This window comes from Tasmannia lanceolata, unplaced genomic scaffold (assembly GCF_043159265.1).
Source record: "Tasmannia lanceolata isolate RefF3 unplaced genomic scaffold, GAP_Taslan_0.1 ptg000012l, whole genome shotgun sequence".
In the NCBI taxonomy this organism is placed as follows: Eukaryota; Viridiplantae; Streptophyta; class Magnoliopsida; order Canellales; family Winteraceae; genus Tasmannia; species Tasmannia lanceolata.
In genome coordinates, this window is record NW_027518689.1 from 45,495,926 (window position 1) to 45,561,229 (window position 65,304).

The 65,304-nt window shown below is 38.4% G+C and overlaps 1 protein-coding gene, 2 long non-coding RNA genes and 1 pseudogene across 7 annotated transcripts; 2 read left to right on the forward strand and 2 right to left on the reverse strand.

The window, feature by feature from the left end:
• Positions 1-6,035: 6,035 nt before the first annotated feature.
• Positions 6,036-7,057, reverse strand: LOC143888854 (transcription termination factor MTERF8, chloroplastic-like; annotated as a pseudogene).
• Positions 7,058-8,351: 1,294 nt separating this feature from the next.
• On the forward strand, positions 8,352-17,597 carry LOC143887405 (transcription termination factor MTERF15, mitochondrial-like). Of its 3 annotated transcripts, none has more exons than XR_013254158.1 (2): positions 8,352-10,587; positions 17,371-17,597. XR_013254158.1 is itself a non-coding variant. In XM_077391495.1 (1 exon), the coding sequence occupies exon 1, from the start codon at positions 8,869-8,871 to the stop codon at positions 10,009-10,011; it is 1,143 nt and encodes a 380-aa protein (XP_077247610.1). In that variant the 5' UTR covers positions 8,352-8,868; the 3' UTR covers positions 10,012-10,765. The 3 variants fall into 3 exon arrangements, 1 of the variants encoding a protein (XP_077247610.1); XR_013254159.1 differs by lacking the exon at positions 17,371-17,597 and adding an exon at positions 16,371-17,259; XM_077391495.1 differs by lacking the exon at positions 17,371-17,597 and having other exon boundaries at positions 8,352-10,765.
• Positions 17,598-21,658: 4,061 nt separating this feature from the next.
• On the forward strand, positions 21,659-27,298 carry LOC143888355 (uncharacterized). 2 transcript variants are annotated; one of them, XR_013254536.1, is made up of 2 exons: positions 21,659-23,612; positions 27,003-27,298. It is a non-coding gene; the product is annotated as an uncharacterized LOC143888355 (long non-coding RNA). The 2 variants fall into 2 exon arrangements; XR_013254535.1 differs by having other exon boundaries at positions 27,007-27,298.
• A 5,249-nt stretch (positions 27,299-32,547) lies between these two features.
• LOC143888356 (uncharacterized) lies at positions 32,548-55,627 on the reverse strand. Of its 2 annotated transcripts, none has more exons than XR_013254538.1 (3): positions 49,613-55,627; positions 34,583-34,730; positions 32,548-32,750 (listed from the first exon to the last, which is right to left on the reverse strand). It is a non-coding gene; the product is annotated as an uncharacterized LOC143888356 (long non-coding RNA). The 2 variants fall into 2 exon arrangements; XR_013254537.1 differs by lacking the exon at positions 32,548-32,750 and adding an exon at positions 33,485-34,114.
• Between the last annotated feature and the right edge of the window lie 9,677 nt (positions 55,628-65,304).

Below are 65,304 nucleotides of genomic sequence, written 5' to 3' on the forward strand. Positions count from 1 at the left end.
ATCGGTTTCGTGAGAGAACTAGAGAGTTTCTTGTGAACTCATTCTCAGATCTTGGGTCTTATCATAATAGTGACCTCTCAAGGAGCCTAAATCTCATGGAATTTAAGTTGATCAGAAAGTTCTTTTAGAGAATCAACAAATTAGAAGGCTACTGTGGCCTACATTTAAAAATGCCATCAGAAATTCAGAACCTCTTTCACACCTCTTCTTTATGCCTAATCCTTGGAAAGCAAAGAAAAATTCCATGATCTATTTGTTTCTTTTAATCCCTGCTTTTTAATTCATGAGACTACTGTACTATTGTTGCAAATGAGGAACAGTTTTGAACGTCTCCATAGTCCATAGCATGCCCTTTCATGAAACTACTGAACTATATTGAATGTCTCAGCTTAAGATGCATTGTTCTAGAAGGATGCATGATATTTAGGTTTTTTTTTAATGTCTTGGTACCTCGACACTCTCTAGCACAACTAAAGAACTGAAGTTCTTTCTTGAATAGGACTGTATCATTCTGTCCTATTAACTTGGAACAGTTGACAGGGTTAACCCATTTACTGAGATAAAGAGCAAGTGTCTCTCTTATGGCTTTATTAAACTGTCGGGATAAAACAGATAGCCATTCTCCCACTTTGGTTGTTTGGAATATTTGGGTTTATTCAACATCAAACAATTTCAGCAAGTGAAAGAGGAGTTTTTTTTATAGTAAGAGTTCAAAAAAAAAAAAAAAAAGAGTTGACACAAGCGGGAGTGCCTTAGTAGGTTGGTGGAACATGTGATGAGAAGGGTCCTAAACTCCTAATTGAGGGGTTCAAGGTTAACAATTCAGACCTTTAAATTACCCATCTACAATGTGCAATTGTGGTAGAGAGGTTTGAGACAAGTTATCATCATGGAGGAGAGGAATGATCTCTATGGCGAAGGATTGCATTAATTTAAGTCCTTTCTTGCCAATTTACTAGTTTATTGTATTTGTCTTTTCCATTTACTGGCTCACTTTCTTCATAAGGACTTCTTATGGACTGATATTGAATGAGTGTAGAAAGTTTCATTTGCTATCGTGGGAAGTTGTCTACTAACTGAAATGGAGGGGGATGGGATGGAGATAAGAAGCCAAGTGTACTCTACCAACTGGTCCTTGGGGAGTCTTTGTGGAGGTTTGAAGGGAGGACGATAGCTTGTGGAGGCAGCACTTGGGCATAGAGCATTATTGTAAGATATAATGAGGAATGTGGTGGTTGGAATCTTGGTAGGGCCTCTAGAGCTTTCAAGTTGGGGATTTGGATGGCCATAAGTGCGGACGGCACTAAAGGTATATATGTTTTAGAGTAGTTGGCTTAGGTGACCAGTTTAGATTTTAGATTTTGGGAAGATTATGGTGTGTTGAAATCTTTTTAGGGTATCACATCGGATGCTATTAAGACTTTCCGCTAATAGGGGTGCTTGGATGGTTGATTTTTATGTAAGAGAAAAGTGGCAATAATGTGGGAACCATCATGGGATGTGAGATTGAGCCAGTAGGAGCCTTGAGGAAGATGTTGGAGAGAAGTTAGATCAGAGGAGAGGGTCAGCATCAAAGGATTTGGAAATGGTGTTTGGATGGGGTTGTCTTGGTCAAGTTGTTCTATTTCAGCCCAGTTGATGACATGGCTTTAAACATCCTTTGGCATGTATTGATTTCCTCCAACATGTGTTGATTTTCGTGGGGACCGAAGTCTGAAGTTTGATTCCTTGTTGTGCACCCACATAACCAGAACATCCCATATATTTAGTAAATATTAATGGCATTCCATTAATAAGATGAATGAATTGAAATGTAAAAGAAATGGCATGATCATCAACTTTCAAAACATGTGAAGTATGGATGTTTAGAATGAACTTTATTGTTCCAAACATGCGTGACAATGCATGCCACTTGGTTTTTAATCTTGTTAAACCGTGATGGATGATTGTCTTATGTGATGGAATCTAGGTGTTTATTTGAGTTTATTTCATCATTTCAGAAAGTTTCATCTTAATTTTTCACTGTTTCCATCTATTCTCTGAACTTCCATGATTTTTAAAGGATTTCAACGGACTTCCATAGGGTTCAACGAAGTACTTCCAATTCTGTGTGGACTGAAGTCCCTACCGAAACCGACATTTGAAACCTTGATTAAGGATAGTGATTTCTCTGCCCCTTACCTATTTGGTGGGCTTATCCGGGCCCCTCGAGGGGCATTTGATTTTATTTTACTGCTAGACAAGATTTTGATTGTGGATCACTTAATCCCCCCACGATAGAGAATCCCATACCAATGTGTTATGTGCTATGCCAGAAAGGAACTATGGACCATCTACTTTTTTATTCCCATTGGCTTTAAGATGTGGAGTTTCACTCATTCGTTATTTGACTTCAATTTTATCATGCCAGACTCGATAGGGAAGTTGGTATAGAGTTGGGCTTTATCTCCATGGACAGTGAGGCATATGACTCTTTGTAAAATGGGCTTATTAGCAATTGCATGTTCAATCTGGAAAGAACACAATAAAAGAATTTTTTAAGGTAAAAGATATCTTCTTAGAGGTATTATTTTTGGAAAGTATGATAGAGCGTGCTTCTTACATTTGTCAACCTAGGAGATCTTAACATCAGACCTGGAAAGGCTGCACATCTTTTTACTGTAACGAAAGTCTCCCGACTTGTAACTAACATTGGTGGTAATGCAAACATCACTAATCCCAACAATTTTTGGTACCTATCATTTTCCACCCTTAATGAGTCTCCCGACTTGCACGTGGTAAAGAAATCTCTATGTGAAGTAGCATGGAAAGAAGTTCACGAGTCAATCACCCAATTGAATAACCTCATGTTGTACTAACACAACCTTCACCACATATTGAGAAGATTATGACCTCACTAGATGCAACTACGATGGTTTCTTGGGGTTCTCTATTTCCTTGATCACTTTTTCCATCTTTTTTCTCTCTTTTAAACTTCCAACACTCCCTCTTCCTGTGTTTGTGATTTGTACAATAGTTACGAAGTCATTCCTTTTCTCAATTTGTATCTTCCTCGTGATTATCTTTGGCTGTAGTTTTCTCTATTCTTTGGTCTCTCCAGTTCTTCAGTGACTAATGTCTATGTGTGGGAGGAATATGAAGATTTCTTCTCACTTCTTCATACAACAATCTACCCGTAACTTGGCTTACTGTAACAATTCCATCGGTTGCGGAGTTGGTAAACGAGAGTGGGATATAATAAGTCTCTCAACTATCAGGTAATGAGCGTAGAAATAACACTGCTTAGAGCTCATCATCTAGCACTATCTTCATAGCCCTTAGCTGATTTATAATGCTTTGCATTTCATTCAAATGCTCTGCAACTTACCCATTCGTTTTAAACTTCAAGTTCACAAGCTTTCTAATTAAAAATGCCTTATTTCCAGCCGTATTTCTCTCATTCAAGTCATGCAATTTCTTCCAGACATCAGTTGTTGAGGAACCAAATAACTTCCCCTTCTGTGTGTGAATCAAGAAACCAACTAAGAAAAAGAAACCGCAAAGCATATAATAGGAGAACAACCAAGCACAACCAAAGAACATTGGATTTAACATTGGAAAACCCTCCAAGATGAAGGGAAAAAACACCAGACTACTCTAAGAGAAATCCACTAAAAAGAAATGAGGGTTACAATGACTTCTCAAGTTTTTTATTAACCATTCTTTTGCAAGCTGATGATCAAGTGGTTACTATGTTCCAATTTGAGTATTTTGGTCCTTGGCACCCCCATGAAAGGTCCAACTTGATCCGAGGTTATTGACACAATCTTGAGAAAGTTTATTCTGGGTTGCAAAAAAATCTACTTGGTATCTTAGATCCAAATGTCACTCAAGTACAAACTTGGTAGATGTTTTATCTGGCTTCTTTGTAGGGCCAATAGATGATTGTAGGGCTGCAACTTGGGTCGGGCTCAACTTGAACCCGACGCGAACCCAACCCGAGCCGATTTGGAGGTGGGTTGGGTTAGGGTTGACCATCCTCAACCCGAGGCACGACCCGAGGCACCGGTTGGGTCGGGTTAGGGTTCAGGGAATTCTATCTCGGGTTGGGTTAGGGTTGGACTCAACCCGACCCAAGTTGCATCCCTAGATGATTGTGATCCCTCTTAGTGTTGAAGCCAAAAGGCTTCCAAACTATGAAAGCAGATATGAATGCACTTGGAGAAAGAAGGAAACATTGGGCTACGGTTTTGAAGTTGGTAAGTTGATCTTATAATTTAATTAGAAATGTGGATAGATTGTTATAAAAGAATGGTAGTGCCCCAATTGGTTTGCTTAAAATATGGTTTGGTAATTTAGCTACATTGCAGTGATGGGTTTGGTTCTTGTGTGTGGGTTTTTTTTTTCTCCGCAGAGCATGAAACCAAATTTATATGTGCTCGATGGTAGGAGATTCGAGTGACCATCTAGGTTAGGGCCTCGGACACATAGATTGACTGTAATGCATAGAAACCCAGAGTAGGGTTCATTCTCTGCTTTAAAGGTGTTAATCACCAGCCCTGCATGACCAAAGTTCAGTCTCTATTTAGATTCCTTATTTTCATCACAAAAAGTACGCTTAATCTTGTTACTCAATGCAATTTGTGTGTTTTACACCACTATCATAACATTCTTTTAAAACTAAAAAGGAAAATATAAGCCTAAAGTTTAATAATCATTTGAATTGTATGTGATTTAACCTCAATTGATCCATTGTTGTAAATTCACCACAGCAGTTCATATTTGGCTTGGATTCTGGATTTTGAGGTTTAAATGAAGATAGCTTGATCCCTACTACTATTCTAAAATGCTGTGATCAATAAAAAGATCAAAACAAAATAGGTAACTACATCGAAAGAAATTTGATAGAGATCAATCAAGATTGATTGGAACATGCTGCTCATAGTTTCAATTGACGGTTCAATCGATACATCTGCATATCGATTGATGGTTCAAATCGATATGAACCATCAATTTGGAAATTAAAACCTAGGGATGCAAATATAATGACTTTGGAAATCAAAACGAAAGAAACTTAGAAATATGCACTTATGATCCAATATAATTTATAGAATTACATGTAAAGATAACCGCATATATTCTAATATAATGCATGAAACTAATATAAAAATCAAGAAAACTAACCTTCAATGGGGGCTTCGGGTTGCAATCCTCAAATTGGGTGCTCTTTGGAGAGCTTTAGGACTCTTTCAACCTTTCTTCTCTGTAAATTCGAACTAAGTATTCAAATTACAAACTCTCAATGCCCTTCTTCAATTGTAGAGTGTTCTTGAGTATCAAGTAGTTGTCTTCCATTGGGAATGCATAGCCTTAATATAAAACAATTGGCCCTCAGGGCCTACCATGCATGTGTTTGACAACCGTAACTACACCAAATTTCGTGGTAAGAGCTCAACGCTCAACCCGAATTCTCAAAATTCGACCCAAGTTGCACCCCTCTATTAACATATGATGTTTGACAACAGTAACTCCACCAAAGTCCAAGGACCCAAGTTGCACCCGAATTCTCAAAATTCGACCCAAGTTCACCCAATCTGCACCCATGTATTAACAATTTGCAAAGTGACTTTCTGTATAAAATAAATAAATTTTGAATTTCTAAATAACTTTTATTTATTTATTTTTAAATAAAAAATACCAACACAAAACTGAACCCAAGTGAAAGTGCCAAAACTCTTCCAAATTGAGTGTAGAGTCTACACAAAATGACTATTAACAACCTGCCCAAATCTCTATAAGATGAAAGTCATTGAACGGGAGTTGAAAAATACAATAAGCATTGCCGCCCAAGTGGAATCGAAAGCGGGAATCAAAACGGGAATCGAAAGCGGGAATCGAAGCGGGAATCGAAGGCTCCCAGGGAAGAATCCTGCTTCCATGTTGCCGCCAATGAACTATAACTAGTGGCACAACAACAAAATAAAGCTAAATTGTTGAGTAGGAATTAGTACCATATAGAAAAATGTGCATCGTCTTAGCACTTTCATATCAACATTTTACAATTTCTGAACCGCATCAGATTCTTTAGATCCAATGTCTAATACTATAGCTGCAGTCTTACCTAAGTACACACTCAGTATTTCTGGAACTCTCTCTTTATTCTTGGTCAGATACTTCTCCATGAATTTCTTCTCGGGCATTACTATTGCGGTGGACAGCTTTAAATCTTTCTTAAGGATATCCTTTGACATCAAAACTTGCAAAACCGAACATCTAGGACGAATCCGCTTTTCCAAACTAAGCAAAAGAAAATTTGGGTGTTCGGAAAGAAATGATGGCTTCCGATCCATTTTGTTCACAAAGAAATACATCACCCTCTTAACCTTCTTCTCCTATGTGATCAGATCATACACCAGGGTTGCTTTTTGAATGCTGAAAGAATCTCATCGTCAGTCCAACCAAAGCTCCTATAGACCTCCAATTTTCCTTCCCAGGTCGATTTGCTCAACACTGACATTGCGACGATAGCTGCTACAAATAATGAACCTGACGGATCGAACCCCATTTCCTTAACCGCCGTAACAACCTCACTAAAACGATCAGATTTTAGCCCAAGTGCTCTAGGATGTGACAAGATAAGTTTGAAAATCCTGGATTCAGGCACACCATGATTTCGCAAGGTTGAGACATTGGGTTCCAGTATTTTTTGGGCATTATAATTAAGAATAAATCTGGACCGTCTGACGGCGTCAATGATGCATTTGTTTGGGTGATGAATGGTCTTAAGGAAATCAAAGGTAGGAATGATATGATTTTCTAAACTCCTTTTCAACACATATGGGTTTGCACCAAGGGTCTTTGCAAGGTCAGGTGCTGAAATCCCCAAACCATGGAAAAACTCAAATTTAGGCTTTAGGGTTTTGTCTGGATTTTTTATGAGTAATTTTGGAAACTTTGTAACGATATTTGAGATATGGGTTTTGGTTAAATCATGGTTTTTGAAGAAATTTAGTACAGAGTCCGGTTTATCTGCACTTTCTTTCAAAGCTGCTTCTTCTGAGAGCCCACATGAGTTCATGAGGTGGGAGACTGTAATTTTGAAGATCTCCACGCATCGAATCCAAAATCTCTAAAGACAGAGCTATGGTGCAGGACTGACTGCCCTGATACCAATTGTTACGAACCTAAATCGGCTAGTAACGGATTTGATCTTCTCCGTCGGAAGATCAGCCTCTTGACGCACTTCGAGGGAAGGGCCGTTCCTCCTTTCTGTGCAAAGACACAAATTTGGGGATAAATTTCTTCATTCCTCAAAAAGGCTACATACAAGTTATTTGTAGAAAATCCTAATCTAGATAATCCTTATCTTTAAGACTCCTACACATCCAAAACAACTACAAAGCAAATCTACCCAATAATAAATCTAAACTAATTTATTCCGGCCCAAGTGGGTCCCATTTAGGCAGGTAACATACAGTCAAATCAACCAAGTCATGAACCGATTACTATAGAGATCACACGATTACTCTAATTAAGTACTTTTTGGGCCTGATTAGCCAACTTGGGTCGATGATTGCCCCTCCGTGGATGGCCATTGCACTGCCAAAAAGTTCGCAATGCCTTATTGTGTCAAATAAATCTTAAGAGCTCTTGTGCTTATGCATCGTTAATTTTACAATGCAAGTAGTATTTGTATGCCAATCAAAACTATATCTTGTGGACTACATAGAAATTGCAGAGGGATCAGACGATCTTGACCATTCAACCATATAAAATCTACGGTTATAACATGTTTTGATATCCAAGATAAAAAAAACATTCTTATTTTCAAAGAAACCTGCAATCATACTAGATCTTGAAATATTTTTCATGAATTGTTTCCACTATACCCACTCAAGTTAGAATATTCTGATGGGTCCATCATAGCAAAGTCTTACATATAAATGGTAAATGTTTTGGATCATTGAAAGAACCCAACTTGTAATTATACAGGCCGTTCCTCGTCACCCTGAAGGTAGGACGATGTGTTGGTCCCGTCATATAGGCAACCTCCCGTGCGCGCAGACTTGTGTTTTGTTAGGCATGCATTACAGGAAAGTGAAGGCGACCGCATATTCTGAACATGACAAAACTGACCAGGTGGAAAATGACCGCATATTCTGAACATGACAAAACTGACCAGGTGGAAAATGCTATAAATAAATGAAGAATGGAAGAGGGATCGATCGGTGATTGGAGCAAAGTGCAGGACTTTGAGTGGCGCAAATGGGCGGTCCCCTCTGCTCCTAAAAGTAGAGAAGCTTCTGCTTGTAACATTGAATTTCGACATGCTTGCCCTATAGAGTAAGGCAAAGATGTAGTCTTAGTATCAACCGGGCAGCTGTGAAACAGTGCCCACTCAAGTTTTGCCTTGGAAAAATTTGGGCATGGATGACATAAGAGCCCAAGCATGGCAAATTAGATAAGCGTAATGTAAGCCCAAGCATGGAGTGCCATTATTGAAACAAGGGAGTGCCGCATGGATGACTAATCAGTTAATCATCCATAACATCACAAATCAAATGGGAGCCCACCAAATCAAGGGCTGTTATGAAATTGGATGTGAAACGTATACATTTCTACCCATCAAATCAAGGGACTCACTTGATGACTATTGAGAGGGTCTCATTGAGCAAAGAATTGGGTATTTCTTTTCAATCTCTCACATCCACGGAGGCATTAGGTTTTACATTCCGTACATTCCCATCTCTCATTCTCTCCGTCTTCCATCGTGGAAAGAGGAACTGAATTGAAGAAAAGACCAATAACCCATATCAGTTCTTGTCTTTCTACATTCTCCCAACTGTAAGTTTTATCTCTACTACTACCCTTTTCTTATTTTGGGTGCCAATGTTTCGTTATCTCTGCAGAAAAATTCTCCATGTCAGCACTAAAGATTCAAGAACACATCCCTATTTTGTTGAAAACCCATGTCTGAAATCCATCTCCCACATCTCAAATACCACTAATCAACAATCTTTTACAGTATCATATCTCATAAACTCATGTGGGCTATCGGAAGCAGCAGCTCTTTCAGCTGCCACAAAAGTCCAATTCAATACCACAGAGAAACCAGACTCGGCACTTGCCTTCTTCCAAAATCATGGATTCACCAAATCCCACATTACACATCTCATCACCAAGTACCCATTATTTCTCTTAGCCAATCCGGACAAAACCCTAAAGCCCAAATTTGAGTTTTTCTATAGTTTCGGCTTTACGGGCATGGACCTTGCAAAGCTCTTCACTTCAGACCCAGCCCTGTTACATAGGAGCTTAAATAACCAAATTATTCCTTCCTTTAATTTCATCAAAAGTATTCTTCATACCAATGACAACATCATCTTTGCTGTTAGACGTGCACCACATATTCTTCAATGCAATCTAGAGAAAGTAATGGCACCCAACGTTGCAGTCTTGCAAAATTACGGTGTTCCCAATTCCATGATTTCGAAACTTATCTCAAGCCATTCCAGAACGTTGAATCTAAATAATAGTCGGTTTAGTGAAATTGTTGCTATGGTTAAGAAGACAGGTTTCAATCCTGTTAAAGCTCACTTTATCGTAGCGGTCCGTGTAATGTCAGGGATGAGCAAATTGAACTGGGAAGGAAAAGTAGGGGTTTTAAGGAGCTTAGGTTGGTCTGAAGATGAGATTTTTTCATCTTTCAAAATGTATCCAGTGTATATGGTGATATCGGAGCAGAAGATTAGGAGAGGGATGGATTTCTTTGTTAACAAAATGAATTGTAAGCCCTCAGTCATATCCAGAAATCCTAATATTCTTTCCTATAGTTTGGAGAAGAGGGTTGTTCCAAGATGTTCAGTTTTGCAAGTTCTGATGTCAAAGGGTCTGATTAAGAAAGATTTGTGTCTTTCTCCCGTGTTGACAGCGAGTGAGAAGAAATTCTTGGAGAAATTTGTAATCAAGAATCAGGAGAGAGTTCCTGAAATTTTGAGCGTATATAAAGGCAAGATGGAGTTGTTGGGATAGAGATTGGGTTGGAAGAATGGATGGGGTTTAGAAATTGTTAAGTGTTTTCAAAATGTTGGCATGGTATACACTTTTCTCGACACTTGCCACTCAACAATTTTTGGTTTTGCCATTTGTTTTAAAGTACCAACTTATTTCTGCTGGAAGCTGTGTTGGAGATTGCAGTGGATTGTTAATCACAATCATTGAGCTTGTGTGTTCTGGACTCCACTTAATTTTGCTTGGCTAAATGATGTGACAGAAACCCCATTTTTGGAGACTTTCAGAACATATTTTGCCAGTGTTGATGTCTCATATCAAATTTAAAAACTGGGTTTCTTGGGTAAGATCTCTGTAGAATCTTGGCCTTTATCTTGGCACATACTCGAGAAGAAGCAGCTGGAGCTTGCAGCAGATGAATCATGTTGCCGCCATATAGCAGAGAGAATGCAATGCTTCTAAAGATTTGATATGAATGGAAAAGTGATCCCATTCAATCAAGCTTCATTTTCATGTAGGGAAAATGAATCTCTGATGGTTTTCTCATGGCCAGTTATTTTATCTTTTCTCTAGGGTATTTGAATGACAGAGTTAGAGGTAACCCCGAATTCTTAACTTGTTTAATTATGCTTCTTTCTTTACCTTTTAAAACTCTTACTGATTGTTCTATACTATCTGTTTGATAGGTCATGGGTTAAAGAGTACTCAACTGCATATATGTGGTTTGATTGATATCATGTCTTCATCAACTTAATTACATTGTTTTTTACTATCACACTAGTTACCAGCTTTTTTTTTCACCGGCATGTATTGCTATTCTGATATGAGTATTGATGAATTTTCTTTTCGTCAATCTTGTAATGTAGTAAATATATATATATATATAGGGCAAAGGTTTCCTGAGGTATCGCTCACCATGAGCAACCCTCTATAAAACACCAACTGCCTGTTGTTTGACTCATCCTACTCATTCATTCTATAGGACCTCACATAGATAGGGTGTCCCTAAGAAACCAACTCCATACCATAATCCTAACCATTCGATTTATAGGAGTTTAATTTGCAGCCATCCATTTGAAAACCTCCACTAATCATAACCATAACCATAACCCATAACCCTAACCCTAACCATAACCCTAATCCTACCTATAACCTACATAACCAATAGGTTGGATGACTCAACCAACTATGGGAAATGGGGTATCTAGAGGGCTGGTCACGGTGAGCAATACCTCAGAAACCTTTTTCCTATATATATATATATATATATATATATATATATATATATATATATATATAGAGAGAGAGAGAGAGAGAAAAGTGTAGCTACACATACGTGTAGCTAACTTAACTACACCAACGGTTTAAAATATAGTGAGCCCCACATTGTTTGGGTGATGCAAACCATTCATTTGATGGGCCCTCATATAGATAGGGTGTGCCCAAAAAATCAGCTCTATAGGATCATCCCAACCCTACGATTTGTGGAGGCAAAAATGGACGCGTAAAAACCTTCACAAATCTGTCCATTTTTGCCTCCACAGTTTGAAGGGTGGGGACGATCCTATGGAGCTGATTTTTTGGGCACACCCTATCAATGTGAGGGTCTATCAAATGAATGGTTTGGATCACCCAAACAATGTGGGCCCACTGTATTTTAAGCCGTTGGTGTAGCTAAGTTAGCTACAAGTATGTGTAGCTTCATTTAACTCATATATATATATATATATATATATATATATATATATATATATATATATATATATATATATATATGCGCTCTATATTTAACATTTCTGCCTACTGTCTGATGCATATTTCAGATATAGTATGATGTTCACCATGCTTGTGCACGTTCTGCAAAAGAACTGTGAAGTAAAATTTGACCCTAAATTAGTGGTTTCTTGATCCCTTTCAAAGAAATTGACAAATGTTCAAGGGAGATGATATTTTCACCCCCTCTGCAGTACGCATTCGCCCCCTTTATAACGTGAACAGTGGGCAACTTTAACGCTTTTTGACGTCAAATCACGTTAGGGGGGGGATCATCGCCCTTGTTCAAAATCAGGAATATATTTCTAGAATTTTTTAGAAAAAAAATACAGAAAATTAATGAAAAAATTGAAAATGGAAGCGAGTGGCATTTTGTGTGGCTATTTTGGTTTCGACGTTTAAGTGTTTTTACTCATTTATTTTGGTTGTTTCATTCCATCTTTTTTTTTCTTTTGAATGATAAAGAGGGCTACCCCAACTAGTTTGGGACAAAGGCTTAGCCGAGTTGACTTGATAAAGATAGCTTTCATTAAAAAGAGGAAGACCGAGATGGTCAACCCAAGAAATACATAAGATGCAAAAGAAAAGAGAAATAACAAAGATAATAACAATCATGGGGGAAGAAAGTCAAACAGCTCCAACCCAGCCCTATCTACACCATTTTTTGCAAGATTATCAGCAACACCATTGGCAGATCTCCTAATATGATTGAAAATGATCGAAGAATCTTCCACTCTATCTTGGATTTCGTCGAAAAAATGAGAAAAACTCCATGGTGGGACGGAAGAACCCCTAAGCCATGTAATGACGTTGAGAGAATCTCCCTCAAGCACCACCCTATCCATGCAATATCTTTCATTTTATGCGTTCATAAACAACTTGGACCTCCATCTCAGTAGAGTTAGCAACTCCTATAGGCTCTGAGTAAGCCCATATGACCTCACCCCTTGATATAGTCGAGAAAAAGAAGTTCAATATTTTTACCATAAAAAATTGGGATTATGATCTTTTGCCATTCAAAAAAAAAAAAAAATTGGGATGATGGGAGTTTCTTTAAAAACGAATAGACTTTGTAGATTTCCCAGAGCTACTTGGCAACTTGGTATTTTTCTTTAGTAGATTACATGCATTGAATATAGTATCTCCTAATAGAGTTGTTATTTGTATGTTTTGTTGAATAACATGTATTTAGGATAGTTTAGTGATTATTGGTAGGATAACATGTATTGTAGTCATGGTACATTGGATGCCCTATCTCCCTCCACGCCATTCTTCACAGCATCTTTTTGTTTTTCTCTCCGCCCTGTATATCTTTATCTCTAAATTTGTGTGTTGTGCAACCAAATCTCTTGTTTTTCTCACCTCATATCCCTAAAATCTCTTTGTTTTTAGAAAAAACCTTTATTTTTGTCCCTGTAACCCTCGTATCCCATTTTCTCTCTGTGCGATAAACTAAAACCCTACTTTATCTCTCAGATCTCCCTATCTCTGTGTATATGTTTGTTTCTGCAACCCTAAACCCTCTCCATGTATTCTTTGTTAATCGCAAATTGCGATTAACCTTGTCTGTTAATCGCAAGATGCGATTACCTCATTCCCCCTTCCTTGTGATTACCTTTGTTAATCGCATGTTGCGATTAACTTTCTTAGTGTAATCGCAATATGCTATTAAACATTCTCACCCTCTCTTGCGATTACTTCCTGTCTGGTTTTTTTTTTTTTTTTTGTGCCTTTGCTTTTTTGTAAACCCTACCTCACTTTTCCAGGTGTGATAATCTTTTGAGTTGTCTATCTTGTGATTAAAATTCCTGTTTTTATCTTTGTGTTGTGTTGTTTCATATCTTTTGTCTTCCTCTCCAAGGTGCCCACCAAGTGTTCGGTGAAATGTTCGAAAGAGATTTGGTGCCTTGGACGTCTTCTTCTTTCCATTGTTTAGTGTTTTCTAGTGAGGGGAAGTGTTGTCTAGTGTTGTCATCTCCTTCTTTCCATTGTTTTCTATGTCTTTTGGCTTGATGTCGTCTCTTTCTTTACATTATCTAGTGTTCTCTTCTATGTCTTTTGTGTTAATAGCGCACACCAAGTGTTTGATAAGATGTCTAAGAGAGGTTTGGTCCCTTGTTTGTCTTCTTTTCGTTGCAAGTTGCAGGTATTTGACCTTCAACTTGAGGCGGAGTGTTATCATGTTGTCTTCTTTGTTGTCTTCGTATTGTCTTCTTGAGGGAATGTTGTCTTTTTCTTAGTATTGTTTTCTTGGGGAGTGTTGTTCTTTCTCTTGTGGTTGTGTCTTTTCTTGAGGGAGAGTGTTATCGTCTTCTTTTTATGTTCTTCGTTCGTCCCCTTGGTGGTTGTTATCGTCTGCCTTGCTGTCTTGTTTCCTTATCTTGTCATCTTCGGGCTCATGTAGTCTCGCCCAAGGTTTTAAATTTCGGTTTTGGTACTCATTTCGGACCCCACCGAAATCCAAAAATTCGGGCCGAAATTTGGTATTTCGATTCGAAATTTCGGACCAAATTTTCGAAAATCCAAAACGATTTTTTTTTAAAAAAAGACATTTTCTCGAAATTTCGGACCGAAATTTTGTATTTCGCGCAATCCGGAATTTCGTCAAATTTCAGTTTCGACCTCCACCGAAATCCGAAATTTCGGATTTCGGTCGAAATTTAAAATCATGGTCTCGCCCTAGGGAGAGTGTTTTTTGTGTTCTCCTTATGTTCTTCGTCATGTTCGTTGTTTTCTTTCCATGCTTTTGGTGTAGTTTTACGCATTAGTTTCTGGCTTTATGCCTTATCTTTTCCGAGCGATGGTTTTCCAATCGTTGGTCGGCTCTCTTACAAGCGACGATTTCGGTTTTCTCGTCGACCTTCTTTTCCTGGCGATGGTTTCCCCATCGTTGGTCGGCTCTCTTACAAGCGACGGCTTCGTTTTTCCCGTCGACCTTCTTTTCCAAGCGATGGTTTTCCATCGTTGGTCGGCTCTTACAAAGGCGACGACTTCATTTTTCCTGTCGACCTTCTTTTCCAGGCGATGGTTTCCTCATCGTTGGTCGGCTCTCTTACAGGCAACATCTTTGTTTCCCGCTGACCTTCTTTTCCAGGCGATGGTGTTCCCATCGTTGGTAAGCTCTTTTCAGGCGACAATGTTCATGTCGTCGACCTTATCTCCAGACGATGGTGTCCCTATCGTTGGTTAGTTTTCTTCTCCCTCCTTTTCTTCATATCTTCAGGGGATGATATTCATGTCGCCGACCTTGTCATCAGACGATGGTTTCCCCATCGTTGGTTGATTATCCTCTTTCTCTTCTTCTTATCTCCAGGCGACGGTTTCCTTATTGACCTTGTCTCCGATGGTTTCCCCATCGGTGGTTATTTTCTATTGGCGTGGTGCTGCTTAACTGGTGTTTCTATTCGTGGTGCTTCGCCGTTTTTCATGTGCACCCCCTTGGTGTGCCTATTTTGCTTGCTAGACCGTTAGCTGGTTTCTGCCATGGCGCCTCTATTCCTTGTTGATATGTGCATCTGTTCGTCGTGCTCTCATTCCGGGGAGGCCCTCTGGCTCTGTTAGATCTCTCTCGTCGTTATGCTATTTCAAGGGGAGCTGCTCTTTTTTTATGGCCGTTGATCTCAATGCTGTTCATGGTAGCCGTTGTCTTTTGTTTATGCTTTTCATTATGTATTTACCGTATTACTGCGATCTAGAGAGTAAATGCCTTATTTTCAAGCCATTCACCAATCATCTTCTTTATCCCTAAATCATAAAGAGCACGGAACAAAAGATATAAAGGTTTTTGAACACTGAGGAAATTTAGTTAATTTACTTCCAAACAACAAACTAATGGAGGACTTAGGCACGTGAAGAATAATGGATGATGAAAGAGAAGACGTAGGACCAATTGTGCCTCTACAAGACACAAAATTTAAGTATGTGTAAGCTAGATTACGAAATGAGTTTTGAATGTATTTATCGAATAAAGAAAATATAGAAGACTCCCATGTTATATGGTCAAATTACCCGAGTCAGTGACACAAGGAAATTAACTTAATTTATGACACAAGGAATGTTAGGTTTACCTAAGTTAGCTGTAGTATCGTGGATGTAGAAGTATGACTTGTGGCTGTTGTGAGATCTTCAAAAGCTTCTCATACTCATCACATTAAAGTACAAATAAATCGCCTCCGAATGTGTTGTGAATTTTTGTGGAAGTATTTAGTTACATATCATCACATTATAAGAGACTTGATAGCCCATGCAGGCTGACCAAACTTGTCACAACACTTGTCTGAATTATGATTAGCATATCCACTATGCCCATACTTCTCATTTCTTTGACTTCTACCTGAAGAAACCCAATATGCAGAAGACCTGAAGTTCTTTATTGGTAAGATCTGTCCATGAACCGAGTCTTATATAAGGTTGAGACATGAATGAAATTTTGCCTCTATTAACTTCCTTCTTTGTCTCTTTAACAACTTTCTGTCAGTGGTTAATGGCTAATACACATCTAGTTTTTCTCATAGACCTCACAAAGTGTTATAGTACTCAATGAGGATATATTCTCAAATCAGTCAAAGATGAGCGATATTTTCATTGCTGGTATGTCTCTCTTACAGTGTCCCTAATTTCTTTGGGAGTATGTAAAAATACCGCATGTGCAATTATGGTTACATAATATTTTATGGCCAAGTCTGTGGACCATATTTTCCTCCATTGTAAAATGGCGAGGTATCTATGGAGCAAAGTTCTATGTAGATTTGGAATTTCTTGGGTCCTCCCAGCCAAGCTCTCGGAGTTAGTAGAAGGGTGGGTGAGACAGCGCATGGCGGGAGTAAAGGGAGGATGTTATGGAAGATTATCTTGCTAGCGGTAATTTGGGCCTTATGGAAGGAGATGAATGCACGGGTGTTTAGAGTGTGGGTGAAATCCCCTCATTTTATCTACATTAAGGTCATTACTCTAACAGTTGCATGGGATAGAGCTTTGCCTAGTTTTCGTTTTGTTTCAGCTCATGAATTATGGCAAGGTTGGGAAGTAGTTTGTAATAAATTCAACGGATCAAGTTTGGACAATCCTGAACCGGCGAGAACTGGTGGTGTCCTTAGAGATGAAGATGGGAATACTCTATGGGCTTTTTCGAGCCCTATTGGGGTAGTCGGTTCAAATGAGGCAGAGATGCGAGCGGCGTGTAATGGAATATTGATGTTGGAGCAACGTCGGTTAAACAATGTTATAGTGAGGGTGATTCTTTAAATTTGATTAAGTGGTTGGAGGGTTCTTCATCTCCTCCTTGGAGGTTTGCTCCGTGGATGGATGAAATATCTGACTGAGGGGTTGGTCTCGCTATATCATGATTTGTTGTCCTTTGATCATCTCAATCGGTGAGGTTTCCCCCTGATTTTTAGTTTCATTAATATAATTCCTTGCATTCAAAAAAAAAAAAAATACTATGGCGAAGTCATGAGCCCGGTTACTACAGAGATAACATGATTACTCTAATTAGGTCTTTTTTGGGCCTGATTAATCATCTGGGTCAATTGGGCCAATAGTGTGACACTGTATCATAAATAATTGTTTGATGAAACTAATCCTTTCTTTTTTGTACAAATGATGTAGGGAGGTGATATTGGCAACCCTTGAATAGTTGAATTCACTTGGACTGCCGTATATAGGTGTAACTAATAATAGTAAAAAATAAACTTGTTTTTTAATTGGGAGAAGAATTTGGGCTGTTATTTTAGTTTAGAAGAACCATGTGGTTCAAGCTGGGAAGTGATATCCACTCTCCCTTGTTTTAATGACGGCACTTCTCTTAAGACTTTTATGAGTGTACATTTCATTTTCAGGCTTGTATCATTATTTTTTTAATCTAGTTTTTTGGGTTGTGCAAAGAAGAAATGCTCACTGGTTAAATGAAGTTAGTAAGGGTGCAACATGGGTAGGGCTCAACCCGAACAGATGGGTTCAACGTGATTTTGGCTAGGGTTGAGGCCTTGGTAACTCGACCCGAACCCTACCTCCATCCTCTAATTTTATCTTGATGTTCTATGGGTTATTGTATTTTTCTGATTGGCCCAAGGTGAACCCAAACCAACCCTACCCAATGCCGGGTTAGATTGGTTGGGTTAGTGTTGAGAGATTTTGAGGTGGGTTGGGTTAGGGTTGACCGTCCTCAAACTGAGGCTTGGGTTTGGTTGGATTAGGGTTGACGGAATGCTATCTCGGGTTGGGTTAGGACTAGCCTCAACCCGATCCAACGCAACCCGAGTTGCACCCTAATCCAAACCATGGTTTTAAATTTCGAACGAAATCTGAAATTTCGGATTTAAGTGGAGACCCACACCGAAATCGCAATTACCTGAAACAGTATTTTATTTCGGCCGAAATTTCAATTCCCTGAAATTTCATCCAAAAAACGTGTTTTTTTTAATTATTTCGAAATTTCAGTAATTTCGGCCAAAATTTGAGTAATTTTGGCCAAAATTTTATATTGAATAAAATACTCTTTTTCTTGTTTCGCCAGGTTTTGGCCGAAATTTTGTTTTTCAAGGGGTCCAAAACTGGTACCGAAACCAAAATTTAAATCCTTGATCCAAACAACCTGACCCGTTTGTTTTTCGGGTTCTTTCGGGTTGAACCCGGTCCGAGTTGCACCCCTAGACTATGGATATAGGCAAAATTTTGGAACTTTTTCGTGGAAAATGAATTTTCTAGATTTTGTAAAACCGGTCTTCCCTTGATTTTTATCCAAGATAAAAAAATAATAATAATAAATAAAAAAATAAAAAAATTCCTTGTTTACAAAGAAACCTGCAATCATACTGGATCTTGAAATTTTTTTCCACACTTCGGTTTTAATCTCTCCACACTTTATTGAGAGGATCTTATTGAAGTGTTGATTAAATGGGTCCCATTAGTTCAATGATCAAAGGCCTTGCTGTCAATAGGCAATAAATTGGAAAGTTAGAATATTCTGATGGGCCCATCATAGGTAGGCCTAACAAATAAAATGGCTTGGATCATTAAAAGAACCCCACTTTTACTTATACCCACTAAAGTTTTGCCTTGAAAAAATCTGCGCACGGATGACATAAGGGTCTGTTCACTTGCGTTCCCGGGAGACCAAATCCGGGGAAAACACCTCTTTTTCCCGAGAAATCTAAAATTAGCGGTGTTCACTTGTCTTCCCAGGAAATTAGCAGTGGGTAGGTGGAAATTGAAAAAAATGAGTTGGAAATTGAAAAAATGATCTTGAGAGAAAAGTTTTCTCACGAGAGTGGGAAACCAAATCCCAATAAATTGGTGCGATCTGGTTTCCCGGGAAAGAGAAAGTGGGTTTTGTGAAGTGGGTTTTGAGTAAACAGAACCATCTCTCTTGGCAGCCCCGGTCCAATAGCTGGAACTCGAAGACCAAGTTGGACTAATGAGGAAACAGAACCATCTCCCCCCAAATCAGAGTGAGGAGATTGGAAACACAAAGGCAGATGATTGGGAAGTGAAATGAGAGTAGACCCTTTGGAAATCTCTTCAGAAGCGACCAAACCAAGCCCATAAGAGTCTCCCTCAGCTATCTTCAAACCCTTGTGAACAAAACCCCCTTCCCTCCTCACCCACCAAATCAAATCAGGAGGCTGTGGCACAAGTCGCGTATGATAAGAAGAAGCGCACGTTAGAGGACGGCAATGTGTTAGAGAGACTGTTGATGAGTAGATGAAATCCCTAGTCGCCATTAACATTTTTGAAGCTACCAAGTTCACCATCTTCACTCACGTATAACAATAAGATCGCTTTGGTTTTCATGGGCTCTGCCTCTATATAAGGAGATAAAACCCCAATATAAAGTGGGAGCAGCATTTGGTTGATCTGGACCGTCTATTTGATAGGACTTACGTTTAATATCCATTGATCCAAAATGCACCTCAATCGGACAATCCTAACATAATTTTGGCCGTTGAATTTGAAAGGTCTAAAACTTCTTTCGCATTCAATGACCAAAGTTTATTTTTTGGCCACTGGAGATCCAATGCAGATCCTACCAAATGGATGGTCTGATAAATCAAAATGGGTCTAGTGTGTGATAGAGTTGGCTTGAGCCATGCATCTCCAGTTACTATATGCATTAATTCTTCTAGTGGTTGGAAATACGTATTCTTCTAGTGGTTTTAAATTTGTTGTAAGCCCTCTTTACATTGAAAAAATGGAGCCTTGGGAAAAACTGAGATGGTTGGAAATACATATTCTTCTAGTGGTTTTAAATATCAGCGGTTGACCTATTTATGTTGTAATCCAAAATGGACGGTTTGGATCATCCGTGGTGCAACGCAATTTTGAAAAATATTGGTTTATATGCATTAATTCTTCAACAATCTATGGAAAAGTAGGAAGGAAAATGAGAACATGTATCTTACAAAAATGATTAAAATGTTTAAAATGATTTTTTATATTTAGGTTTCTCACCAATGTTTAATTGGCAAGTGAACAGGCGTAGGAAACCTTTTCCTGCACAATTTTTCGGGATTTCCTGCGCAAGTGAACAGCTGTGGGAAACCTTTTCCTGCACAGTTTTTCGGGATTTCTTTTCCTTTTGCCACGTCAGATTCTCGGGAAACCTTTTCTTTTCCTTTCCCGGGAAAACAAGTGAACAGAGCCTAAGGGAGTACTAATACCCGTTCATGGCAAATTATATAAAGTGCGATGTAAAGACTGGAGTGCCATTATTGAAACAAGGGAGTGCCACCTGGATGAGCTATATTGCCCATGTAAGAACTAATCAGTTAATCATGTATAGACCTGGCAAAAGCGACCCGTGCCCGCGGGTCGACCCGACCCACCCGCAAATTTGCCGGCACGGGTCTAAGTTTTACTGACCCGTCAAAATCTAACCCGCGGGTGACCCAACCCGCAAAAACACGGGTCGGGTCGGGTCAACCCGCGGGCACCCGCATTTTTACCGTATTTTTTAATTTTTTTGAGAATGTTATCAGCACTCCTGTTTTTTACGAGGGAACTCTTCACTTTATAAAAAGTACGGTATGGCCCGCACCATAGGATTATCCAAACCGTCCATTAGATGGGCCATAGCCTAAATAGGTTATGCCCCAAAATTATTTACATTGGTTGATTCTAACCCTCCGATCTATAGAGGGTTAGGATCAACCCTCTAACATTCAGATTGGAGGGTTAGGATCATCCTATGGAAATGATTTTTGGAGCATAACCTATTTAGGCTATGGCCCATCTAATGGACGGTTTGGATCATCCTATGGTGTGGGCCATACCATACTTTTAATAAAGTGAGAGTGCGCTAATAAGAAACAGTAGTGTTGATAAGAATTTGCTACCAAACTTCTCCTTTGGCAACTTCTCGGCATGTGGCCATCGGTGCAAAGATGTCATTACACAAAAAAAGTAAAATGCCTAAAGTTATAAAGTTTTAAATGGAAAATTACCAAGAAATGGTTATAAAGCTGTAAAATTAGAAAAAAAATACCAATAAAATATAAAAAGTGATGACAATTACTGAAAAAACATATGCATCAAATAAGAGAATTATTACCATCGCCATATTTGGCCCTATTCGCGGGTGACCCGCGGGTTGACCCGTCCCACCCGCGGGCCGTGCGGGTCACCTAAATTCTGACCCGCAAAAATGCCCGCACACGCATCACCCGCGGGTTGACCCGGCCCGACCCACCCGTTTGCCAGGTCTAATCATGCATAACATCACAAATTGGAGGGCAAAATTGGCCGATGACCACTATGCTGGCCCCCACCGAATCAAGGGTCGTAATGAAATTGGATGTGAAACGTGTACATTTCTGGGCTCATCCCTGGGGCCCACCAAATCAAGGGACACATGTAATGACTAATGAGAGGGTGGAGAGTTACAATTCTCATCTAGCAAATAACAGGGTTTTTCTTTTCCATCTCTCACAAGTCACAAGACTCACAACTACACAGGCATTACTGCATTAGGTTTTACATTCGCATCTCTCATTCTCTCCATCTCCATCATTGAACCAATGGAAAGAGGCATTGAATTGAATAAAAGACCAATAACCCATATCAGTTCTTGTCTTTCTACATTCTCCAAACTGTAAGTTTTATCTCTACTACTACCCTTTCTTATTTTATTGCCAATGTTTCTTTATCTCTGCAGAAAAATTCAATGTCAGTACTAAAGATACAAGAACACATCACTATTTTCTTGAAAACCCATGTCTGAAATCCATCTCCCACATCTCAAACACCACTATTCAACAATCTTTTACAGTATCATACCTCATTAACTCATGTGGGCTGTCCGAAGCAGCAGCTCTTTCAGCTGCCACAAAAATCCTTAAAAACCACAAATAAAGCAGACTCAGCACTCACATTCTTCCAAAACCATGGATTCACCAAATCCCACGTTACACATCTCATTACCAGGTGCCCAAACTACTCTTAACCAATCCGGACAAAACCCTAAAGCCCAAATTTGAGTTTTTCTATAGTTTGGGCTGTTCGAGCCTCGACCTTGCAAAGCTCTTCACTTCGGACCCAAAGCTGTTAAAAAGGAACTTAAATAACCAAATTATCCCATCCGTGAGTTTTCTCAAAAGTCTTCTTCATACAGATGAGAACGTCATCGTTTGTATAAGACGCTCAACACATATTCTTCTATATAATCTAGAAAATGTAATGGCACCTAAAGTTGCACTCTTTCAAAATCACAGTGTTCCCAATTCCATGATTTCGAAACTGATCTCAAGCCAACCGAGAATGATGTTATTAAATAATAGTCGGTTTAGCGAAATTGTTGCTCTGGTTAAGGAGATGGGTTTCAATCCGGTTAAAGCAAATTTTATCAATGCGGTTCGTGTAATGTCAGGGATGAGCAAATTGAACTGGGAAAGAAAATTGGAGGTTTATAGGAGCTTAGGTTGGTCTGAAGCTGAGATTTTTTCAGCTTTCAAAATGTATCCAATGTATATGGCATTATCAGAGCAGAAGATTAGGAGAGGGATGGATTTCTTTGTTAACAAAATGAATTGTAAGCCCTCAGGCATATCCAGAAATCCTAATATTCTTTCCTATAGTTTGGAGAAGAGGGTTGTTCCAAGATGTTCGGTTTTGCAAGTTCTGATGTCAAAGGGTCTGATTAAGAAGGATTTGTGTCTTTCTCCCGCGTTGACAGCGAGTGAGAACAAATTCTTGGAGAAATTTGTAATCAAGAATCAGGAGAGAGTTCCTGAAATTTTAAGCGTATACCATGGCAAGATGGAGTTGTTGGGTTAGAGATTGGGTCGGAAGAATGGGTTACATTCAGAACTTGACATGGTATACAATTTTGTGAATCATACTTGCTACTCAACAATTTTATTTTTTGCCATTTGTTTTTAAATTCTATCTTATTTGTGCTGGAAGCTGTGCTGGAGATTGCAGTGGATTGTTAATCGCAATCATTGAGCTTGCGTGTTCTGGACTCCACTTAATTTTGCTTGGCTAACAAAAAACCCCGTTTTTGGAGACTTTCAGAACATAATTTGCCTATGTTGATGTCTCATTTCATATTTAAGAATTGGGTTTCTAGGGTAAGATATCTGTTGAATCTTGGCCTTTGTCTTGGCGCATACTCGAGAAGAAGCAGCTGCAGCTTGCAGCAGATGAATCATGTTGCCGCCATATAGCAAAGAGAAGGCAATGGTTTTGAAGATTTTGCTATGAATTGTGAAGTACAACACAACACAAGGCCTCCAAAATTTTAAGGGATCCCTTGCAATCAAGCGTCATGTTCATGTAGGGAGAAATGCTCTGATGGGTTTCTCATGGCTAGTGATTAATCTTTTCTCTAGGTTATTTGAATGGCAGAGTTGGAGGTAATCCTAATTCGCAACTTGTTTAATTATGCTTCTCTTACCGATTGACATATAGTATCTGTTTGATAGTTCATGGGTTTAAGGGAATTTTGAATATAAAAAAGAGCTCTGAATATCATTCCGAAAAAGAAGAAGAAGCTCTGAATGCAGATTTTAAAAAGGGTTACTTGCATATATGCGCTTTGATTGTTTTCATGTCTTCGTCAACTTAATTGCATTCTTTTTGCTATCACAGTTGTTACTTAGCACTTTTTTTTTTTGTTATTTTTTGACACCACATGTATTTATATTCTGATATAAGGATTGCTGAATTTTCTTTTCGTCAGTCTTGGAATCTAGTCTAAATATGTGCACATTATATTTAAAAATTCCGCCAAATTCCTGATGCATATTATGGATCAAGGTTTTAAATCTCGGTTTCGGTACGAAATTTCGGACGAAATCTTGTAAAAATTTCATCGAAATTTCACCAATTTCCGAAACGTTTCACCGAAATTTCCGAAATTTGGGGTGAAATTTTGTACTTCACCGAAATTTCCGAAACGTTTCACTGAAATTTCCGAAATTTCCGAAACGTTTCGGCGAAGTTTGGTACTTTTCCGACTCACTGTGAATTTCGTTTCGTTTTCCACCGAAACCGAAATATTTCGGCCGAATTTCGTTTCGGCCGAAATTTAAAACCACGTTATGGATATAGTATGTTCACCTATGAAGCACGGGTAGGGGTACGGGGTGCGGGTACGACACGACACGGGTACGTGGGTACGTGATTTGCCAAAAAAACTGGGTGCGGGTACGTTCTGGTACGCCGAATATAATAATATATTTTAATATTTTATTATATATTTTAAAAAATTAAAATTTTTTTTTTGTAGAGCAATCAAATAACAATAACATCACCAAAATGGAAAATTCTAATATTACTCTTCATTTCATAAGTGATTAAGTTCCATATTTCATAACACGAGGCATCAATACATCATTCATTAGAAAAAAAAGTCTGTCACCAGTGTGTTGACCAGTGCCTGACAAGATGAATAATTTTTAGAGACCAAATTATGAGATTTTTTTTACCGGACTTTTGGGATTTAATAATGTTTGGACAAACTAGATTTTATGAATTTTTAAAATTTGAAAAATACCCCACCGTTTGGAAGTTAAGAAAGTTAAAATTTTGACCCGACCCTTTTTCTTTGAATTTTGTACTAGAACTGGAGAGTTGACTTTTTTTCCTTTTAGATTTGGGTGTTGAAACTATTTTTAATAAATCCAAAAGGGAGGTATTCCGTTATTTACATGTAAATCTTAAGTAAATGGAAATGGTTTACATGTAAATACCGAGTACAGGAAAGTAGAGAGAAGTACAGGAGAGGAAAGAGAAGCAGCAGGAAGAAGCAGGATGTGTCGGGTACGCGTGGTGCGCACCCGACACGCACCCAACCACCAAAACTACTTTTAAAAAAAAATAAAAAATGGGGTACGTACCCGGACGTACCCGCACCCCATACGTGTCGGGTGCGGGAGCCCCGGGAGAGTACCCGTGCTTCCTAGATGTTCACCATGCTTGTATTGGTCTGCACGTTCTGCAAAAGTATTGTGAAGGAAAATTTGACCCTAAATTAGTGGGATCTTGATCCCTTTCCAAGAAAAAACTATCCAGAAAATAAATGAAAATACTGAAAAGGAAGTTGGTGGCATTTGTGTTGCTATTTTGGTTTCATTGTTTAAGTGTTATTATTTCTTACCCATTTTTTGGTTGTTTCGATCCATTTCCTTTATTTAAATTTTTCTCTGCTTCTTTATTTATTGTTCTCCTATCTCGGTTGTTCATTCCTACGTCTATCATAAGGGAGGGAGGAAGCATTAGAAAATAGGGACCCCTATTTTCTAATGCTTCCTCCCTCCCTTATGATAGAAGTGTCATATCATGTTTGGGATTTCCTCTGAAACTGACATGAAACGGACGAAAGGTTTCCGTTTCAACCCCCAATTGAACGATACCGAAACCAAACTTGTAAGTGCATGTCATATAATATTTTAATATGTGTTACAAGATTATTATTATTTTTTCAATGGCAAGCATGTGTTACAGGATTATGTTTATATGATTTTCATGTGTAATGTGGTAAATGTATTATGCATAAATATTTATGTTAATTAAATGTTAAATGTTGTATCTAGTGAATTATTAGACATGCACGACAACACATGTCATTAGGTGCTCATTAAACCATTATGGATGGATGTCCTTCTTAGATGATGGTTTCTAAGTATGTATTTGTACTTTGTCGACAAACGATGGGATCTTGATCGGATTCAAAGGCCGCTGCCTACTTACTTTACTTCTCCACCTCACAGTCTATAGCCTGCCTGCCTTGGTATGAGGTGAGAGGATCAGACTGACGAGGTTTGGAACCCTAGTCTAGGGGCTCTAGCATTTCATGAAGTTTTATCCTAAAATTGTATCATCTGCATATGTTTTTTTTTTTGGAATGGTAAAGTAAATTATATATATGAGAAAAAGGAGGGAATATACAAGGACGACCAAGTAAGTCCGGCCCAAGAGAGATACAATAAAAAGAAAAAAACAAGGAAATCCAAAAAACAAAAGCTCTCAAGGAGGAAGGAAATGAAAAAGCTCTAGTGCCTGCCTTGCAACTCCATCCCTGGCAAGTCTATCCGTTTCAATATTAGCGGTTAGTGGATCTTTTAACTTGATGAAAAGTTACCTCTGACCTCCCAATGCGACCCCTAATCTCATCAAGCCAGCGAGCAAATCTCCAAGGGTATGAATTACTACATTTCAGCCACCCAATAACATTAAGCGAATCACCCTCCACTATTATCTTAGATAAATCATTTGCATATGTTTACATACGTTTCCGTGATTTTACAGGATTTCCACTGAAATTTCTATCCAAAACGAAAGCCTTTCCCTTTCCATAGCAACCAAAACAGAAACCAAAATTTAAAACCTTGCACATGACGTGTATGATGATGTAGACCATGATCTTTTTAACCACCATGTGGGTGAAATTGCATTTGGTAGATGATCCTAGCTGTTAGAGTATTGCATCTATAGTTTTTTGATGATGGTAAATGTGCCGAAACTGGCCAAAAGTGGGTGTCCCTAGTAAAGAGAGGGCAAATTTATCACATTCGTATTCAACAATTTTTTTAATTATAAATTGATAGTTGATTGGATAACTAATATGATCTGATCAGCTTAAGTTTGACTCCTCGGATATTGGCCAATCATTTTGATCATCATAAAAGTTCCACATATATTGCACAGATCTTTAGGAGGGCCGATCATGAATTTTAGTTTCTTGAGCAAGATATGGTCCCATAGTGAAAACTGATGTATTTTTCTATTGCATGGGGTTGGAGAAAGTGGGCAAATTCGATCAGAGTCCTCTTTTGAATTGGCACTCTAGAGGCCTTGTGGGAAGTATGGTTTGACTCATTGGCAACTCAACCTCATGAACGCTTTGTGGGAAGTATGGTTGTCATGGAATTTACGAATCATTGACTATGGAGCTTCTCCTCCTTAATTATCCATCTACTATGTGCAAATGATTTTTTTTTTCTTTGTTGTTGTTCAGCAATAGAGCAATCATTGTACCTAAAGATTGTTGTTCAGATGCTATGAAGCTATAATGGGACAATAGATAAATTTTCTTAAACCTATGGTGATTGTGGTGAGGTGGAGAATCCAATGGTGGTTGAGACTGCGGACATGATAGTTTACAACATAAAAAAGATTATTTGCACTTATTTGTGCTTTACAATTTATACTGGCAAACCTTGCAAATTGCTTTGTGGCCTGAAAGAGGTATGGTGTCTGTGCGTGGGTGTTTTTGTTGGGGGGGTGATTGCATTAACTTAACTATTTTTTTTCTTTCCAATGTGTTAGTTTATTCTTTGTGTCTTTTCCATTGTCCAATCAACATTATTAAGTGACTTCATTTCTTTTCGGAAGACTTCATATGTAGTGATAATTAATGAGTATAGAAAGTTTTTTTTCGAATGACTTCTTATGGAGTGATAATGAATGAGTGTAGAAAGGTCCATTTGCTGTGGTGGGATGCTGTTTAGAAACTGAAAAAACAGGAGGGGTGAGATTGAGATAGTAATTAATTGCTTCGTGTGGACTCACAATGGGGCTTTGGAGGGGAGGATGGTAGCTTGTGGATCTAGAGCATCACTGAGGATTGGGGTGGTTGGAATCTTGGTAGGGCCTCTAGAGCTATCAGATAGGGAATTTGATGACCATAAGTGTGGTGAACACATATTCATACGAACAAGGAGTAATAGCGGTGGAAGAGCATATGAGAGTAATGCGAGGCAGGAAGAACCTGAACAAGAAGGTAGAGTATTGGCGAACCTTGTAAAGCGCTTTGGGGCCTTGTGGAGAGGTTTGAGACAAAGAGGTTTGAGACAAAGCTATCGTCATGCGAAAGAGGTATGATGTCTCTTTGTATTGCGGGGAGGGGGATTTGCATTAATTTTAATCTTTTCTTCCCAATTTATTAGTTTATTGTATGTGTCTTTTCCATATTTCAATCAGCATCATTAAGGGACTTAGTTTGCGTTCGGCAACTATTTTCTTAATTTTCATTTTAGTATCAAGAATCGGAATGCATTTTTTAGTGCTTTTGGCACTAGAATCATGTTCGGTAAAGTCACACTAAAGAATCAATATTTCATTTTTTCTAGCAGAATGATGTTCGGTTGTGAATAAAAAAAGAGGGACCTAATGTCTCTTGCTTCTCACACCCTCCCACTCCCTCTTATACCAAGCATCTCTTCTCCTTCACCGCACCTCTCCTTAATCGTCATATCCAAAACCTCCACGAAGTTCCTTCCACACCAGAAAATCCCGTCTGAAAATGGCATCAAAGGGTACAAATGCAATTGCCTAATAAATCACCACCCTCAGAACCGCCAAATCCTTCCCTTTGGCTACCAAGAACATCCACAAGCCGGTTAAATCCATCTTAGGAGAGGATCTGCCCTAGATCTGTAGCAGTTACTTCAGAATTGAGCCCTCGACGAACACCATTGCTGCCTGTGGAGCTCTTGTTGGAGGTTACCTATAAGGAGGGAAGAACCTCGATGGAGTTGAGGGAGGCCGGGAGAGAAACGAGTCTCCACGGGGTCCATGCATAGAGAAAGAAGCTAGGTTCCCGATAAACTTATTTTTGATATTCTCTTAAGCGACAAATAGTGCTCCAAATAAGGGGAGTTTGAGACATAAATAACTCATTTCTAAAATTATTTGAATTGTTACCAAATAATCTTCTTTGAACTCTTTGCGGGATTTTGAGCAGAAAATAGAAAGAAGCCTTAGAAGGGCTGCCAAACGCGCCCTTAATGTCTTTTCGAATGGCTTCTTATGGAGTGGTAATGAATGAGTATAGAAAGTTCTTTTCGAATGACTTCTTATGGAGTGATAATGAATGAATGTAGAAAGTTCCATTTGGTGTAGTGGGTTGCTGTTTAGAAACTGAAAAAACGGAGGGGTGAGATCGAGATAAGAAGCCTGAGAGCAATTAACTGCTCCTTGTGGACTCACAATGGAGGTTTGGAGGGGAGGTCGGTAGGTTGTGGATGTAGAGTATCACTAAAAGATATAATGAGGATTGGGGTGGTTGGAATCTTGGTAGGGCCTCATTATAGAACCTACCATAATTAGCCATTCAATATCGTAATACGAATTGTTTGCTAACAAACTTGATGCATGCTAATGATCTATTTCTCATCCAAACCCATGCGTATTGGATAATAATCTTAAAAATTAAAAAAAGACACAAGATAATATCAATTCTCGAAGTCTCAAACATCAAATGACAAATATCAATCATAAAAGATTGGAGTTGTTGGTGTTGTCCTCATTATAGTCATCTCCCACCTCGATTTAATTAATGTCCTCAAGCACATGCACTGTGCTTGATTAATTCGATTCATTTGAACTTTTACTCCTCTGTCTTCTTAATGAGATGGATTTTGAAAGGCTTCTTGTAATGTAGAAAGAAAATGAGGTTTTTTGAAAGAAAGTCCTATTTTTTTATACAAAACTTTGTTTGGGTAAATACGATCGAATCGTAAGATTCAATCGAAATCGTAAGATCCATACAAATTAAGATTCAATCATGGGATTCAAATCGCTATGCATAAGATTTGATTTGAATTGTAAAATCGAATAGTAATCGTAAGATTTTCAAAACAATGATCCATCATCCGTAGAGAATCCTTAACTACGTGCCTTCGACATTTTCATTCCCATAGTTATGGGGACATCAACAATGCGAAAAAAATTCAAGGTTTACAAGTGCAGGCGTGGACGAGACTGATGGTGGAGACTCTAGGATGAGCCACAGACATGGGCGTCCCTTTTTTTATTATTATCTTCTATTTTCATCATTTTATTTGTTGCCTACTTTTTAGGAATCAAATCTCATCTGTTTTGCATGTTTTGGTATATTTGAAAGGCTTATCAATTACCTATCCAATGAGCCCAAGATAACATGATTTGGATGTGATTTGAGCAAGTTATGGGTGTTTTTAGGAAGTGGTATAGGTCTATTACGGGATTACTATTTTAGGTAAGTTTTTAACTTTATTTAGTTTACTGTGGATTAGATGAATGGTTGAGATTAGTTGCTTAGGTCTTAAGTTATCTTCTAGGGTCTCTTTTCTTATAAATACATCTTATGAAAGCAATGTAAGGGACTTTTGAATATTGAATAGAATTGACGTTTTGCTTGAAGCCAGCAATTTGGGTTTTCTTCTCTCTTCTTCTTGGTGGTTTGGAATCATCCTTCTCATCTTCTCTCTTCTTATCTGCTGTCTTTCTCTATCAAATCTGCACAACAAGGTTAGTATATCAATCTTTTCAGTTTCTTTTGTGTTTTGAACCCTAAAGTTGGAAAAACCAAAATCCATATATCGTGTTTGTTCTTCAAGATCTCAATCTGAGATTTTGAGGGATTGATTTTATGATTAAACCTCAGCTAAACGCTCAAGATCCCTTACCTTAAACCCCATTTGAGCGTAGTTGAGATTTTCACCCTTTTCAAGCCCAAAAACTAGTTTTTGAGATCCCTAGCCTAAACCTACGATCAAAACCCCTCCCTAAATCCTAGATTTACTTCCTTTTACGTTTCTAGATTATAACTATAATATGGACAACAGTATTATCCCAAAAATCCTAGATCTGTAAAATTACTGAAATACTCTTTTAGCATAAATCTAGATTGTTTTGAATCCTTACTGTTGTTGATAGTTTTTCTGTTGTTCTTCATTGATTATTACTATTTTCATGCTTGTTTACATCTAATTCACCGGTATTTGTATTAGTTTTTAGTTCTTTTAATTGGTTGCATGTGTAAAACCTAGTTTAGGACTAATTTTGCCATTAACAATCCACAGGATCTTTCACCTATTGATTAATTTGTATAAGGTTTATTTCTTGTTAATTGTGATTTTTGTAATTATTGAAAGCATTTAACGTCTCGTTATTGCTGCTGCCCCGTAATAAAATTAGAGCCAAATCAGCCCTAGGTTAGTTCTTTACGTATTTGAGTCTTCCGTTTTATCCCTAAATCTTTCCTAAAGCCTTTATCCCATTAGGAGTGTAGGAGTCTCCCTAAATTAGGTAATGTCCTACATCACATAGCCTCAAAGATGCAGAATGTCACTCTATCGTTATTCGACTTCCGTTTTATCACGCCAGACTCTTCTTTGGTAGGTAAGTTGGGATTGAACCTCCGGCGTCTAGGTTGAAGAGCAAAGCCTTGAACATTGAACTAAAGGCTTATTGGCAGCTGCATGGACAATTTGGAAAGAACACAGTAGAAGAATATTTAAAGGTAAAAGGTGAAGGCTTAAGAGGTATTGTTTTAGAAACTATGATACGATGTGAATCTTACGAAAAGTCATTCTAGGGGATCTTGACATCAGAATTGCAGAGGTTGTTGGGCTTCTTATGTAGCCATTTGATGCATGAGCTACCCCACACACACATGCATACACATGAGGCAATCAAGTTGAACTTTAATGGTTATGCTATCTTCTAAGATTGGGAGTCTGGGTCCACAAATATTGGAGTCATTATTATGGACCATAACGAGTTACTTAAGATGGCCTTAATTGTTCTAGTAGTGTAAAAGGCTCTTTGGAAGCTGAGGTTATGGACTTAAATCAAGTAACTAAATTGCTCGCCTTGTTGTTTATGAGCCTTTCAATGTAAAAGATGATTCCTAGAATGCCATAAAGTGGACACAATTTGGACTCGAGTTCACTTGGATGCTAGCAGATGTAATACAAGTGTTGGTGGACCTTATTGATAACGTCTAAATTTTGTTTTGCATCTAGGGAGAAATGCTAATTCGGATCCTGACTCTAGCTTGGATTGGATTGACAGCCATGCCTTGGTTATTATCAATCATTTCACAGTAATTCGATAATGACCTTTAAATCTGGCATTTTTTCTCGTATGTTTTCCTTGTTCCTCTCCTTGACTGTCTGTAGGATCGTTAGCGCAACCTAGTTTCCCAAAACCAATTGGTGATGGGAAAGGCACAACTAATTCTCTTAAAGTAAAGGCTGACCACAGTACAGCACCCCGTACTGCTATCAACGCCAGCGCAGAGCCCCCTACTAAGTGAGGATGTGCATTAGGTGTTGCACACCTCTTGGGTGCACCCCAGGACGGGCTGTGAAGCCCCTTTTCGAGCCCACAGAAGGTTCTGGACCCCATAAGCCAGCTCCCCTAGGAGGACGACTGGTCCCCATAAGCCAACACCATCTCAGTGACCTCTGCCAACTTTTGTACAAAGAGAAAAAGCAAAGTGTTCATAGTAAGGAGATATTATCGAAGGAACCGAACTTTGAAATGGGAGACTTAGTAAAAGCTTACTTACCTGTGCGAGCAGTAATAGGAAGGTCGGGAGACCTAGGAATGGTAGTGGAAGTTGGTACAAGTCAATTGATTGGCTTGTTGAGTCAAGACATGTTGTGTCTCATTTATTTCGCATGTCATATAAATTTATATGGGTTTACTCGAGGGCACTTTTATTGGAGAAGAGAAAACAACTTCACTAGGGAAAGGCAAGAGAGACAATGACCGTAAACCTAGAAGAAGAACATGGACACATTAAGTTAGAGATGTCATTTATTAAGTATTATGGACGAAATCAGTGATAAGTGCAGTTGCTTCCTCATAAAAATATGGAGTATCCTCAAAGAAAGTAATAACAAGATAATTATTCATTTTTTTCAAGAGACCGGGGTGATAACAATGATAACCTTTTTGGATCCAAAAATGTCTTTAAAGAATACAATTTACACCATGAGTCTAATTTATGAATATCTAGTTCTAAAGGATGAACACAACATATGATCAAGTACACAAAGAACAAAGATTAGCACATCACAAGAAAAAAAAAAATAGAATGAGGAGACTTCTCTTCTAGAAGTAAACTAAAATGTACTAAGTTGCCAAGTAAACTTTTGCAAAACTGCAAAGTTTTCTTGCTTTTAATGAAACTCTCAATACCAGTGTTTAAAAACGCGGATTTGACGCGGAACGCGGCCAGGAAAAATCCTTGTCGACTCAACGCGGACGCGGCCAAGAATGCGGTTGACGAGATTGACGCGGTCATAACTTGGGAGAGTCGAAGGAGTTTAATGACTATGTAGGGCAAAACGCGGAATGCGGATGTGGTGCAATGCGGAACGCGGCCAAGGCAAAAAGGAGTCGACTCGGGGGAGTTCCTTGTCGAGTCAAGGAGTTTTTGAACACTGCTCAATACCTCAATTTTTTTCGGGTAGAAAGATTAAAATACCCTTTCTTCTTCTTTTTCCTCTTTCCCAAATTTTAGGGTTTTGTTTTTTAGGAAGAAGAAGGATAAGGAGGAGGAGAAGAAAAGCAGAAAAACGAAAAAAAACCCTAATAAATTGGTAAAGAAGAAGAGAAGAAATAGAAAAGAATAACAAAAAATCCTTAAAATCACAGACGGAAGAAATATAGAAAAAATAGAAAACACAAAACCTTGCAAAACAAGTATATCTTGTTAAGAAACATGCGACCTTGAGAATGAACATGTGCTACCTCGGTTGTAAACATTCACTAAATTGATAGTCTAGTAGTTCATTTTAAGTGCGACATTTAATTACTATTACATGCACTACCACTAATAGGGGGTGCTTAAGTGGTTGATTTCTATGTAAGGGAATAAGTGGGAACCTTCACGAAGCATGAGATTAAGCTAGTAGAAGCCTTGAGGAAGATCTTGAAATGAAGTTATATTATTAGAGGGAGAGAAGATCAAATGATCTTGAAGTGGTGTTCGGACGGGGTTATATTGGTCTAATTGTTAGATTTTAACCTAGTTGAGGGCATGATTTTAAATTTCTATCAACATGTATCGATTTCGGCCAGCATGTGTCGAATCCACCGGAGATGAAAGTCCGAAGCCTGATCCCTTGCTGTGCACCTACACAACCAAAAACCCATACGTATCTAGGAAATGTTAATGTCATTTCGTTAATAAGATGAGTGAATTGAATGGTAAAAGAAATGGCAATTGCATGGACAATATGGAAAGAACACAACAGAAGAATATTTAAAGCTAAAAGGTGGAAAGTTGAGAGGCATTATTTCAAAAACTATGATAGGATGTGCCAATTACGATAAGTCATATTAGGGGATCTTGACATCAGACCTGCAGAGGTTGTGGGGATTCTTATGTAGCCGTTTGATGCACGCCCCCCTCCCCCCAAAACATGTGCCGTAATCAAGTTGATGTGGTTCTAGTTTTAAGATTGTACGAGTTCACGGATATTGGAGTCATTATTAGGGGCCATGATGAGTAAGTTAGGGTGGCCTTATTTGCTCAAGTAGGGTGAAAAGACTCTTTGGAAGTAAAGGTTATGGACTTAAATTAAGGAACTAAATTGCTGACCTTGTTGTTTACGTGTCATAGCAGATAACTCCTTGCTGACCTTGTTGAGGGCATGATTTTAAATTTCTATCAACATGTATCGATTTCGGCCAGCATGTGTCGAATCCACCGGAGATGAAAGTCCGAAGCCTGATCCCTTGCTGTGCACCTACACAACCAAAAACCCATACGTATCTAGGAAATGTTAATGTCATTTCGTTAATAAGATGAGTGAATTGAATGGTAAAAGAAATGGCAATTGCATGGACAATATGGAAAGAACACAACAGAAGAATATTTAAAGCTAAAAGGTGGAAAGTTGAGAGGCATTATTTCAAAAACTATGATAGGATGTGCCAATTACGATAAGTCATATTAGGGGATCTTGACATCAGACCTGCAGAGGTTGTGGGGATTCTTATGTAGCCGTTTGATGCACGCCCCCCTCCCCCCAAAACATGTGCCGTAATCAAGTTGATGTGGTTCTAGTTTTAAGATTGTACGAGTTCACGGATATTGGAGTCATTATTAGGGGCCATGATGAGTAAGTTAGGGTGGCCTTATTTGCTCAAGTAGGGTGAAAAGACTCTTTGGAAGTAAAGGTTATGGACTTAAATTAAGGAACTAAATTGCTGACCTTGTTGTTTACGTGCCATTCATTGTAAAGGATAACTCCTCGAATGCCATAAAGTGGAGCTAGCAGATGTCATAGAAGAGTTGGAGGACTTTATTGATTACCTCTAAATTTCTTTTTGCATTTTGGGAGAAATGCTAATTCAGATCCCCTGACTCTCTTGCTAGGATTGGGATTAACAATCAGGCCTTGGTTATTATCAGTCATTTCCCATTAACTTGATAGTGAACATTAAATCTTGCATCCTTTTCTCTTTCTGTGTTATCCTTGTTCCTCTCCATGACCATCTCAGTCATCTACTGATGTCACCTTCTCTTTATTTTGAATAAGATCTTTTGCTACCTTTTAAAACGAAAATTATTAATTTGATGTCGAAATAAAACATTATATTTGCATAACCTATTAAAATTCCAATTAAGTTGTTTAGGTTGTTGAAGTCATTGGCTATGACATATGTTTGGTGGAGATTGGATTTATAACCAACTTTTTGGGGTGGCGATGGGCCGGATACAAGCATTTGTTTTGTCAAAAAATATTTAGATGAATTTTGGATCCAAATAGCTCAGCAAGCCTACTATTTGCCAACTTTGGTAGTTTGATCATCCTTTTTTGGCTTTGCTCAATTAATTAATTGATTTCAGAAAATTTTGTTATGAAATACACATGATGAATTTGTGAATAGTATCATCATTGATTCTCTTTTTTCTTTTTGGAATGGTAAGAATAAATTTCATTAGAAGAAAAAGACCGAGGGGACTCAAAAATGAAACAAGAGACATTAGAAAAAAGAGAGAACAACCCCAGTAGGAGCAAGATACATATGAACCCAAAGGAGACAAGACTCGAGGGGGTAGAAAATCAAACAACTCCACCTCCGCCTCGACACCCCAGCTCTAGCTAGGGAGTCAACTACCAAATTAGCCGTTCTACGGACATGGTAAAATGATACATTAGTTCCGGTAACTTTATCCTAGATCTCGTCAAAAAAACAAAAAAAAAAAGGGAGCAAAACGCTAAGGAAACGAAGGAGACTCCTTCAACTATCTAATCACATTGAGTGTGTCTCCTTCTATCACCACTTTCTGAAAGTCGATATTTTCAAGCAATTTAATACCATGATGGATGCTCGCAGTTCAACCTCACTTGCATCTTCCAAACCTATAGGGCTTGAGAAAGCCCACACAACCGAACCCTGATCATCTCTAAGCATGCCCCAATACCAGAAGGACCCGGATTTCCCAAACTGGAACTATCAAAGTTTAGCTTCAGAAATCCTGCTGGCGGAGGAACACAATCATCATCTATTCTTGAATGAGCTCTAATGAACCGAAAGTGATAGGTTTCACCTCTGGTGAGTTATGTTTCTTTCACACAAGATGTTTCCTTGATTTGAATCCTTAGCTGTTATATTTGGAGGTTGGCTTTGCTCAATATAAACAGTTTGGTTATTTGCAGATTATTTGTATGGAAAAGGTAGTCAAGAATTAGTGCAACAAAATAATTTGACAGCACATACTACTTCCAATCACATGAACGAATAGAAATGATCAGTTAGAGATTAGAGCATTTGTTGAGATGCGCAGCATGGATATCATCGATGGAGCTTCATTTATCTATTTTCTTCAAAAAAAAAGAATTAGTGCAACAAAATTTGAACCAAACAACATGCTGTTGTGGAAGCTGGAACATGAAATGTAGTAATGGCTTATTTATCAGCTGCTAACTACGGTATGGAACCCACAAATACTCCTGCAAAACACTAAGGCCCCACTTGTTTTGGATTTGAGGAGATTTTGGATGGAATCCTAATTGATAATGAGGTGATAGACACCAAAAAAAGAGTTGGTGGAGGAGGAATAAGATGTTAGATTTGGAGAAAGCTTATACCTGCGTGGATTCTTCTTTCCTTGAGTATATTCAAGAACGAATAGGATTTGAACCAAAATGGAGGTACTGGATAAAATCTTGCATTTCTTCTTCATAATTTTCAATCCTTGCAAATGTAGGTTTTTTTGGTACTTCTAGAGAGCTAAGGCAAGGTGACCCACACTCTCCTTCTTCATCTGGTTGCAAAAGCTCTAAACAGAGGCAAAAGAAAAGGGATATATAAAGGGATTCCAGCCAAGCAGAAACACTCATCCAATCTCCCACTTGCAATTTGCTGATGACACTCTTGTTCATGGAAAATGAAGAGAGCATTGCCAAAAACTTAAAATGGGTGTTATGATGGTTTGAGGTGACTTTGGGCTTGAAAATCAATTTTTTTCAAGAGCGTGATAATGGGAATTGATGCATAGCTTGAGTAGGTGAATGAATATGCGAAGATGCTTAATTGTAAATGTGAGCAAATTTCCATCCAGTCATCTTGGGCTCCCCTTGGGATATGGTGTCCCAAAAGCTCACCTTTGGGGTCCAGTGGCAGAGAGATTAGAATAGAAGCTAGTCATGTGGAAGAAGTATTTAACTTTGGAGGAAGGACAACCGTAATCAAGGCGGCTTAGGCGAACCTACCAGTGTACTTCATGTCGTTATAATGAAAGTGGCTAAGAAAATAGAAAAAAAAATTTCAGTGGGACTTTCTACGGGAAGGAGGAGAATCCAAGAAAAGATTCAAGCGTATTATGAAATGGAAGAAGGTTTGTAGATTGATGATCCATGGAGGCATTGGAGTTGGAAAAATAAGTATTCGCGATATGGCTATCTGGGGGATTGACCATGGAGATATGGTGAAAAAAAAGGATCTCTAATACATAAAGTCATGGGGGACAACTATGGGACAGGGGGGATTGGGTGAGTAGAACCCCAATGTTAAGCAAACGTTCAGGTGCATGGAATTCGATTTGTGCGTGATGGGAGTGAAATCAAACTATCAAGAGGATGATGACACGTGGTGTTGGGCCGCAAAATCCAAAGATCCCCAATCCGTCGTGCCTAAAGGAACCCTTAGTGTCGCCATGCACGTCAGCCTAGGATGGCTGGATGGGTGTGGGCCCATCCTATCCTCCATCGGAGTGACCGTTTGATCCTCGACACGTGGCCGTCTCAGAGAGTAATGGGCCACCATCACCTGCCATCCTACTGACATCCACTTTCGTTCATGATCGTATTGTAGGATAATTGTCCGCCACCTCACCAGCGCACGCTGCCTCACATGGAACAAGTCACATCAGCCAACTGCCCAAAAGAAAGAGCATCACCTGAATCTTCCAATCGCCTCCACTCCTTATACCTATCGCCCTAGGGATCGTGCCACGCCCCAAGAGCGCCTAATACACTCCATCCCTTGGCGGCCGTACATTGCCAGGTGTCGGCACCACGAAACAACAAATAGCATGCCGCCACGCGCTTTCCCATCATACTTGGGAACATGGAACATCCATTTACAAAAGGGAACCCTCCTCTCCAAACTAGATGTAAATAAATCGCGAATATGATCCAAGTAATAAATGCCTAAGTTTCCTTGGGGTCCCAATTCCAATAAGATCCCCATGCCTCATTAGCCCATACTGCTCCCGAAAGAATACCTATGGTTGAAAAGATAAACCCTAGACTAATGACACGATAACTCCATTGATCCAATCGCCGAGTCAATCGATACCTATGATAATTTCTAAATGAAGGAAAAGAAGTGTTTTGTAAAACACTTCTTTTCTCATTCAAGTATTGGATCTCACCGAAGGAAAATGTCCCAATTAATAAATTATTGGTTTTAACAACAATATCTGTGTTTTTTTGAAATGTTATGACTAGAAAAGCTACTGATAATAACCTGTGCTAAGCTCCCATTCTGTTGATCTCAAACTGACTTGAGCGTTGGAGGGTTCCCCTGGAGTTCCAACTCCGGGTGGTCCTTAGCCGTTTGTCTGCGAGCGCAGGTCACAGGTTGAGCTAACCTTCTTGCCGTCAACACCGGACGACAGGCGGGACCGACAACATCACAACCGTTCGTTCGCTTAGCCGGATTTGAGCACCAACAGTGAGGCTAGACCTTCTTATGAGTCCTTAGTTACATTTAGTGTGGGGAAGAGCTAGGGAACTAGATTTTGGGTATTTCTCTTGTTAGGGTAGTTTTGTCTGTCTCATGCATTTCCGAACATATTCCATCAAGCGACCTGTAGGGAAGCCAAAAGTTAGTAACTACATGGTGTGGGGATGGGATGTGGGTAGGCCCTAGGATATTAGGTTAGGCATAACTTTAAGGATAGTGAGGTTTCCGGTCTGTCCTCACCTCTAAGTCTCTTGTATTTCTTCTACTATTCTTCGTCATCACCTAACTGTAGAGTATGAGCCCTAGATCCTTAAGGTGCATTCTCAGTTAAATATTTCTTTTACACTTTGAATTCTTTGAACAGGGAACAATCACGTCGCGCAAATTTTTTTAAGGCGTCTTCCCCTCCAAGGCTAACGGCTTTTGTTTTGGAATTTGAAAATATTGTGTGATCACGGAAAAAGAAACAAAGGATAGCATGTGGTCGATATAGTATATACTAATATAGTTTGCTATGTGTATGTTTAATAATAATATATAACTAACCAATAATAATATGCTGCTTTTGAAAAATTTCCCCATCATTTTCTTGGGGAGTTTGAGCCGAAGATGTTTGATAAAGAATACCATAGCAACCATGATAATTGTCAAACTTTTGCGACAAATATTATTTAGCATTATCAAAATGTAAAACATATATTCGTACCGAATCGGGTATGAACTTATTTAATCAAAATAGCCAATACTTCGGACTGATCTTTCATTAAGTGTAACCAAGTCATTCTTGGGAAATCAAACAAATATAACAAAATATCTATGGCATACCGAACATTTTATTCTAACAAGGCCTCAAAGAATAATTTCAAATGGAATATTATTTTCGTTCCTAGAGTAAAAGGAAACTTTGATGCTTCCCAACTCACAAGCTTTAGACTTTAAAGCAGACAAAAATTTCAATGAAGGAGCTACTAACCTTAAACTATGCTGGGATGGATTGACCAAGCTAACAATGCCAAATTGAGGAGATGAAAACAAATGGAGATAAAAACCATTTGTGACTGGGATCTAGAGAGTCAATGCCACTTTTCCAAGCCATCCACAAATCATCTTCTTTATCTATAGGTCATAAAGAACATGGAACAAAGGCTATAAAGTGTAAGATCGCTCATCTAAGAGGGAGAACAGATATCTGGGCTATATATGTGGAGTATCCCTTTTCCTGTGTAGACGCCTTTTCAGCATCTCCAAGGGGCGGGTCTTTGCGGAGTGGGTCGGGTATGGTAGTGTTGCTAGAAAACAAACCAGGCAAGGTAGAAGATCTCGAACTGGACAATATTTACCTTGTGGGGCCGGAGCGTGACATAAATGCTTTTGAACACTTGAGGAAATTTAGTTAACTTAATTACAAACAACAAACCAAAGGGGAACTTAGTCACATGAAGAACATGTTGGTGGGAATACTTGTATTGGTAGTGTTGCTTCAAGGTTCGTAATTGCTTCCTTAAGACAAATTTCACACCACCAGTTGTGCGTAAAGGGGATCTGAGAATTGCATCCAAGATACAATGAAGCCTTGTAGGAACGTCCTACAAATGTTTGACGACGCTTTGCACAAGTGGTATCAAACCCAAAATGCCCTTGTAGAATTTCAAGCCTCGGAGAAATCATTAAGTACTATTTCTGCAGAATAACAGTACTTAGAACACAATTTTTCTATGAAAATCAATTAGAAAACAACGGATTAGGGGTTTGAAGAAAGTAAGAAAACTACGGCAAAATTCCCTCTAAAAAGACAAATTTCTGCTCTTTTAATAAAGCTATTGAGGTCTTTTCAATGTGAAAAGCATCCCTTCAAAGCACCATTTAGATTGGTTTGAATGGTGACCGTTTTGATCGCAACTCTTTGCGATATAACCAGTTTGGACCATCCATGAAGTGTCCCTTGAGTTTGAAATCACCCATGACTGTTGGGAAGCAAAAGGACACGAAGAGACTTAAATTTGGAATTGAAAAGACCTATCATTGCATCCCAACGGATAGATTATCCCGCAGCCACGGTCGACTGGGGTTGGGCTGTCGACCACCTTTAAGACTCTGGAACTTTTTATTTTTTGTAATCCAATGAACCGCGGTCGCTCGAAACCCCCTTCTGGAACTTGAATAAATTTCCAGTAACCAATCGTGGTTGACCGGGCCTGAATTCTGTTCATTTCATTTCTTTTTTCTTTCAAAAAATACTTTGATAAATTCCGGTTCAAATATTGCATTTGACCTAAAAACATTTTAGAAATCTCTAACAAAACAATGGGAAATGAAAGGGAAGACATTGGAAAAATTGTGCATCTACGGGACGGAAAAGATAAATAATCATAAGCTAGACTATTAAATGAGCTTGGAATATATTGATCAAATGTAGGAAAGAGTCCAGTGTTATATAATCAAAGCTTCTGAGTCAGTGACACAAGGAAATGAACACAAGAAATGTTAAATGAACTTTATGACGCTAGGAATGTTAGGATTAGCTAAGTTAGCTAGAGTATCATGGATATAGAAGTATGACTTGTGGGCTTTTGTGAGATCTTCAAAAGCTTCTCATACTCATCCCATTAAAGTACAACTAAATCACCACCGAATGATTATGCTATCCTCCCTTTGAATTTCCAAAGCCACTACCGCATCCTCTGCCTACAAAGGTTTTCAGGTCAAACCCATCACCAACACTTCTCTGGAGTCTAAAGAATCTCCACCATATTCTCTGCCTAAAAACATCTTCATTTGAAACCAATCACAAACGAAGAAACTCTAGTATGCTGAAGTAAGGGAGCTCTTTATTGGCAAAATTTGTCAATGAACAGAAAATTTTACAAGGGCGTTTTTATATGTTGTCCAAGTGTACATCCGCGAGTTCAAAGTGTCACCTTAGATATTTGTTCCAACTTGTCGCTCTGTTTGGACTGCAGGAAGTTTGGATAAGAATTTTTTTTTTTCCAAAATTCCGTGCTTTTCCACTATTCCATTAAATAGCTGACTTGAACCACAGGTACATTTAATTTATGATGATATCCCTAAAATTTATTAATTTTTGTCTAAATTGTGGACATAAAATTTTTCCTAAGAAATAAGAATTTATTTTTCTTTCCATGATTTAGGGGGAAATATTATGATTATTGCTAATTTAAAGGGATATTATCATAAATCAAGGGCCCTCTAAGTACATATTAAAGAGGACTAGTAAAAGTGCATGTGCGTTGCACGTGAAACTAATGCATTTTACAAGATAAATTAGTAAAACTTCGTGTGGAAAGGAAGTCCTTGTGATGTTGCCTGCAACCAAAAGAGCCAAGGTCACGACTCTCTCAATAATCTTGTTAACTTGCAATGATGCAATTTCTTTCAAGATTGAGCTCATTGGCTTATCAATGAGCCAAGCCACATGATTTTAAGATTTCTTACCCTCGACCACCATCCCCGAGGAAGATCCTAGACAAGCCATCCCATTCTCAAAGGTTATCCGAACATCTAAAATAGCAGCATCAACTTCTAGATTGTATTCAATCAATTCTAATACAATCAATTTTGCCAATTGCAAAATGGTCAACTTCCTTCTTTATGAACACTATCTGCCTGCATCAAAATATGATGCCCTTTAACATGTATAAAGGATAAGTGAAGAATACCAACAATGGGTGAGAAAATATATTACACAAGTTTACAAAGTGGGTTATTACAATAAAATATAAACTTGATCCGATCGTATTTTTATAAGAATTTCATAGCAGATCCATAGTAGATCCTTCTTTTGCATTCTGCTGTTGAGTTGCTCTCTGGCTTTCAATTTTAAGGTATAACTCATCTAATGAACATTATCAAATGTCTCCACTTTCACAAACTTCCTTGACTTGAAGTGATTCAATAAATAAGGATAAAACTCAACATAGACCTCCACAATGCAAGCCAAAAATATGGAATGAAAAGCCACATCAAGACCACATGTTTATGATTGCACATACAATTACTTGATGAAAAGCCCATGCAACATCCAACATCGTGGTCACATGTCATGATTGCACATATAATCCCCTGATGAAAATCCATCTTAAAAAGGAGATGAAATTGTTGGTTCTCTAAAGAAAAGCAATAAGTTTTTGCATAATAGATCCTAGTTTTTGCATATATAGTAGATCCTACTTTTGCTTCCTAGTGTTTAGCTGCTCTCTGGGTTTCAATTTTATGGTAAACATCATCTAATGCACGGCATCAAATGTCTCCAATTTCGCAAACTCCCTCGACTTGAACTGATTCAATAAAAAGGAACAAAGCTCAACATAGAACTCCACTGATAAGATCTTCTCCTTAAAGATAGGGATGTGGGAGAGGGTACTTTGGGTTGGCTATTTAGGTTAGTAGAGTCCTGGAGATCTAGATTGCTGTAGTAGTTAGTTGGATAGGTGTGGATAGATATCTATGATATCTAAATAAAGGTTAGTTGTTGGAGATGTGGAAAAAATCGTGGATGAGTCATTCAACTTATCTGCTTGTATTTATTGACTTGATTTCAATAAAGAACACATCTGGAATGTTTGCAAAAAAACCCATGTTTAGGAGGTCTGGGTTCTCCTCGAATTGAACCAGTAGTCTTTTTACTTTGTTTACTTTGTTATTTCTCTATATCGGCAAGATTCCTCGCCGAGGCAGAGGACGATGAAGGGCTCGGGCAAGATCCACAAGAGAGGACCGCAACACTTTGGTATCAGAGCCAAACCCGACCATGGAGGACGAATAGGTCGGGGACCGTGATGCTGAGCTCGAAAGGATGAGGGCCGTCACAGAGAGACAGGACAAAGATATACTGGAGCTTAGGCAGCAATTGGCTGCATTGAGCACCAAGTATGATTACCTTTCTAATCAGCCTAGAAAAGAAGTTGCAGAACCCTCAATGGCTAATCAATCACGAAAAGAAGTTGCAGAACACTCAACGGCAAGAGTGGGAGTTCAGATGGCCAGAAATACAGCTGAAAATACAAGCTTGAAGCCTTGAACAGTGGTGTAAATGCTATACAAGGGAGGACGATTCGATTGGATTTTCCATCTTTTGACGGGGGTGATCCCTCTGGATGGGTGTACCGAGCCGAGCAGTTCTTTGGCTATCACCAAACTCCATGGGACCAGCGCTTGACCATTGCTTCTTCTCCCATGCAGGGTGAGGCTCTGCAATGGTACCGTTGGTATGCAAAGGCGCGTGGAGAACTGCTAACATGGCAAGATCTGATAGCGGCCTTGAATACTCGCTTTGGTCCGAGTAAATATGAGGATTTCGCAGGGGCGCTGGCCAAACTTACGCAAACATCCAGCTTGAGGGAGTATCAAGCAGAATTTAAAAGTTTGTCTAATCTTAAAGATGGATTGAAAGAGGAGTTCTCGTCATTTGCTTTGTGTACGGATTGAAGGATGAACTTCGTTTTGAAGTTCAAATGTTCGAACCAAAGACAATGATGGCGGCAATCGGGCTAGCAAAACTCCAGGATGATAAACTTGCGGTGCAGAAAGGACAGTTCAAAGTTGGAGGAACCAAGGCAATCTCTACGACTCCCACCCCAATCACCACCAGACCAACGCTTCCTCCTGTGCAGCGACTCACACCAGCCCAAGCAAAAGAGAGGCGGGAGAAAGGCCTTTGTTACAACTGTGATGAGAAGTTCCATCCTGGCCACCGGTGTAAGACGCAACGATTATTCCTCATAGACGGTCCTTGGTCGGAAGAGGAACCTTCAACAGAGGAGGAGGTTGATGTCCTACATGAGCCTGCGAGTGCAGAAACAGAGCAAGCAGATATATCATATTATGCTATTGTTGGTTCAAGAACACCGCAAACCATGAGGGTTACTGGCCGAATTCATGCCCCTTCAACTTTTCAGAGTCTTATGAACACTATATTCCATCCTTACTTGCGCAAGTTCATTTTAGTCTTTTTTAATGATATACTTGTGTATAGTAAGACTTGGCAGGATCATCTTGACCACTTGAGAGTGGCTCTTTCTACTCTTCAACAGAATCAGCTTTATGCAAAATTATCTGAGTGTAGCTTCGGCCAAAGATGAGTATACTACCTTGGGCATGTCATCTCTAATGAGGGAATTGCAGTCGATCCCAAAAAGGTGGACGCAGTACTTGACTGGCCCATTCCAAAGACTCCTAAGTTATTAAAGGGTTTTCTGGGGCTTACAGGGTATTACCGTAAGTTTATAAAAGATTATGGGCTAATTTCTGCTCCTCTCACCAACCTGTTAAAGAAGAATTCTTTCAATTAGAATGAACAAGCCGATGCAGCCTTCAATACCCTCAAGCATGCTCTAACTCACCCACCAGTACTTGGGATGCCTGATTTCACGCAACCGTTTATAGTTGAATGTGATGCATCAGGAGGGGGAATTGGGGCCGTGTTGATGCAAAACGAGTGCCCAATATCCTATCTTAGCCAAGCTCTAAAAGGAAGAAATCTAGCCCTGTCAACCTATGAAAAAGAGATGTTTGCAATCTTATTAGCCATTCAGAAGTGGAGGCAATATTTACTCGGTCGAGAATTTGTCATCCGTACAGATCAGAGGGTCTGAACTCTGAAATACCTCCTGGATCAACGTATCACTACTCCAGCACAATACAAGTGGCTCACTCAGTTACTCGGTTTCAACTATAGGGTGGAGTACAGAAAAGGAAGAGATAATGAAGCTGCACATGGGCTATCAAGGAGGGGTGATGAAGAAAATTGTGGAGATGGAAGCTGCCTCCTTTGCAATCTCTAAACCGATAACATCTTGGATGGAGGAGGTGAAAAACATGACCACTTTTGATCCTTATCTGTTGCAGATAAAAGAGAAATGGGAGAAAGGTGAATTAGACACCACCAAGTATTCTGTGAAAGAAGGGATTTTTTTCTACAAAGGGCGAATTCTAGTAGGACCCACATGCCCTCTAAGAGAAGTTCTCCTAATGGAATTCCATGACAGCCCTATGGCTGGACATTCTGGATTTCAAAAGACCCTCCATCGGCTCAAAAAATCTTTCTATTGGCCAGGGATGAAGGAAGCAGTTAAGCAGTACGTTCGTGAGTGAGACACCTGCCAACGTCAAAAGGGTGAGAATGTATCACCTGCAAGACTTTTACAGCCCCTTCCAATTCCTACTCGGGTATGGGCAGACATCTCTATGGATTTCATAGAAGGGTTGCCAGTTATACAGGGAAAGTCCATACTTTTTGTGGTGGTAGACCGTCTAACAAAGTATGCGCACTTTATTGCTCTATCGCATCCATACACGGCGACTACAGTCGCCCAGGCATTCTTTGAGAATATTTTTAAATTGCATGGTCTTCCTTCATCAATCGTCAGTGATCGTGATCCGATCTTTACTCTAAGAAAGAGAACCGGAAAAGTAGCATAACTGAATAAAGGATCGTGATCCGATCTTTACTCTAAGAAAGAGAACCGGAAAAGTAGCATAACTGAATAAAGGATCGTGATCCTATCTTTACTCTAAGAAAGAGAACCGGAAAAGTAGCATAACTGGATAAAGTCATTTATCCCTCTACATCACATCGATAGAGAGACACTCACCATTACTGAAAGGGTAATTACTGAAAGGGTAATTAGGGGCTCAAATCATCTTCACCCTCATATTGCTCTCTGAATATACAGAGTGCGAGCGCATATAATGCTCTTTTTCCACTGATGTTCCTTCAGCAGATACTAACTAAATGCCCATCCAGCTGTGAGAGAACAATGAGCAACACAAAAACAATTCCTGCTTAAAATACAGGTGAAAATGGTTACCAAAAAGGAAATCTATACGCAATAGTTTAAGGATTTAAGCAAATTCTAACCAGAATTTCAGAAAGGCATCATAGAAAATGGCACCAAATTGATGATTTTACGTGGTTGGCCCGTAATGAGAATCATGAACGTTCACACGTTTTAAATTAATAGGCCCAAGGGCATGCGAGCACTACTTTGTACTTTACATTGCCTAAAGCTGCTTTGAGCTCCCCTAATTATTTCTTCCAACAAGTGATGGTTCATTACCAAAACAGCCACTTACTTGGGTTTGAGGTTCAATGTTGTAGTCTCCAAAATTGGGGTGAATGATTATAATATGTTAATCATACCGCCCTCCCTTTAACGAGAAATTATATGGTGGCCGACTGTCAAGTCGCTTGTAGATGGCACGATGGAAATACCATCCTTGATATTTGATCCAACAGCAGCCTCTTAAAAAGTGGTCTGCTATACCATCCTTGATATTTGATCCAACAACAGACTCTTAAAAGGGGGTACTGCTAGCACGTTACATGACGGTCGGGCACCATATAAAAATTACCCTTTAACTATACCTGGGTTATAATAGTTAGTGCCATTTTTACACATTAAAGAAACATGTGATGGTTCTATGATGAATTGATGCCCGATTATTCCGAAGCTAATAAAAAAGAAACATTGCTGCATACTGTAAAAAAAACAGAACATGCAAAACTTGGGAGAATTATACAAATGCTTTACCATGTTTATAATACACAACACAACAATTTAAGCCCAAAAGCCAATGAACGCTTTCCTTGCATACATGCATTGGATAAAAAGAAAACCATAAGAATTATAAATTAGGAATCCCTACATTCAGAGATAAAATTTGGTTTTAAGAGGAAAGGGTGATTTTTCATCCAAATCATCAGTTATTGCAACAATTCAAGGTGATGAAACTTAGTTGAAAAGTAAGAAAGTCCGTCGGTCGGTCGGTCCACCAATTAACAGCCATACAACTTTCATCAATTATTTTTTGTTCTTTCTTATATTCTACTTTCATGCCCAAAACCAATGAAAAATTTAAATTTGGTATAATTATATAATGAAGACGATAAATGAAACAAAAACAATTAGAAAACCAGTTTAGACCCAAAAGCCAATGAACATTCGCCTTTCATACATGCATAGGCGAGAAAGAACCCGATAAGAAATTTAAAAAAGGAACCCGACAAGAAATATAAAAGGGAACCCGACAGGACTTTCCACGACAAAATGAGACACCAAATACTCTTAAAACTTGTGTAGACATGGAAGTTTAAATTGTAAACCAAGTCTGATTTGGCGATGAACTAAATACAGCATTGTAGTGTTCCAAAACATCATAAATCTAATGGGGGAAATGCAAAATCACTTGTTAATTGTAGCAGAAGATGGCCAAAATACTTCTACTCCTCCCACCTTTTCCATGATTATAACATCCACAGCTCACTTGAAACCATGAAAAAAGCACATCTTTGGAAAGTATAAATGAGATCTAAGTGATATTATAAGTATATCAAGAATGATAACAATTACCCATGAAAACAGAATTACTTTGATATGCTAGAAACAACCAAAATATGTGCTCTTCCGGAGTACTTTTTAATATATTTCTCGTACCATGCATTACTGGACTGTTTCATCAGATTATTAGACTACCATCTCCTCCTCGTGCACACCTCCAAATATTTGGATACAAATGTTTCATAATATATGCCCAAATAATTAAGGTCGACTGGGCCATTTAATAAGGTGAAACTTAAACCGGTCAAAAACCCTGCGGCGGTTTGGTCACTACTTTGGGTTCAAACCGGGTCCAAGGATAGCTAATGATGTCACAAATTTAAGAGTCTATCATAGGATAAGCAACTCTATTCTAGTGTGAATGCAACTAGTTCTAGAAGATTTCTTATAAAGGCACACTAGTTTGTCACTCCATTCACTACCAGAGGTACATCAATTACTCACCTATCAATTGATCAAACCATTTTTGTTCTAGACATATCTGAATCAAGAGAAGAAGTAATGTTGCATTGAGCCACCATTCTCTTGGTTCTCATTCTGAAATCAAAATGTATATTTTTAATTGCTCCAGCTAACAGAGAATCACGTCAGGCAAAATCTTTGTCCAAGAAATAAGTTTTCTGTTCTTTTAAGTAGAATCATGTTTGGTTGTTGCAAAAAAATGGATTTTCGATCTTGTTTGGGATATACATGTAATGAACTTGTAATTAGTCACCAAGTGATTGAACATGTTCACTAGTGGAATATGATTAAGCGGCAGCTTATTGAATGCCACAGTTAAAAAAATGTTCGGTCTACATAGAAAGGGAATCTTCCATAAGGAAATTACAAGAACGACTTAGACATCATCAAATAATTAAAAGGAAAAACTAACATCGCCTACACATTTTGATATTTCTCGAATGTCTGCTTCATCGATTAAAACTCCAAAGAAGCCAGAAAAGTAAGCAATTCCAGCAATTGAAAACCAAAAACATCAAAATTCAAGTGCTTGCTGCAGCAGTTAAATACAAACAAAATATATAGCTCAACCAATGTTTTCAAACTTTCAGTTTGTAGAGGTAGCTACGTACTTTTATCCTATTGCTCGCCCATAAGTTGTTACCCTACTCCCAAGTACCGGCCTACATAAGATACAACAATTATTTTCTAGAACAGGTCACGACAATGATCTTCTACTTCAAACCTTTTCAGAACATTACTGCAATATCCCGCTAACTAAAAAGTGTAAGAACTGTTTGGATCAATATGAAAAAATTGATGAGGAAACAACCAACATTACAGGAAACCCAACAAATACTGCAAAGAAAGCATCTCATTTCCATTTATATACTCAAAAAAAGATTAAACCAAATAGAATTCAGACATGCTACTGGTATAATGAATTAAAATTAAGAAAGACAATCACATTTATTGAAGTAGAGAAGAAGTTAAGTGGACATCTTGAGCATAAAATTAATTGAAAAACAACAAAAAAAAATAGCAGTGACGAATAAAATGAAGTACTGGCCCTATGTGATTCTGATTAGAATGATGCTGATCGATGATATTCAGAGTTGGCGATCCACTGGCCTGCACTTCCAATTAGAAGTAATCCCAAAGTAGCAGGATTCATAATTCTTTAACAAAAACTACAATAAAGACAATCATGTTCAATTCATCAAACTGGTAGAACAACTCTTAATCGCCAGTAAACAAGCTAAAACAATGGTTAGAAAATTGACAAACATGAAATAAATGAAGCAAAAATGAAAGAATAAGGTCCTATTAGGGTACCCATAAAAATCATTTGCATATAAACTTAGGCTACTGGTCTGGTATCTGAACGACCATGTCTCTTCTTTTTTTTAAGAATGATAACAAAGATTTTATTCTAGAAGCCCAAAACAACGGTAGAAGGGACAAGATGTCCCCCTTACATCGAAAGATAATTACAAAAATAAATAATCAAGACATTGGTTCATTAATTACAATGGAATTTCCTGTGTTTTCACCATGTCTTGTTCTGGAAAAGGTTCCCATGCCGAAAGACAGCCAAATAAAATCTATAAAAGTTCAGATTTAAAAATTAACACTGGCCGGTATGACAGAAAAATCCTGGCCAAGCTACACTGCACAAATGAAACATCCAAAACAAGTTCCAGATAAAGCCATGTGATGAGCTAATTCAACCACATTTTTGGAGGAAGTATGAAGAAAGGTTAGTCAGGTTATTTTCCAAACAGTTGGAGTGCATCAAGCTATTGGCAGCAATCATCTTTTTAAATACTTCAGAAATTATCAAACAATCGGCACATATCATCTTTTTAAATACCACAGGTGATAAGGAAAAGGAAGTTCAACAAGAATTCAACCAACTAATGGATACAATTACATGGCACCTCTATCTCACATACATACACGCTTGAACACAACACATACATACAATGCATGCATAAATAAATGCAAACATGTATACACATATGAGGAAATTTTTTGAGAATAAATGTTAAGTGCCACATAATGCATGATATTTTTCCAGAATTATTTCATGAGAAAAGGACTATTTTCCCAAAAGAACCAGTTCCTGAACAATTGGGACAGTGATCACGGTGAATGTTCCTATGGATTGCCTTCCTCGACAGAATTGTATTAGAGATATTGAATTCGATGAATTGAGAAGACAAATTCTGCATTTAAAAAAATGTCTTGAGTGCTTTGAGTCTCAAAGTCGCGATGAGTTCAATCTCAACTCTAGTAATCATAGCTACACATTCCATCACTGGCCTCCACGTGATGATTCAAATGAATTAAGGGGCAAAAATAATCATTAGTCTCATTATCTAGATTGGATGAGGTGTGTTGATCTAATGGTGAGTTCTAATAGAATTTGAAGGTAAGATGAAACCCCCCAAAAAAAAATATTGATTGATTATTGATTAGATAAAGATGGACAAATTTTTATTATAAAGAATCAGTATTTGAGTATACATTAGATAGTGAGGATGGTATTCAATAAATACCAACTCCCGACCTAACAATGTCTTCTCTCAAAAAATATCAACTCCCATCTGGTGATCCCCCACACACAGGTCAGTGTGTATGTGAGTATAAATACATAATGCACCAAGTATCAACCATTCTGAAGCTTATTTGTCCATCTTGCATCCCTTAAAAGTTTAAAACCATAAATATTACTAAAACTTGAAAAAAAAAACTTCGCAAAAAATGGTCGGGTTACAATTCGGGTCGGGCTGTTCGATACATCAACCATGTTAGAGTAATTAGGTCAAGCAAGAGGTTGCTTGAAGCATTACACCCAAGGTATCTAGTTTGGAATACCAAGTTTGTTGCCTCCAGCCCCTATATATATAGAGATACACTAGGGTTAATGACTGGTTAATGGATTCTAGCCCATGTAGGCTCACTACACCGGTCCATTATCTTATTGGGCTTATATTAGAACATATACTAGGGTTATACCATACACATGTATACCCAACAATCTCCTCATTATGTTCCACATATAGCACAATCCAATAGATAGATAGTGTGATGTTCAAACAAAATATTGAATCATCCACATCATATCATAAAAAATCTGCAATCCAACTGAAAACACGAATACTTTTATGATTAACCAAGAGTTTGAGATACAATCTAAACTCAACCAAAGGTAGTTTCACATATAAGTGAACCCCACTGATTTTAGAGGAATTCATTCATGGGGTATGATTCTCATCGAGATCCAAAATAAAGTTTCACAAACAAGTGAACTCTGTACATACTGAAATGAAAGCATAGTCTCACATGACTTTAGAAGATTTACTCATCAAGTAAGTCATCCTCATCAAAGTCCAAATCAAAACAAGCTCCTCCTTTTTCGCCAATCCCTGTGAATTATCAAAATATGGATTTCATAAGAATGAATCAAATCATTTGTGTAAAACATGAATTACACACATGAAAGTATCTAGTTCTACCTTAAGAAGAACTTAGTACAATCCCATAATTCACGAAAGTATCTAGTTCGACCATAAGAACATAGTACAACTTCATAAATGGCTTAAAAAGTATCAGTATCACTCTCACCATGGGCATCATTGTCAAGTTTCAATAAAGGACAAGTTCAATAAAGAACAAGACCAGCATGGCTTCTTTTGCATTGTCAAAGAACCATTTCATCATTGTCAAGTTTCAAGAAAGAACAAGACCAAAATAGTTTCTTTTGCAAAGAACCATTCATGTTTCCATTTGAAATGTTACAGTCATCTTATCCATATTTGAGTTAAGCTGAATCATCTATGTATGGAATGTCCAACCTTTCCCAAAAAATGATAACCAAATTTGAGGTGAGTTTGTATCATCTATGTATGGAATGTACAACCTTTCCAAAAAAAAGGGCATGTCATCAAATGTGGAATGACACACAACAACTGTAAACATCAAGGAAAACATATCAAGTGCCTATCTTTGGGCCAAAAGGGAGATTCGAAAATTCAAAATAACCCGGATGATGTAGAGATTAAGACATGTCTACATAGTCTTTAACCCCATCTTCCCCACAGTTTTGAATATTCGATCTTTGTTCAATCCCTTTGTGAGATCTTCGGCCTAATTATCCTTCGATTTCATATCAATCAAAGTGATAATCCCGTACTCTTGAGATAATTCAGCATGGCATTTTTAAGCCCAAGATGTCTCCTCTTACCATTAAAGAGTGAGTTTTTCACAAGCTTGATTATCACAAAACACACTTGAGGAACTAATCCTTAATCGGGTCAGTGGAATGTCCATAACCATAATCAGAATATTCATCTCCTCTGGTTTCATTTGCAATTGAAGCTAGAGCATAAAGTTCCAATTCGACTTTTACACAACAGCAGTAGATTTGTTGTCCCCTAATTCTGACCCCCATGATTCATCAGAATATTCTTCCACGATAAGTGGATGGCCACCATAGTGTTGAGTATACTCTTGAGTATACGAAAGGTATCTCATCAGCCTCATAAGGGCATCTCTATGCTCATGGCCAGGATGGCTAGTAAAACGACGCAGCATGCCAACTATAAAGGCTATGTCTGGCCTAATGCAACACAAATCATACATGAGACTACCAATCAGTTTAGAATAATCTAACTGCTCCACACACTGTCTCTGTCTTAGAGATCAGCTTCTTAGTATAACTTCTGGTGTCTCAACCGGTTTGCACTCATTGCATCCCCAAATGAAAAGTAGTTTTCAGTAAAATGGGCTAGGCTAAGGGTGATTCGTTGCCTTTCAAAACTTACTTTCTTACTAAGGATGGTGTGTTAACACCCAGGTATATTATGTTGAATTCTTTACCCAAGGTTAGTTTCACGTTACTCACCATAAAGAGAGTTTGGAAACAAGAATCAACATCTACATATAAGAAAATAATCATGACTCTATTTGACACAGAACGATAGTAAAGGCTTTCATCCGAATAATGGGCCAGAAAACTCAAAGCTCTTTACTACTTTGTCAAATTTCTGATGTCACAATTTAAGTGCTTGATTAAGAGCAATACAAGGATTGTTAGATCTTAACATCCATACGAGCTTTGTATAATCACATACAAACAAATATTTACTTACAACCCATAGTCTTAGCCTCATTGGCAAATCGACTAGCTACCAAGTTAGATAACCAACAGAGAGCTCATTCCATCATGAATGGCTTCTGTCCATAACATAGTCCCGAGATCTCATCACTTCCTAGCAGGATGATGGATCATTTTCCATATGGTAGGTCACATAGTCCTCACCATAACCCTTGGGTACTCTATCACATAAGCCATAACTTATAAAAAATGGATGAGCAATTGAGTTTAATACTCTATTCAGGATGTGACTTACAACCAAAGCAATTTCTCCCCAAATGCAACCAGGCATGCTAGCTGACAAAACATGCAGTTTAACACTTAAGTTAACGTCCTGTTCTTACACTCAACTATGCCACATGATTGAGGCGAGTGAGGAGCAGTGGTTTTAAGGATTACGCCCTAAGAGGCACAAAATTCCTTAAACCCTGTCATTGTGTATCATCCTCCTCTTTTATCACTCCTAAACTTACACTTGTCAATACTTAATTGACATAGTTAATGGTATATTATGAGTGTTAGTAAGTTTAACCATTTTCTAATAGTTCACATGTCATAATCGGTTGTATAGCAACTTAGGATCAAGAAGCATTGAACTAACCTGTCTAATAGTCTCATTTACTAAACTTCAACCAATACATACCATCTATCACATATGCACAACTAAAATAGTATGAGTTAACAATCAAAGTTACTCTACTACACATCCAAAAGATGAAGTGCATATTAAAAAATAGTAGCAACTACTTTAACATCTTATAAAGTAAACTGTTCACCTGAAGAAAGGGGCAAGTTCTCAGTACCAGTGTGAGTGACCTCCATGTCTACTCCACCAGCCACTGTACCAGTCTCCTTTACTTAGGTAACACCAGTGATAAGTTTCTTTGAGTCGCAAACATAACATGTGGCACCTTTATCTAACCACCAGTCTGAAGAAGTACTGGCCTTATCCTTGCCTAACAGGGCAGAATAACTTTTACGCTCAGCCTTTTCTACAAGCATAGTAGCTCCCTTCTGTGATGTGTCAGATTTAACCAACTTAGGTAGCCTACAATCTCCAGTATAGTGACTCCATGTCTCACAGTTGTGGCACTTGCCCTTCTTTTTCTAAAAGATAGTCTTTTTGGCCTCCAACTTGGGATTGTCACTTTTAGGTAACTTGGGTTTCCGAGAAAATTTCTTGGAATTTGTTACCCGTTAGCAAAAGACTGTTGCTGTCTAACCATCTCCAAGTTATTCCTGGCTCGATTCTCATATTCGATTCGAATGAATCGTTTGAGATCATCCAGTCCCACTTACACCTTTTTCCGATACATCTCGGTTCTTAAAAGAGTGCTATGCAGATGGTAACTTATATATAATTGCACCGACAATAAACGAATCACAGACAACTATTTTTCATTATGCAACTTAGATCTCAAATTCTCTAAATCAGTAACTTGAGGAGTGATTTACTTGTCTTCTTGAAACTTAAAATCCATGAATTTGTCCACTAGATGGGTCTTGGACAATTCCTCTATTTCTTGAATTGAGCATCTAAGTTGTCCAAAATTGCTTTAGCAGTATTATATTTGCTATAGGTTTCTGCAAGATGGTCTAAAAGACAATTCAATAAGTAGTCTGTGCAGAAATCCTCATCTCTAAGCCATTGAGATTCATCAACTTCTTCATCCGTCTCAGCAAAAGTACTCAAAACAGTGTAAAAATAATTCATATATTTTAGACCGAATTGAGTCTTTCGCTTCCATGAGTTAAACTCAGATCCACCAAAGGATTGAAGTTTTACCATCTCAAAAGGCATACAATTCTTTTCCATTGTATTATTTATATGAAATAAAAAGTGGAAAGAGTGCACCTGATTGGCAAATCACGAGAACCCAATTCAAGAGTCAAATTCAAGACCCGAACCGCGAGAACCACAACGAGCCGCATGAACCGGACGAAGAGAAACCCAATCGGCTGCAAGACGGCAAGAAGAATCGGCCATAAGAATTAAGCCCAAAGAGGGTTCGGCCAACAATATCCAAATTCCAAGAAAGAATTTTCAGCTTCGGTTTCACCAAGAACCGAATCCAAGAATCGAACCCCCAAATTGTTTGTCTACAAAGTTTCAGCCCAAGAAGACAATGATCCAAAGCCGTATCACTTTCGAAGCCAAGCCACCAAAATTCGATTTTGCGGCCAACACAATTTGCAGCCAAGTTGAAATCCTCCACCAAAAATCTCATGTGAAGAGAGAGATTACAATGACCCCTTTGTAAATATGGAGGGTTTCGACACAAGCAAGAATGAGGATTTTGATTTTGTCTCAACAAAACCCACTTCAAATATTATTATTTTTTCTGTGTTAAATGTCCAAAAAACGAACCAGAAACAAAGCAGAGAGAGAGAGAGAGGCAAGAGGGAATTGAGAAAGAGCATAGCAACACGTCCTTCAACACGTCTCTATGTGTTGCACACAAGAGAAAATTGCCAATATCAATTTGACTGCAAGTGATTTGAGCCACCACCCAAAACAAATATCTGTGAGATTATGAACCCATGCCCAAAACAGTAGTTTTGGAGGAAGCAATCCCACGCCCAAAATTCGACGCCCAAATCGGTTTCAAAAGAGCAATACTCACGCCCAAATTATTTATGGGAAACAAACCCACCGCCAAAGAGGAATATGTAGGGAGTCAATCGTCGTGAGATCCAACCCACAAGAGGACGGAAACAAACTTTCAACAGCACAAGAGGAGTTGAGTTGCAGAATTCGTTTCCAAAATGAACGAAACGTTGGGTAAATATACCCACGAGTAATCTGATTTGAGAGGAACAAGTCCCTTCCAAAACGATTAGAAGAAAAACCCAATGTCCAATCAAAACACCAAATTAGGTAGGTGGAAGAAGGTGCCGTAGATAGATAGTGTTGGGTTGGTTCCAATTTCCATCCAAACCACCATGATTTTCGCCTGCAATTTCCGCCCAAAACAACCAAGTTCTTTTTGCCTTCGATTGTGATATGGCCGAAAACAGCGAGAAAGAAGAGATCGGCGGCGAGAGGGGATGCAATCGGCGGCAAAGAACGAAATCTCTTCTCTTAAACCACGTTAAATCGATGGAGTAGGAGAAGACATCACAAGAAAAACAAAAGCGTGAGAGAGAGAGCGTCTAGCGTTCCAAAATTAGGGCTTTTGATATTAATGCTTCAAGATTGTTAGAGTAATTAGGTCGAGCAAGAGGTTGCTTGAAGCATTACACCCAAGGTATCTAGTTTGGAATACCAAGTTTGTTGCCTCCAGCCCCTATATATATATATATATATATATATATAGAGTGATACACTAGTGTTAATGACTGGTTAATGGACTCTAGCCAATGTAAGCCCACTACACCGGTTCATTATCTTATTGGGCTTATATTAGAACATATACTAGGGTTATACCATATACATGTATACCCAAAAAACTAGACCCAACCCGGTTTTCAGTTGGATTATAGATTCCCAACCCAACCTGCCGAAAAATCAGATTGAACTCGACCTTAGTTGCACCCCTATAAGAAGAGACTTCGGAAGGCACGATTGAGTAGGGGATGAGAAGTGGCTAAAAAACCACGAATAAGTCAATCATATTTTCAGTGGAGAGTTTTGTTTCATAGTTTTTTTGGCTTTTTCCTCAGTGAATCCCTCTCATATTCCAGGAAAACAAATAAATCCCTCTCCCACCCTTCCTACCATTGTGGAAGCTAAATATTCGAGGAAAACAAATTGATGGTAGCCAAAGCTGCCCTAAATGATACAAGAAACTGAGGTTTTATATGATGTGATGGGCCACTTCTTGAGATGATCCAAACCGTTCATTTGATGGGCCACATTGTACCCCTCAAACATCTCCATCAGATGATCCTAATTCTCTGGTCTAAAAGATTAGACCTGGCAAAAGCGACCCGTGCCCGCGGGTCGACCCGACCCACCCGCAAATTTGCGGGCACGGGTCTGAGTTTTAGTGACCCGTCAAAACTAACCCGCGGGTGACCCAACCCGCAAAAACACGGGTCGGGTCGGGTCAACCCGCGGCCACCCACGGGCACCCGCAAGTCACTTGGCTTTTTTAAGGGTGGTGATTTTATTATGCTAATTGTAAGCCCAATGGTTTTTACCTTGGCATTCCCATCTTGTTTTGATGATTCCAATACACAAGTGATCATTTATCACTAATGTGTTTGTTTGTCTAAGTTGTAGATCTTGATAAAGTAAGATCAAGGATGCTTGGATTGAAGGCCAAGAAGCCCACATTGGACCACTAATTGGAAGGCCAAAGTCATCAAGCAAGAAGTCATGAAGACTTGAAGACATGAAGAAATTAATATTGAAGACCATTTTTTAATGTAATTGATCCAAACCTAGATTAGGTTTTTAGAGGCATAATTAAAGTAATCTCACACACCCTAAATAAACAAGTGATTGTATTTGTGGAGTTCCAACACCTTGGAACCCTCATAGCAATCCCATCTTGGTTGAGAACTAGGAGCCCAAAAACAGAATTGAAAATCTGCTCTGCATAGGCTTCTCGGAACTCCGAGAGTTTTTCTCGGAACTCCGAGAATTATTCTCGGAACTCCGAGAAATGATCCAGTAGACTTTTTCCAACTTCTGTGAGGCTTCTCGGAACTCCGAGAACACTCCAACGGTCTGAAAAAGAGCCGTTTGGAATTTTGCTGGAATTACCTCAATGCCATTGAACGGTCATATTTTGGTTTTCCTATAAATATGGGTGTTCTAAACATACAAACTATCAATCCTAACACTCTAAAATTTCATTTGAATATCCAAGAGTGAATCAAACTTCAATTGTGCCTCTCATCACCATCTTTAGGATTTGGATCATAGGCTCAAATTTGTACATCCATTTTGTAACCCTTGTGAGGGATTTTTCATTTGTTTCTTTCAACCTTCGAGTGTTGTATCAGGGCGAGTATTCGGAGAAGCGTAGCCTATTCTCCGTGGTGAGGATAGCCACCGAGGTTAAAGCTACCAGGGTGAGGATAGCCACCAAAGTTAAAGCTATTGTAATTGGCATTCGATCTTCGCCAAGGTTAAGAAGATCAAATAGTGAAGCCATCAACGGGTTTGGTTGGTGGAGTGGAGTAGGCCTCGGATTTGAGGACCGAACCACTTTAAATCTCGGGTGCACTCCTTCTATCTCTTTGCTCTTTTATTTGCATTGCACCATTAGATTTAACTTGTATGCTTAAATATTGTTTTTGATCTCTTAATCGGTTTAAGGTTTTCAAATTGGTAAATTCTAGTTTTCTTAAACAACCGTATTCTCCCTCCTCATTGTGTTGCCATTATAGTATAACTTGGGGCCCCCTACATCGTATTTTCACTTGGTATAAGAGCCTTGGCTCTTAAAAGATTTTAAAATTTTTGTGAAAGTTATTTCAAAAATCTAACTAGGGAAAGATTTTATTTGGCAACTTCTAATTGTGAAATGGCACACCAAATTGGAACCGGACTTCCGGAAGGCCATTCCACAACTAGACCTCCTTTCTTCAATGGGTCAAACTATGGACATTGGAAAACAAGGATGCGCATCTATCTTCTTTCGATAGATGTGGAACTTTGGTACATTGTTGAAAATGGATACAATGTACCTTCCAAACCATTTGAAGAATGGAATGTGGTAGAGAAAAGGCAAGCTAATTTGAACTACAAAGCAATAAATTCCTTGTTTTGTGCCTTAGCTACCGAGGAGTTTAATAGAGTTGCTCTTTTTTATTCCGCCAAGACTATTTGGGATACCCTTGCGACTACCCATGAGGGAACATCACAAGTCAAGGATTCCAAAATAAACTTGTTAAAGAGCAAGTATGAAATGTTTAGAATGAGTCCAAACGAGAGTATTTCGGAAATGTATACTCGTTTTTCTATTATTTCTAACGAACTAGCTAATCTTGGTAAATCTTATCCTAACGATGAGCTTGTGAGTAAGTTACTTAGGTCTCTTCCTCCCCATTGGGATCCAAAGGTAACCGCGATTCAAGAGTCAAAAAATCTCAAGACGCTAACCATAGAGGAGCTTGTAGGATCTCTCATCACCCATGAGATGCTCCTTACTAGCCGACAAGAGGAAAAGAAGCCAAAGGAGAAGGAGAGGGAATTTAGATCCCTAGCACTCAAGGCTTCCAAGGAAGACTCATCAAGTGAAGCGGATAGTGACGAAGAAGAAGCTTTACGAAGATTCAAGAGCTTGTGGAGAAAGAAGCATAAGAAAGATAAGAAAAAGAAAGAAGAAAGTGATGTTGATGGAGCCTTAAGATGCTTCAATTGCAAGAAGATAGGACACAAAAGACCGGATTGTCCACTTCTAAAATCAACTTCCTCTAAGTACAAGGGTAAGAAGGATTGGAAGAAGCATAAGGCTCTTGCCGCCGGTTGGGATGCGTTAAGCACATCGGGCAAAAGCTCAAGTGAAGGGGAAGAAAATAAAAAAGATGATCTTTGCTTCATGACATTCACCCATGAAGTTGAGGTAAACTCTAACCCCTCATATTCTTCATCTAGTAGTAAAAGTGATAGCATACCTTATGATGAATTGTGTGAAACCTTGCATACCCAAATTTCCAAAAACAAAGTTCTTAAAAAATCCATTTTAAAGTTAGAAAAAGAACTTGAATTTTTGAAAATTGATTTATCTTCTTCCATATCTCAAGAACAAGTTACACTTGAAAATCATAAACTTGAGATTAATACCCTTAAGGGTAGTTTGGATGAGAAAACTTGCCAACTTTTAAAATTTCAAAATATGGCAAGCTCCTCCAATTCTTATGAAGATGAAAGAAATGAGCTTTTAGTTCAAACATCCCATCTTCATAATGAAAATGAAAGACTTAGATTATGTTTACATGGATTTCTAAATGGAAATAAAATTATTGACATAATCCTAAGTAAAACTAGTCTTAGACCTCAACATGCTTATCATGATAGGACTAGTGTATCTAACCCTCTTGTTAGATGCCATTTTTGTGGAATGAATGGTCATTACCAATTCCAATGTGCATCCAAGAGTAGGGCTAGATGTGGGACCAAGAAATCTTGGGTTCCCAAAACCCCCATATGATGATATTCATATTGTGTAGATTAGGGGTTTTTTGAACTTAAAATTGAATATATTTCATTTGTATGTTTTTTTTTTATAACCCCTCTTGTATTGTAAAATTATTTTAACTAGGGGGAGTTAAAATTGAATTTTTCTTTGAAAAAGGGGGAGCTTTAAAATTGTAAATTTTAAACCCTTGTTTTTCTTACCCCTTCTTTTTGTTGATGACAAAGGGGGAGAAGAATCTAGAGTAAAGTCTCTAGTGTAAGAAAAATGTGAAAAGAGTATATGCTTTGATTTGTAAATCTCTTGTGCTTGTCATCATCAAAAAGGGGGAGATTGTAAGCCCAATGGTTTTTACCTTGGCATTCCCATCTTGTTTTGATGATTCCAATACACAAGTGATCATTTATCACTAATGTGTTTGTTTGTCTAAGTTGTAGATCTTGATAAAGTAAGATCAAGGATGCTTGGATTGAAGGCCAAGAAGCCCACATTGGACCACTAATTGGAAGGCCAAAGTCATCAAGCAAGAAGTCATGAAGACTTGAAGACATGAAGAAATTAATATTGAAGACCATTTTTTAATGTAATTGATCCAAACCTAGATTAGGTTTTTAGAGGCATAATTAAAGTAATCTCACACACCCTAAATAAACAAGTGATTGTATTTGTGGAGTTCCAACACCTTGGAACCCTCATAGCAATCCCATCTTGGTTGAGAACTAGGAGCCCAAAAACAGAATTGAAAATCTGCTCTGCATAGGCTTCTCGGAACTCCGAGAGTTTTTCTCGGAACTCCGAGAATTATTCTCGGAACTCCGAGAAATGATCCAGTAGACTTTTTCCAACTTCTGTGAGGCTTCTCGGAACTCCGAGAACACTCCAACGGTCTGAAAAAGAGCCGTTTGGAATTTTGCTGGAATTACCTCAATGCCATTGAACGGTCATATTTTGGTTTTCCTATAAATATGGGTGTTCTAAACATACAAACTATCAATCCTAACACTCTAAAATTTCATTTGAATATCCAAGAGTGAATCAAACTTCAATTGTGCCTCTCATCACCATCTTTAGGATTTGGATCATAGGCTCAAATTTGTACATCCATTTTGTAACCCTTGTGAGGGATTTTTCATTTGTTTCTTTCAACCTTCGAGTGTTGTATCAGGGCGAGTATTCGGAGAAGCGTAGCCTATTCTCCGTGGTGAGGATAGCCACCGAGGTTAAAGCTACCAGGGTGAGGATAGCCACCAAAGTTAAAGCTATTGTAATTGGCATTCGATCTTCGCCAAGGTTAAGAAGATCAAATAGTGAAGCCATCAACGGGTTTGGTTGGTGGAGTGGAGTAGGCCTCGGATTTGAGGACCGAACCACTTTAAATCTCGGGTGCACTCCTTCTATCTCTTTGCTCTTTTATTTGCATTGCACCATTAGATTTAACTTGTATGCTTAAATATTGTTTTTGATCTCTTAATCGGTTTAAGGTTTTCAAATTGGTAAATTCTAGTTTTCTTAAACAACCGTATTCTCCCTCCTCATTGTGTTGCCATTATAGTATAACTTGGGGCCCCCTACATCGTATTTTCACTTGGTATAAGAGCCTTGGCTCTTAAAAGATTTTAAAATTTTTGTGAAAGTTATTTCAAAAATCTAACTAGGGAAAGATTTTATTTGGCAACTTCTAATTGTGAAATGGCACACCAAATTGGAACCGGACTTCCGGAAGGCCATTCCACAACTAGACCTCCTTTCTTCAATGGGTCAAACTATGGACATTGGAAAACAAGGATGCGCATCTATCTTCTTTCGATAGATGTGGAACTTTGGTACATTGTTGAAAATGGATACAATGTACCTTCCAAACCATTTGAAGAATGGAATGTGGTAGAGAAAAGGCAAGCTAATTTGAACTACAAAGCAATAAATTCCTTGTTTTGTGCCTTAGCTACCGAGGAGTTTAATAGAGTTGCTCTTTTTTATTCCGCCAAGACTATTTGGGATACCCTTGCGACTACCCATGAGGGAACATCACAAGTCAAGGATTCCAAAATAAACTTGTTAAAGAGCAAGTATGAAATGTTTAGAATGAGTCCAAACGAGAGTATTTCGGAAATGTATACTCGTTTTTCTATTATTTCTAACGAACTAGCTAATCTTGGTAAATCTTATCCTAACGATGAGCTTGTGAGTAAGTTACTTAGGTCTCTTCCTCCCCATTGGGATCCAAAGGTAACCGCGATTCAAGAGTCAAAAAATCTCAAGACGCTAACCATAGAGGAGCTTGTAGGATCTCTCATCACCCATGAGATGCTCCTTACTAGCCGACAAGAGGAAAAGAAGCCAAAGGAGAAGGAGAGGGAATTTAGATCCCTAGCACTCAAGGCTTCCAAGGAAGACTCATCAAGTGAAGCGGATAGTGACGAAGAAGAAGCTTTACGAAGATTCAAGAGCTTGTGGAGAAAGAAGCATAAGAAAGATAAGAAAAAGAAAGAAGAAAGTGATGTTGATGGAGCCTTAAGATGCTTCAATTGCAAGAAGATAGGACACAAAAGACCGGATTGTCCACTTCTAAAATCAACTTCCTCTAAGTACAAGGGTAAGAAGGATTGGAAGAAGCATAAGGCTCTTGCCGCCGGTTGGGATGCGTTAAGCACATCGGGCAAAAGCTCAAGTGAAGGGGAAGAAAATAAAAAAGATGATCTTTGCTTCATGACATTCACCCATGAAGTTGAGGTAAACTCTAACCCCTCATATTCTTCATCTAGTAGTAAAAGTGATAGCATACCTTATGATGAATTGTGTGAAACCTTGCATACCCAAATTTCCAAAAACAAAGTTCTTAAAAAATCCATTTTAAAGTTAGAAAAAGAACTTGAATTTTTGAAAATTGATTTATCTTCTTCCATATCTCAAGAACAAGTTACACTTGAAAATCATAAACTTGAGATTAATACCCTTAAGGGTAGTTTGGATGAGAAAACTTGCCAACTTTTAAAATTTCAAAATATGGCAAGCTCCTCCAATTCTTATGAAGATGAAAGAAATGAGCTTTTAGTTCAAACATCCCATCTTCATAATGAAAATGAAAGACTTAGATTATGTTTACATGGATTTCTAAATGGAAATAAAATTATTGACATAATCCTAAGTAAAACTAGTCTTAGACCTCAACATGCTTATCATGATAGGACTAGTGTATCTAACCCTCTTGTTAGATGCCATTTTTGTGGAATGAATGGTCATTACCAATTCCAATGTGCATCCAAGAGTAGGGCTAGATGTGGGACCAAGAAATCTTGGGTTCCCAAAACCCCCATATGATGATATTCATATTGTGTAGATTAGGGGTTTTTTGAACTTAAAATTGAATATATTTCATTTGTATGTTTTTTTTTTATAACCCCTCTTGTATTGTAAAATTATTTTAACTAGGGGGAGTTAAAATTGAATTTTTCTTTGAAAAAGGGGGAGCTTTAAAATTGTAAATTTTAAACCCTTGTTTTTCTTACCCCTTCTTTTTGTTGATGACAAAGGGGGAGAAGAATCTAGAGTAAAGTCTCTAGTGTAAGAAAAATGTGAAAAGAGTATATGCTTTGATTTGTAAATCTCTTGTGCTTGTCATCATCAAAAAGGGGGAGATTGTAAGCCCAATGGTTTTTACCTTGGCATTCCCATCTTGTTTTGATGATTCCAATACACAAGTGATCATTTATCACTAATGTGTTTGTTTGTCTAAGTTGTAGATCTTGATAAAGTAAGATCAAGGATGCTTGGATTGAAGGCCAAGAAGCCCACATTGGACCACTAATTGGAAGGCCAAAGTCATCAAGCAAGAAGTCATGAAGACTTGAAGACATGAAGAAATTAATATTAAAGACCATTTTTTAATGTAATTGATCCAAACCTAGATTAGGTTTTTAGAGGCATAATTAAAGTAATCTCACACACCCTAAATAAACAAGTGATTGTATTTGTGGAGTTCCAACACCTTGGAACCCTCATAGCAATCCCATCTTTGTTGAGAACTAGGAGCCCAAAAACAGAATTGAAAATCTGCTCTGCATAGGCTTCTTGG

Excerpts from the sequence above, each read along its gene's own strand:
- LOC143887405 (XM_077391495.1), top strand. The coding sequence starts at position 8,869 with ATGTTTCGTTATCTCTGCAGAAAAATTCTCCATGTCAGCACTAAAGAT.